The 71,543-nt window shown below is 44.0% G+C and overlaps 2 protein-coding genes across 3 annotated transcripts; one reads left to right on the top strand and one right to left on the bottom strand.

Annotated features, from left to right (window-relative positions):
* The first annotated feature begins 24,571 nt into the window (after window positions 1–24,571).
* Dhrs2 (dehydrogenase/reductase 2) lies at window positions 24,572–30,598 on the top strand. Its single transcript, XM_032917926.1, has 8 exons — window positions 24,572–24,720; window positions 25,978–26,155; window positions 27,095–27,196; window positions 28,292–28,362; window positions 29,169–29,220; window positions 29,692–29,826; window positions 30,156–30,211; window positions 30,479–30,598. Exons 1-8 carry the CDS (start codon window positions 24,572–24,574, stop codon window positions 30,588–30,590), a joined length of 855 nt encoding a protein of 284 aa, XP_032773817.1. The 3' UTR covers window positions 30,591–30,598.
* A 3,082-nt stretch (window positions 30,599–33,680) lies between these two features.
* On the bottom strand, window positions 33,681–33,974 carry LOC116913293 (ribosomal biogenesis factor-like). 2 transcript variants are annotated; one of them, XM_032917420.1, is made up of 2 exons: window positions 33,837–33,974; window positions 33,681–33,740 (listed from the first exon to the last, which is right to left on the bottom strand). In XM_032917420.1, the coding sequence occupies exons 1-2, from the start codon at window positions 33,972–33,974 to the stop codon at window positions 33,681–33,683; spliced, it is 198 nt and encodes a 65-aa protein (XP_032773311.1). The 2 variants fall into 2 exon arrangements, with proteins under 2 accessions (XP_032773311.1, XP_032773310.1); XM_032917419.1 differs by having other exon boundaries at window positions 33,681–33,974.
* Between the last annotated feature and the right edge of the window lie 37,569 nt (window positions 33,975–71,543).

Here is a 71,543-nt window from a genome sequence, read left to right as displayed (position 1 = left end):
CAGGCAACACTAATTAAATGCAGTGCCCACTCACGCATGCGTACAAACACACACACACACACACACACATACAACACACACACACACACACATACATACACACACAGCAGAAAAGCAGGAGAGGGCCTCAGGAAGAAGAATGGATTTGGAGGGAGAGGGAAGAGGATAAGAGAAGATGGGAGGGGTGACAGTGAGTTTAGGCGTTTGCTGCCAAGCCTGGTAACCTCGGTTCAATCCTTGGAACCCAAATGGTGGAAAGAAAGAACCAATTCCCATACGTTGTCCTCTGACCCCGTATACGCAGCAAACATGAAATCAATTAAAAAAAATGTTACTGGAGGGGGGAACACATTGATCAAAGATCATTAAATCAAAAATAATTTTAAAAAGAATGAAAATGTCTTAATTGCACAGCAGAAAAGAAAAGAGAAATTTATTTTATTTTGTAGCTTTAATGAATGCTGACAGGTAATATCAGGCGAGCTAGTGGTTTCTAGCTCATCCTTGTGGTAGAAAGGCCATTATGCTGTAATATAAAATTGAAATAGAACACGGTGTATTGTAGAACATAAATAAAGCAAGCCTCCACCCTCAGTAATTTTATAATACAAATGTTCCGTTTTCCTGACTGCTGCTCTGTGTTGAGTGTTTGGGCAGGTTTTTCAGTTTTGCTACGGTAAATCATTTTATGGTGAATGTATTTACCAGGAAGTTTCTTAGGTGATTGAGTATTATGCTCCTAGCAATATTCCAAAATGTGGGCTCATCACAGCAAGGGACGTAAACATTTTCAATGCAAATAGCTTTTAACATTTACGCATACATATGACTTTGCTCTAGACATCTTGATTGAAATCTGGCACTGATGTTTCTCGTCTTTCATTGATCTGCTCCCCAAGATGAGGCAGCGAGAGAGCTACTCTCACGCATTAAAGCTTTACTTTGCCTAGCATTAAACTATAAGGGCAGGAGCCTGCAGGTTCTATCTTTCTAGATAGGAGGACACATTCCGTTAACGATGGTATAGCTCATATATTCTATTATTTTATGTGTATGAATGTTTGCCTGCATGAATGTCTGAGCACTGTGTGTATGGCTGGTAGCTGAGGAGGTCAGAGGAAGATGTCAGATGCTGTAGAAATGGAATTACAGATGGATATGAGCAGCCGTGTGGGTGCTAGGAACTGAACCCAGGTCTTCTGGAAGAGTGTTAAGTGTACTCCTAATCTAGGGGCCATCACTATAGCCCGCCCTCACCCATCTCTCTCTCTCTCTCTCTCTCTCTCTCTCTCTCTCTCTCTCTCTCTCTCTCTCTCTTCCTTCTCTTTTTTGATCTGTTTGTTTTTGAGACAGGGTCTTATAAGGAGCTTTGTGTCATCCACTGACCCACAGAAGCCCTCTTTACCAGGGAACCCACAGTCACCACAGTTACATAGGATCCAGATTGGGCAACAGCAACCAAAGAATGGACCACTCACCCAACCAAAACCTACACCAAGGAACACCTCAATCATCGTAACTATTTCTCAGCAGAAAAACGCAAGAATGGACAAGAGAATAGCCGTCTTCAGAAGGCAGTAACCTTATTGCAATAGGCCCCGAGAAACACAATTTAGCTGAAGTGTAAGAAAGGACTTCAAAATACAATTGTGAGTTGTGTTTAAAGACCTTCATGAGGATATGAACGATGCTTTAATGAAGACTGTGGAGGCATGAACAAAAAATCAAATGGAATATCAAAATCACTTTCTTCTTGGTTGTCAACTTGATTATGTCTGGAATGACCTTTGAGGTGGGAAGACACACGTTTGATCCAGATCCTTAGGCAGGAAGACACACTTTTAGTCTGGGCCATACCTTTTTCTGGAAGTCTATATAAGGGCATGGAAGAAGAAAAAGTTGTTCTTGTTTGCTTGCTTTCACCTTTCCTTCACAGCATTAGGCCTGAGTGTTCCTACTTCAAGATCTGGACCAAAGTGTTCCCACCTTCAAACCAAGCAAAAAAAAAAAAAAAAAAAATCACAGGTGCACACTCCATTTCTGGACTGTAGTTCATTCCAGAAGAGTTGTCAAGTTGTCGATTGAGAATGGCCATCACAGATGTAGAGTCTTGTATATATATGCTCAAAAGTTGGTATAACTGGATCTTGAGGTAAATCTAGTCCCAGATTCTTGAGAAACTGCCACGCTGATTGACTATATAAATTTATACTCACAGCAGCAGTGGATGAGTGTTTCCCTTACCACACATCATTTAATGAAAGGCTTCATTAAAGCATCGTTCATATCCTCATGAAGGTCTTTAAACACAACTCACAATTGTATTTTGAAGTCCTTTTCTTACACTTCAGCTAAATTGTGGCCTATTGCAATAAGGTTACTGCCTTCTGACGACGGCTATTCTCCTGTCCATTCTTGCGTTTTTCTGCTGAGAAATAGGTACGATGATTGAGGTGTTCCTTGGTGTAGGTCTTGGTTGGGTAAGTGGTCCATTCTTTGGTTGCTGTTACCCAATCTAGCTGTTAATTGTTTTGTTGATCTTAGTCATTCTGACTGTGTAAAGTGAAATCTCAAAGTAGTTTTGATTTGCATTTTCCTTATGGCTAAGAATGTTTAACATTTCTTTAAGTGTATCTCAGCCATTTGTGTTTCGTCTTTTGAGAACTCTCTGCTTAGTATTTTAGCTCATTCTTAAAGGGGGTATTCATGTTTTTGATGTGTAGTCTTGGTTTTTAAATATAATTTGCATACTAACCTCTATCAGATGTATAAATGGCAGAGTTCTTTTGAATGAGACTGAATGGGAGTGGTCCTTGCCATGCAGGAGGTTTTCAGTTTATGCAGTTCCATTTGTTCATTGTTGATCTTACACCTGTGCTAACCATGGCTTGCTTGGAAAATCTTCTCCTGTGCCAATGAGTTCAAGCCTGTCCTTCATTCTCTCATCTATCAGGTTATCTGGCCTTTTATTAACATCTTTGATGCATTTGGAGTTTGGTTTTGTGATAGCTATGGGTGATAGAAACAGATTCATTTTCGTTCTTCTACCTGTAGCCATTCCGCTTGGCCAGTATTTGCTCAAGCTGCTTGCTGCTGTTGTTGAGGTGTATTTTCGGGTTCTTTGTGAAATCAGGTGTCCAGAGCTACGTGCATTTATGTCTTTGTCTTCAATCTGGTTCTCCACTCATCAACATGGCTGTGTTTAGCCAATACCATGCTGTTTTATTGCCGGTCACTGCTCTGGAGGTGGTTGGACCTGGGAGGTTGGAGCCAATCAGTGAGGCACACTGAAGTCTCATGCAATGGCCAACTTTATTTAGAGCATCAGACAGTTTATACTCCGGTAGTCCGGAAAAAATCACATGAGTAAAGTTCTCATGAGTTCAAGCTGTATACAATCACAAGGTCAAGCCACACATGGAAACATATGTTTTTCCCTGAAGCATGTAAAGGAGAGTTCAAACATTTAATAACAGCAGCGAGCAATGATGAGTAATTGGGAGCAAACTCACTCCTGTGCAATACACCCGAGAGGAGCACAAAACCACATGCCAAGGACAACTCCATGTTTTGAAGAAACTGAGGCCACAGACTTGTTTTCTTGGAGTGTTCTCACCCCTCTTCAGACTTGTCGCCGGACTCCATTCCTAAGCCATGTTCTGACAATACTTCAGTAATACAATTTGAAATCTGGGATGGTGATATTTCTGGCAGTTCTTTCATTTTTCAAGATTGTTTGGGCTAGCCCAGGTTAGGTGGTGTGTGTGTGTGTGTGTGTGTGTGTGTGTGTGTGTGTGTGTGTGTATCCATATGAAATTGAAGGTTGTGTTTTCACATTTCTGTGAAGAATTCTTGGAATTTTTTTTAAAAAGATTTATTCATTTATTATATATAAGTACACTGTAGCTGTCTTCAGATACACCAGAAGAGGGCATCGAATCCCATTATAGATGGTTGTGAGCCACCATGTGGTTGCTGGGAATTGAACTCAGGACCTCTGGAAGAGCAGTCGGGGCTCTTAACCACTGAGCCATCTCTCCAGCCCGAATTCTTGGAATTTTGATGGGAATTTCATTAAATCTGTAGGATATTTTCAGTATGACGGCCATTTTCACTATATTAATCCCACCGATCCGTGAGTGTATGAAATCTTTCCATCTGATACCTTCTTCAATTTATTCTTCAATATCTTTTTTTTTTTAAATTACACAAGTCTTTCATTTGCTTGGTTAGAGTTACCCCAGGATATTTCTTGAGATTGTTGTAAAAGGTATTATTTCTTTGATTTCTTTCTCAGTTGGTTGTACATAGGAAGGCTACTGATTTTTGTGTGTTAACTTTGTATCTTGCTCCTTTGCTGAAAGTGTTTATCATCTGTAGATGTGTCCTGGTGGAGCTTTTAGAGTTTTTAATGTATCAAATCATATCATATGCAAATAAAGATACTTTGGTGTCTATCTTTACTACTGGTACCCCCTTGATTGTCTTCAGTTGCTTTATTACTCTAGGTAAGACTTCAAGTACTATATTGAATAGGTACGGAGATGATGAACCAAGCAGGGTCCATTTCAGGATTGGAAGCTGTTTTATTATAAGGTCATGACAAGTCCATTCTGGGTGAAGTTTCTGCCTGCATCTGCCAGGAGCAGGGCTCTGGGAAGAGTAGATACATTTTCTCATTAAGGGGATCAATATTTCTCTCATCTCCTTACTATGTCTCCAGGTGAATCAGCTTTCCTGGGAGTGGGGTGGGTGGTTCTCGGGCCAGGGTATTGACAATTCAAACTGGACTAACTCCTGGGAGGAAATACCAGTACGTGAAAGGTCGAATATTTGGGGTCAGATCTGAATTCTGGTCTCCTGAACCATTATGTTTTTTGATCAGGAGGATTAAGGAGCGAAAAAGTTGATGCTTTCACTTCTTTGTTACCAGGAAAATGGGAGTGTGTACAAAACTAACTAGAAGGGAGAAGTCTGTTTAAACTGTCCTCTTAAATTACTGTTCTCTGTGTAGCTATTGAACACCCCCCTCAAAAGTTGAGACCTTAAAACCACTTACAACATGGACTAAAGTTGGGACTAGCGATAACCCATTTTCTTCATGACAGTCCAGAGCCCCAGTTTCAAAGTGTTTACCAGGAGGGTTTGGAGTTTGGCCTCACTCTCACATATAGTTTGAGGGCAGTTTGAGGGCCAAGATCCAAGCTGCCTTTTGGGATTCCTGGTCTCTGAATAGGACAGAACTAAGGACATTTTTGGTGTCTGACCAAGGACAAGAATGGAACTGTTCTTTTCAGTGTCCTTGTCCTTAAAATGATTTTCGGTTTCTGTCTCCTGTTCTCATCAAGATAGTTCAAGGCGTCACAGTCTTTCCCCATCATCCTGCAGAGAGAACTCTCACCATCCCGATACCTCCAGGGAGAGTCCTCTTCTTCTCCCCCAACTTCCTAAAGGGTACATGAGAGAGCAGTCATAGGGGTGGGAAGAAAGCCACACTGCTGGGCCTTAAGACTTGAGGAAAAAATATCAAGCAAAGTATGGTGGAGCTCGGGCACCAGGGAGGCTGAGGCAGCCTGTGATTCTGAAGCAGCCTTAGTTACATAGTAAGACCATGTGGCATAAACATGTGGGTGGGTGGAGGTGGAGTAGGGGCTGAGTATGCATAATAATAAAGCCTTAAAAAGGAGAGGGAGAATCAAAATCATTAGGGACCAAATCAATAGTTCAGTTCCACCTCTCTGTCTCCTCTCAGATGCATGAGAGCAAGATGGTTTTACAGCAAGAAATGGCTCATCTTCTCTTATGAAATCTGTTTTTGGAAGGGGGGAGGGAGGGAGAGAGGGAGGGAGAAGCTCACTCAACCCCCATGGATCCTACACAATATTGATGTCTTTTCACTTTCATTTTATAAAGACCTCTCTGGGGTACAAACACTGAGCAATGTGCTGATTCCCTTCTAAATATTCAAAGATTCTCAGGTATTTTATCTCCTCCCAGTTTAAAACTGTCGGGGCTGGAACACACGATGGTATGGTTTGAATCAGTATAAATTTGTTGGGGATGGTGGCAGCTGGGGGGCGTGGAACTGGAGAGATAGTTCAGTGGTTAAGAGCATTGAATATTCCTCCAGTGGACCCAGGTTCAAATCCCAGCACATACATGACAGCTCATGACCTTCAGTAAAACCAGTCCCGGAAGATCCAACATCCTCTCTGGTCTCCTCAGGCACTGTGTGCGTGTGGTACACAGATATAAGATGCGAGCAAATCACTCACCACATACGACAATAAAATAAAAATGATCAAACTTGTTGAGGTCTCTTTTTTCTCTTAGGATCTCATCTCTTGGGATGTCGGGTCCAAGTGTACTTTGGGAAAATGTAATGTGTTTCTTCTGAAAGGTGTGGTCTCATCAGTCAGGCAGAGTTACTTGATGGTGTTCTTTAGGTTTTCTCTGTCCTTACTGAATTTCTGTTCCCTTGTTATGTCAGACTGAGAGAAGAGTATTAAAACCTTCAGTTGTGAGTGACATTTTTCTATTTCTATTCCCAACTCATTAATTTTCCCTATTTTGACTTTGTTTTCTTTAGATGCATATACATTATATTTTTCTGATTTTGTTATGGTTTGGACCGGAAGTGTGTTTGAATGTTTGGTCCTCAGTTAGTGGTGTTGATTTTGGAGGCAGTGGCAGGCAGAGATGAGACTGTGAGGTTGGTAACTCTCCTCTATTTCTGGTCCTTTTCTGTCTGCATCCTGAACCACCAAGATACAAGGAATCTGGCTTCTGGCTGTTGCCAAGGACTCTGCCATGCCTTCCCTACCATGATGCATTTTAAAATAATTTTTAAAAAAGGAAAAGTAAATCCTTCCTTCCTAAGCTGTTCTTCTTAGGTATCCCATCTAAGTAAGGACCATAGCTAACAGGGATCTTTTCCCCAATGTATAGTATTTCTTTTTTACCCCCAAGTAATCTTTATTTTGAAATCAACTTCAATACCGATACAGCTCCATCATGTTAAAATTTATATTTGCCCATTTTATTTTAAAGCTTTTTTTCTTGTATTTCGTGTGTGTGTGTGTGTGTGTGTGTGTGTGTGTGTGTGTGTGTGTGTGTGTGTGTGTAGAGAAGAGCACAAAGGCCCTGTTCCTCAGACACTGTCTACCTTAGTTTTTGAGACAGAATCTCTCATAGGCATGAAGCTTAGCTTAGCAATTAGGCTAAACTGACTGGCCAGTGATCCCAGGCATCCTCCTGTCTCTGCCTTGCCAATGCAGGAGTATAAGCATGTGCCACCAATCCTAGATTTTTAATATGAGTCCTAGGAATCAAACTCAGATCTTTATTCTTATGTCAGTGGATTTGTCTCCCCAGCACCTCTTTGAATTCATAGCGAACTCCTAAGAAGCATCATATTAGTTGGCAATGTTTTGTATCTAACCTGACAATCTCTCCTTTTAAAATTGGGGCTCTCAATCCATACATCCTATAAGATCACCATGGATTAAGGCTGGTCTTTAATAACAAAAAAACAAGAAAGCCCACATACACATGGAAGCTGAACAATGCTCTACTCAATGATAACTTGGTCAAGGAAGAAATAAAGAAAGAAATTAAGGACTTTTTATAATTTAATGATAATGAAGGCACATCATACCCAAACTTATGGGACACAATGAAAGCAGTGCTAAGAGGAAAACTCAAATCTTGGAGTGTCTCCGAAAAGAAACTGGAGAGAGTATATACTAGCAGCTTGCTAGCATACTTGAAAGCTCTAGAACAAAAAAGAAGCAAATACACCCAGGAGGAGTAGACAGCAAGAAATAATCAAACTCAGGGCTGAAATCAACCAAGTAGAAACAAAAAAGACTATTCAAAGAATCAACAAAACCAGGAGCTGGTACTTTGAGAAAATCAACAAGGTAGATAGTCCCTTAGTCAGACTAACCAAAGTGCACAGAGAGTGTATCCAAATTAACAAAATCAGAAATGAAAAGGGAGGCATAACAAGAGAAACTGAGAAAATCCAAAAAGTCATCAGATCCTACTACAAAAGCCTATACTCAACAAAACTGGAAAACCTGGATGAAATGGGCAATTTTCTAGATAGATAACCAGGATCAGATAAACCATCTAAACAGTTCCATAACTCCTAAAGAAATAGAAGCAGTCATTAAGTCTCCCAACCAAAACAAGCCCAGGGCCAGATTGGTTTAGTGCTGAATTCTATTAGAACTTCATAGAAGACTAAATACCAACACTGTCCAAACTATTCCACAAAATAGAAAGAGAAGGAGCACTACCCAATTCCTTCTATGAAGCCACAATTACACTTATACCTAAACCACACAAAGACCCAACAAAGAAAGAGAACTCCAGACAATTTCCCTTATGAATATCGATAAGATTCTTGCAAACTCAATCCAAAAACCACATCAAAACAATCATTCATCATGATCAAGTAGGCTTCATCCCAGGGATGGTTCAATATATGGAAACCCATCAATTTAATTCACTACATAAACAAATTCAAAGGAAAAAAACCACATGATCATCTCATTAGATGCTGAGAAAGCATTTGACAAAATGCTCTTCATGATAAAAGTCTTGGAGAGATCAGGAATTTAGGGCCCATACCTAAACATAGTAAAAGCAATATACAGCAAACCTGTAGTCAACATCAAGCTAAATGGAGAAAAATTTGAAGCAATCCCACTAAAATCAGGGACTAAACAAGGCTGCCTACTCTCTCCCTATCTATTCAATATAGTACTTGAAGTCCTAGCCAGAGCAATTAGACAACAAAAAGAGGTCAAAGGGATACAAATTGGAAAGGAAGAAGTCAAAATATCATTATTTGCAGATGATATGATAGTGTACTTAAGTGATCCAAAACATTCCACCAGACAACTCCTACAACTGATAAAAAAACTTCAGCAAAGTGACTAAAATTAAACAAATTAGTAGCTTTCCTCTACTCAAGGGATAAACAGGCTGAGAAAGAAATTAGGGAAACAATACCCTTCACAATAATCACAAATAATATAAAATATCTTGGTGTGACTCTAACCAAGCAAGTGAAAGATCTGTATGACAAGAACTTCAAGTCTCTGAAGAAAGAAATTGAAGATCTCAGAAGACCTCCCATGCTCATGGATTGGCAGGATTAATACAGTAAAAATGGCCATTTTGCTAAAAGCAATCTACAAATTCAATGCAATTCCCATCAAAATTCCAACTTAACTCTTCATAGAGTTAGAAAGAGAAATTTGCAAATTCATTTTGAATAAAAAAAAACCCATGATAGCAAAAATTGTACTCAGCAATAAAAGAACTTCCTGGGGAATCACCATCCCTGACTTCCAGCTGTATTACAGAGCAATCCTGATATAAAACTGTATGGTATTGGTACAGAGACAGGCAGATAGATCAGTGGAACAGAATTGAAGGTCCAGAAATGAACCCACACACCTATGATCACTTGATCTTTGACAAAGGAGCTAAAACCATCCAATGGAAGAAAGATAGCATTTTCAACAAATGGTGCTGGTTCAACTGGAGGTCAGCATGTAGAAGAATGCAAATTGATTCATTCTTATCACCCTGTACAAAGCTTAAGTCCAAGTGGATCAAGGACTTCCACATCAAACCAGATACACTCAAACTAATAGAAAAAAAAGTGGGGAAGTGTCTCAAACACATGGGCACTGGGGAAAATCTCCTGAACAAAACACCAATGACTTATACTCTAAGATCAAGAATCGACAAATGGGAACTTATAAAACTGCAAGGCTTCTGTAAGGCAAAGGACACTGTCATTAGGACAAAACGGCAACCAACAGATTGGGAAAAGAGCTTTACCAATCCTACAACTGATAGAGGGCTAATATCCAAAATATACAAAGAACTCATGAAGTTAGACTCCAGAGAGCCAAATCACCCTATTAAAAATGGGGTACAGAGCTAACCAAAGAATTCTAGAGCTGAGGAATATCGAATGGCTGAGAAGCACCTAAAGAAATGTTCAACATCCTTAATCATCAGGGAAATGCAAATCAAAACAACCCTGAGATTCCACCTCACACCAGTCAGAATGGCTAAGATAAAAATCTCAGGTGACAGCAAATGCTGGCGAGGATGTGGAGAAAGAGGAACACTCCTCCATTGTTGGTGGGATTGCAAACTGGTACAACCACTCTGGAAATCCTGGAGGTTCCTCAGAAAATTGGACATTCCACTACCTGAGGACCCAGCTATACCTCTCCTGGGCATATATCCAAAGATGGTCCAACATGCAACAAAGACACATGCTCCACTATGTTCATAGCAGCCTTATCTATAATAGCCAGAAGCTGGAAAGAACCCAGATGTTCTTCAACAGAGGAATGGATACAGAAAATGTGGTACATCTACACAATGGAGTAATATAAACTATTAAAACCAATGACTTCATGAAATTCTTAGGCAAATGTATGGAACCAGAAAATATTATCCTGAGTGAGGTAACCCAATCACAAAAGAACACCCATGGTATGCACTCACTCTTAAGTGGATATTAGCCCAGAAGCTAGGAATACCCAAAATACAATTCACAAACCACATGAAGCTCAAGGAAGAGCAAAATGTGGATACTTCAGACCTTCTTAGAAGAGGGAACAAAAATACTCACAGTAGGAAATACGGAGACAAAGTGTGGATCAGAGACTGAAAGGTTATCCAGAGACTGACATGGGGATGCATCCCATATACAGCCACCAAACCCAGATAATATTGCTGATGCCAAGAAGTGCATGCTGACAGGAGCCTGATATATCTGTCTGCTGAGAGGCTCTGCCATAGCCTTACAAATACATAAGCAGATGCTTGCAGCCAACCATTGAACTGAGAACAGGGTCCCCAATGGAGGAGTTAGAGAAAGGACAGAAGTAGCTGAAGGGGTTTACAACCCCACAAGAAGAACAACAACATTAACCAACCAGGATCCCCGTGCCCCCCCCCATCTCCCAGGGAGAAAACCACAATCCCAAGAGAACACAGGAATGAACCTTTGGGCCCATCTGCACATGTAGCAGAGGGTGGCTTTGTTAGGCATCAGTGGGAAGAGAGGCCCTTGGTCCTGTCAAGGCTGGATGTCTCAGTGTAGGGGAATGTCAGGGCATGGAGGTGGGAGGGAGTGGGTGGGTGGGTGAGGGAGCATCCTCATAGAAGCAGGGGGTGGTGGGATAGTGGTTTCTGGAGGAAACCAGGAAATAGGAGAACATTTAAAATGTAAATAAAAAATTCGATTAAAAAATCGGGGCTCCCTTTCCCCGCCTCTCACTTTTTACCCTATTTTTTTGACTTCTGTTTTATAATGCATATAATTATAACTTTTAATAATTTGATCTTGTTATTGTTTGGATTTGAAATGTCCCACAGGCTTGTGTGTTTGAGCGCCTGGTCCCCAGCATGTGGTGCTGTTTCGGAGATTGTGGGATAATGGTGGGTCCATGAAGAAGTCCTGCATTTCCTTGGTTTCCTTGTTCTAAAACCTATGATCCATAATTAAAGGTGGCGTGTCTCTCAGGAGAGGTTTGGCAATATCTGGAACAATTTTCTTGTCACCAATGGGAGAGGCAGTACCATTGCATGTAGTAGGCACAAGCCAGCAATATGGCTAATTGTGCTGCAGTGAGCGGAACAAACTTCTGTGCAAAATGATTATCCAGCACAAATTGTCAGTAGTGCCAAAGCCAAGGCACGGTTGTCAGAGCCATGGCCTTTACAAACTCTGTACACATGTCATGGCTTCCTTTTCCTGCTTCTGTGGCTGTCACCTCCTGTCCCCACGTACCGACAAAAGTGAACCAGGTCATGTGTGTCACCTTTTATCGGAAGGCTTCTGTCACAGCTCCTCTGAACGGTTTGCGCATGGTTGCCTCACCTCTCTGGTGGATTCCAGAAAAGCTGTGATTTTGCAGATTACCTTTGTAAACTGCATGCACGACATGATTTCCTCTTGTGGCTTTGCACATTCAAGCAGGATCTGACCCCCAGCTCAGTTTTAAATGATTAGTTCAAAACCTGAAGAAAAAATTGTATCAAATTCACTGACGAGGGTAGAGACAACCCACAAAGTTGTTATACTGGTGTCTGTGCAAAATAAACCACAGCCAGGCTGTTGTTTCAAGAACAGAGGGAGTGTTCACCAGTGGCAAATATTTCATAATCCAGTTCTCCAACAGTCTTCACATGACATCCCAGTAGAGCGAATGTCTTCTCTAGGCCTTTAACACATTTCTAGTTTTAAAAACTTTAAGAATGGGATTAGGAGGGGGATTTTCCCAACCCAGTACAGATCCCTATTTAGTATCTACAGTAGGTTCCACTTAATGGTGAATCCTAACTGTACCCCAAGGAAGGCAGGAACATGACACAGAATTCTCACCACTTACCGCTATACTGAGTTAAGCACACTGCCACTTAACAGTGCAGCACACTAAGATAAAGACAGAGTGAGAAACAGGAGCTCCTAAAGAAGGAGAATTTTGCTGATGCCTAACATCTACAAAAGGAAATTAGAATTAGGAAGGCTACTCTGACGAAGATGTAACAATGAAGTGTTACCATGATACACAATCCTAGCTAAAAATATTAAAGTACAAGGCACTACTTGACATAGATGTATGTGCATGGGAATAAAAAGAACACAGAACTTTTCAGTATCTATTTTGAAGTGTTTTATTTTTATTTTAAGGTGTGTTTGTGTTGTGTCTGTGTGTGTCTGTGTGTCTGTGTGTGTGTGTGTGTGTGTCTGTGTGTGTGTGTGTGTGTCTGTGTGTGTGTGTCTGTGTGTGTGTGTGTGTGTCTGTGTGTGTCTGTGTGTGTGTGTGTCTGTGTGTGTGTGTGTGTGTGTGTGTGTCTGTATGTCTGTGTGTGTGTGTGTCTGTGTGTGTGTCTGTGTGTGTGTGTGTGTGTGTGTCTGTCTGTGTGTGTGTGTGTGTGTGTCTGTGTGTGTGTGTGTGTGTGTGTGTGTGTGTGTGTGTGTGTGTGTGTGTGTGTGTGTGTGTGTGTGTGTGTGTGTGTGTGTGTGTGTGTGTGGTGTGTGTGGGTGTGGGTGTGTGTGTGTGTGTGTGTGTGTGTGTGTGTGTGTGTGTGTGTGTCTGTGTGTCTGGGTGTGTCTGTGTGTGTGTGTGTGTGTGTGTCTGTGTGTGTCTGTCTGTCTGTGTGTCTGTGTCTGTGTTATGCATGGGAATGCTGTGCCTTTAGGTGCCAGGTCCTCTGGAAGAGCAGCAAGCACTAACTACTGAGCCGCCTCTGCCCGTCCAGTTTTCTCACCATCTTTACGGAGAGATAATGTATAGAAGAGCAAATGCAGACCTGAAGAACATATCTGAGAAGGCTCAACAGCACAAACATACCTATCTGTCCCATTTTAACATATGTCAAAATGTTAATTTAGTAAAATATTTTATGTTCATGGTATTTGCTTGCATGTATATCTGTGTACCACATTTGTACTTGGTGTCCTCATAGATGAAGGGTAGAATAAGGTGGGTGCTGGGAAAGGAACCTTGGTCCTCTGGAAGAGCAGACAGTGTTCAAAACCACTGAGCCATCTCTCCAGCACCTATTATATAGCCTAGGTTAGCTGCAAACTTGTGATCTTCCTGCCTCAGCCCTGTCAGGGCCAGGATCACAGGAAAGCACCACTGGGCTGATCCTGAGAGTTGTTTTAATGGAATTCATATGACATGCTTCCTCTAATAAGGCCACACTTCCTAATAGTACCATTCGCTATGGGGCAAGCCTATTCAAACCACCATTCGCTATGGGGCAAGCCTGTTCAAACCACCACACATGCTGTGGTGCATCTGTAGTCAGAGGACAACTTGTGGGAGTCAGTTCCCATACGTTCTTCAATATAGAGTGAGTGAAAAAAAGAAATAGAAAAGGAGGCTATAACTGCCCCTGGGTATGAGGTATGATGGAGAAGGAGGATTATTGTGGATACAAGGGAGAGCATAACAGAGGCAGAGACATCTGGGAGAGACCAGAATGAATGTGACTCTCAGCTGGACCATGTGAGGAGAAGAGGGAGGAGAGAGGAGAGAGAGGAGAGCCAGGAGACCAAGAGGCCAGGAGGGTAAAGGGTAAACAAAATGGCTGGATTATATAGGGAGGGGCAGTTGGGAGAAGGGCTGCCCAGCAGTGGACTGGAGAAATTTAGGGTAAAGAGCAGAGTAGGGAAGCCATACCCTGTAACAGGTAGGAACCGAGGGCTGCCGGGAGAACCTGGTGACCAGGTACACTTTGATATGTTGAATATGCACCAGCATTAGCTGTTTGTCCTGAGTTCAAGAGCCAACATGAGAGCTAAGGGGATGGGTCAGTAAGGAACACATCCTTGGGGTGAGAAGGAAAGGGTCTGGAGGACAAGCTTAGGAGTCAGTTTTAAATCAGAGCGCTGCAGCCTATCCACGGAGGGAAAGCAGAGTTTGAGATGTAGGCAGGGGATGGGCAGTCTCTCTGTTGCATTTTCTTCCCAGTACCATAAGAAACAAGGCCGTCAACTGCAAGAGCACAACCAAATGATGGTAGGAACTTAAGAAAAGACAAGGCTATGGAAGAATTGTCTATAAGAAATGAGAGAGGCCTGTGGATATAGCTCAGTCAGTAGAATGTTTGCCTCACGTGTACGAAGCCCTGGGTTCGATCCCCAGCACCGCATAAAACCAAGCGTGCTGGTACACTCTTATAATTCCAGCTTATAATTCTCTCAGACCTAGAGATGGGAGGATCATAAGTTCAAAGTCATCTTCAGTTACACGGAGAGTTTAATGATGAGAGCGGGTCACTAAAGGAGAGAGCAGGTCACTAAAGAAGCGAATCAGGTCAGAGGAACCACACTAAAGATTTGCCTGTTGGGCATGAGTTTAACACACTGTGCTTGTGTTGGTGACCCATGTGCCCTTGGATTCATTGTCCTCCTTCCAGACGTGGTCTCTGGGGAGCAGCTCACATCTGGTGCAAGGAGAAGTTCACAGGATGGTTGTGGTAACATTTTTTTTCTTCTTGTGACCTATCAAAGTTTAAATCTAATTGTCCATCAACAGGAAAAAAAAGGAGGAAGTTGACTTATATCTGTGCACTATTTATAGCTGCACAAATGGATAAACTAGAGAAGCCATTCGTCCCCGTTCAACACCCAAGTCATACGATTGCACAGAACTAGGAAGTCTCGTATGTTTAGTGTGATAATACCACGCTCGGTAAAGTATCGAAGCTAGGGAAATGCTCTGTGTAAGCGTTGGTGCGTACACAGTAGAGACGCAAACCTGTGGACAAGGAAGAAGCTGGTAACTTCTGGATGGCGGTGCCTCTTGGGAAGGAAGGGAGAAGGGAATGGAGTATGGAGGAGGTGCAGAACAACTTCTGTTCAAGTTTTAATGCCTTTTTTTTTTACCGTTTAAATAGAAGTCGGAGAAACCAGGAAGTAATGTCAGTGCTCGTCGAGCGTGAGTAGCAGCTCTGCCACCCAGCTTCGCCCTTCATGTTTGAAATGTTTCTCAACAGACTTGATGTATGGTGTATGTAAGGATGTCACCGCTCTCAAAGAAGAGATAAGCACACGTCCAAAACTCACAATCCCTCGCTACGAGGTGACAGCCTTTCAATCTGAAAATGTTTTCCCAGTACCTAAATGTTGCACAACAGAGGCCGAGATCTTGGGGAGCCTGCAGAAAAGGACAACGTTTACAGGTGCCAGAAGGAGGTGTATGCCGCTGGCAGAGACATCTGAGGCTCTGTGACAAACAACCTCCGGAGGGGTCAAGCTGCTGGGTTAGAATGGAGTGGATTGGAGTTTTAAAAACGGAAAAGAAAAAAGAAAAAAATTCTAGAGTGTGTCGAGTTTGATAAAAATCTGCTGAAGTGTTTCCTGGTGGCCACAGAGCATCAGGGTTTTTTTCTCTGACAGCTTCCTTCTGGCTCTCATGGCCACTTGGAATTTTTGCCCCTCTTCTGTGTGATCTACATTTATGTATATTAAATAAATATTTATTGCATTTATTTAATAGATGTGAACTGACACATAACCTAACAGTTCTCTGGGTCCTCTCTCTTCCTGCAATCATTTCCTCTGTACTCTCGGAATAAAGCGGTCTTCTTCTGAATGTTCTGTTACTAGGGACCCATCTGGGGCGGTAGGAGGGTGTGCCTCGGGTTACTCTGAGGTAGCTCTAAGGATGCAACGTGCTGCAGATATGTATCATGAGTCATCAAAGGGGTTTGGGAGTGTTGCAGAAAATAAGCAGGGTGATCTTAAGGGCGGTGACTGAGAAGCGAGAGAGGCTGGGATAGACCTCTATATAGAAGGCGGCTGTGACCCCTGTAGTTTTGTGACTGCTGCAGCCCGAGACAGCGCGCCAGGAATCCGAGAGCCTGAGTCCCGCTGGCCCGAGGTAGGCTTGTCATATTCTTCCAAGGCTTCCGGACCCTGGGAACGCAGGGCTGTAGAGTTTAGGGAGATCAGAGGCTTCTAGGACACACACTCTTAGCACAGGTCTTTGGCTGAAAGGGAGAGAGTGGGCTTTCAGGGGATCCGGAGGGTAACTGTACTGCGCATCACCGGAAGTGTGAGATCACGGACAGGAAATGTCTGAAGGCCTGTAGTTATTTTCCAAAACTTTTTATTGATTCTTTGTGAATTTCACCTCACGCATCCTAATTCCACTCATCTCCTAGTCCCTCTTCCCACTCTTGCAGCGCCCCCACAACCAACCAAACAAAATATCTCACCGTGTAAACTGCGGTGTATCACGTGACACACACTGCGGTGTGTCATACAGTACACTCTATTGCTCAGACAGCTTTTCTTGCACATAATCATTGCAATGGATCTTTGGTTTGGTTAGAGGCCACTAGCTTCCACTACACTATCAGTCCTGATCCACGGGGACTCCTGTCAGATATCTTCTTGTTGTTCTGTGTTGCGCAGATCTTGCTTGCAGCTTTCGTTCTGGAGGACCAGCTTCTACACACACACACACACACACACACACACACACACACACACACACACACACACACACACACACGACACGCACACACACACACACACACCAGCACTGCACAGGTGGAGTACATGTTGGGGTGGGCTAACTCAAAAGCCCTGAATCTGGGCCTAGGTGGAAACCTGACAGCTCTCCGGTTCTTACACACGGGTACCGGCTCTTCCCCATCTACACCCTCCTGCACTGCCTAGGTGAGAGGCGGAGCCAGTTCACCCAAGTGGCACAGCAGGCAGGGGTCAGGGTCAGACCCCCCGCCCCACTGTCGGGCTCACTCTTCCACACCCACATCACCTGCTCTACTCTCTACACCCACACCGCCCTGAATGCTCCCGACCTCACCTGCACGCACTTTCGTTGGAGGAATGGATATTCGTATTCCTTGTGTAACTGGACATGAGATGGAATCTCCATTCTTTGCTGTGGAACTACCAGCTGTTCTACAGACACCAGTGTGCCGAGCCAGCTCCGCTGGAAACCAATGCAGGTTCTTGTCCGCAGCCGTTTTTGGAAGTTGTATTTACGTGTGCCTTCTGGGTTAGCCAGAAAGCATGTAGGGCCCAGCACTGACCTCTCCGGGTGGCACAGGGCCCTAGCTTCACACCCTTCTGCAGAAATGAGGCCCTTTGTCTTGCTGAAATACTTAGGCTTGCGTGGTCATTTTCCTGGGATTCCCCCAAACTCATTTCTAACAAGAGCGGCTCCCTCTTCTGTAAAGCTAATTTAAAACTGTGCAAGTTCAGTAACAGCCGATTTTTCACAACTTTAATAATCCTTGCCAACTCCTGAGTTCAGTGTTGAGGAAATTGCCTTTGAGAGTTCTCTGAGCTCAGGAAGAAAGGGCACCCTTGTTTACTTTGCAGTTGTAATAGATTCACAGAGAGGCAGCAAAGGTTACACAAAGAGAGTCCGACCGCATCCACCTCGCTGCCTGCTGCCTACGGTCAGTCTCTCACAAAACCACATCAAAGCTTGGCCTTGATGTGGGTGCTACAGCTAATACTGAGTTTTGTTCCTATTTTACAGATTTCTTCTCTCTCTCTCTGTCTCTCTCTCTCTCTGTCTCTCTCTCTCTCACACACACACACATACTACACACATACACACACTACACACACACACTACACACATACACACATGCACACACACACTACACACACACACTATACACATACACACATGCACACACACACTACACACACATACACTATACACACATACACACACTACACACTACACACATACACACACATGCACATACATACACACTACAAACACACTACATACTACACACACACACTACATATACACATTACACACACATGACACACACACACTACACACACACTACACACACACATTACACACACACACTACACACACACACACACAGAACACACACACTAAAATCCATATGGTGTCCAGGACTCAGTCCAGGATGCCACACTGTGTTTACTCCTGGTATCTCCTTCTTTTCCTCCTCTCAATCCCGTAGGCTCTTGTTTCTTATGCTGTTCACTGCTTTGAAGAGCGTTAAAGAACATTTCTCAGTTTGGCTTTGTTAGATGTCTTCCTGATTGAGCTGGTGGGTTTAGAGGAATGCCCTCTTTTTTTTTTTTTTTTTTTTTTTTTTTTTTTTTTTTGGAGCTGGGGACCGAACCCAGGGCCTTGTGCTTGCTAGGCAAACGCTCTACCACTGAGCTAAATCCCCAACCAAGTGCCCTCTTATGTCAGGGTACACAATGTTGACATTATTAATTTATGTGGTGATGTCACCACAATCACTTGGAAGTGTCTGCCACATTTCTCTTCTGCAAAACTAATTTATTGTTTTCTCTCTGCGATGCTCTTTGGAGATAAGCCTCCAAGCGCACCTCGCTTTCCTTACAAGAAGGCAGAGAACGCTCTTTTCTAAAGGCTTGTTTCTTCTCCACACCTATCATTCTACCCACCCACCTACTGAGACAGGGTCTTAAGTAGCGCAGGCTGGCCTCGAACTTGCTACATGGTGGGAAATGGCCTTGAGCCCTAGATCTTCCTAAATGTGGGATTATCAATGTGTACCACCATACCTTTTTATTTTTTCAAACAAGGAGAGTCCTGTTGTAATGAACTTAGTCATTAGTGTGCATATTTATGTGTTCTCTGAGTTAAAACCCAACACCTTGTCCTTTATTCTGTCGCTGGGGCTTCTATGCCTTTGAACCTGCAGCTTTTACAGGTGGTCCCCTGTGCCCTTTCCCACACCTCCATCCTTTTGGATTTAAAGATACATTTCCTTGCTTTATTGATTTGTTTGCTTATTTGTTTATTTCAGTGGTCACTAATAGTCTCGCACTCCAAGGAAGCCCAAGCTTATTTTATTTCTTTCCTGTTTCCAGCTCTAGGATTGGCCATGTCTCTAAGAAGTAACAATAGCAGATTTTGCTGCCTCCCCCATGAAGCAGGGGCTCAAAAACCTCACCATGTAGCCCAGGTTGGCCTGAAACTCACAGTTCTGCCTCTGGCCCCCATGTTTTGGGATGACAAGTGTTTGTCACCGTAACTAGATGTTTCAGATTTTAATTTCAGCTTGTATTTTTACTCTCCCATTCTTTTTGCATGGTTTTATTAGTGCTTATCTGAGACAAAGTTTCTGGGTAGCCCTGGCTGTCCTGGAACTTGATGTGGAGACCAGGCTGGCATCGAATTCAGAGATCCACCTGCCTCTGCCTCCTGAATGCTGGGATCAAAGGTGTGTGCCCCCACCATGGCTGTAGTTACCTTTTATTAACTTGTTGAATTAAAAGATTGGTGCACTGCTGTCAGCTCTCTTTTGGAAGGTTTGAAAGCTCCTTCATTTTTGGTGTGTGGCTTTGGTCATGCCCTAGGGCATCTGTTCCATGCACTGCTCATTCTGATCTCTTCTTACGTCTATTTGTGTGTGTGTGTGTGTGTGTGTGTGTGTGTGTCCGCCATGGATTGGTGTTCTTCTTTCTCTTTATAGGTTACTGGCACTCGGACTCAGGGTGTTGGGCTTGGTGTCTCATGGGATCACTCTTCACTGAGCCCTCATGCAGGCCCTGCTCATTTCTTAACAGCGGATGCCCCTTGATTTTCCCCAAAGAGTCTTGTTTTGACAGTAGACATGCCTGCTTCTTATGTCCCCTGCCTCAGAACACCTACAGTGGTTCCCACCTTAGCGTCCTTTGAAGGCGTTTGGGGCTGCGAGTTTTTCTTGTGAGGTAACACTATTTGTCTTTTAAATTTTTTTTCTCATAATTATTTAAAACATTGAAAACTTTACTTATGCGTACTCATGTGGCTGCATGCGGGTAAGAGAACTGGTGCCCTTGGAGGCCAGGAGAGGGTATCAGGTCCTGCCTAGTGTGGTGCCCTAGGTACAACTCAGGTCTCTGAATAGCCAAGTGCTCTTAAGAGCTGAGCCGTCTCTCCAGCCATTCCTTATAATTTTTGTGAGCCTTCATTTTACTATGCTGTTTTGAAATTTTTTTTAAAAATAATTTTCATCTGGTGATCTGGGGCAAAGGGGATGACTGAAACATAGATTTAATTGGTCACTTTGGTAACATCACCACGTATTTGGGTTCAGCTCTCCTCCCTTTCCTGCCCCTTTTATCTTCTCCCCTCCTCTCCCCTCTCTCTCCTCTCCCCTCCCCTTCGCTCCCCTTCCTTCCTCTTCCCTTCTCTTCCTCTCCCTCTGCTCTCTTTAGTACTGAGGAACAAGCCCAGGGTCTGTGCTTGTTAGACAAGCAGTCTCTCACCGAGCAACACCTCCACCTCTTTTCTTCCTTTTTCCATTTAAAAAATTCTTCTCTCATATAGTATATCCAACTGCAGTTTCCCACCCCTCTCCTTTCTGCAGTCTCTCCCCCATCTCTGTTTCTCCTCTCCCCCAGATCTATTCCCTCCTAAGAAAAGAACTGGCCTCCCAGGAACATCAAGCAAATATATCATGACAAGCTACAGTAAGACCAGACACACACCAGCACATCAAGGCTGGACAGGGCAACCCAGGAGGGAAGACAGAGTCCCACTAGCAGGCAGAAGAGTCAGGAACAGTCCCTGCTCGCACTGTTAGATGTGCATAAGAATGGCAAGCTACTCAGGTGTGCATTATATGCAGAGGATCTAGGTCAGACCCCTGCACGCTCCCTGATGTCTTCGAGCCCCCACCAGTCCTGATCAGTTGATTCTGTGGCCTGCATTACCGTGTTCTTGTGTCCATGACCCCTCTGGTTCCTCTTGTAACAAGTCAAGACCTCAAGTGGAGGGGATTGGGGCACCAAACCAGTCATAAAACCTTCAACTTACAGTGTCCTGGGACATTGACGCATCCTCAAAGAGACTGGAGAAACTTCCTCTATCTTTTTTCTACGTTGACATTTGTCAAGCATCGACGGGGACTAGAATGAGAGATGTATTACGTAGATGCAAGCCAGTGAGATGCTCCTTCCTGTTCATCATTTTCTTTGGGAGAGGCAGATATAGAATGGTGACATTTTCTAGACCAAAAATGGGCACACATGATTTGCTATTCGGTAAATCCTGGCAGGTCAGGGACAGAGCATAAATCTGCAAGCATGGTGGATGTCTTGTGTGGCCTCGGTTGTTCTCAGGTGCCACGGCTGCACTGAGGAAGCCCCATCTCTTTTATTTGCTTTACCAACACCTTTGTGCTCCAGAAATTGATGTATCTGAAGCTTGTGGAGTCATCTCTTTGGTTTCTCTTCCCCGTCGTGCTGGTGACGCAGCCAGGGCCTTGCATTTGCTCACAAGCACTCACTCTTCCATTGAACTACATTTCCGAACTCTCAGGTTTTGTTTTTTATTTCTGTTTTTCTACAGATATTTTTCCTGGAAGTTCATAGCTTCTTACGTATGTATCTGCTAGTAAAAGGAGAGTTGAGGGATATGATATCACAGAAAATCATTGGACTTTTTTCCTTTGTCATTGTTACATTAATTGACCAGGATTTTGTGACAAGGCCAGGTGTCTAAAACCACAGAAAACCTGTAAATCCACAATCTCTCCTGACACCTATCAGTGACTTGCAGATGGCCATCTTGTTGTTGTCTTCATGTGGCCTACACAAATCTCTACTGTCCTTTTGGTGTAACTAAATTTTCCCTTCTGATGATGCCAGATTGTCTCATTATTCTCCTATAACATTATTTCAACATGATCATGTCTTTAATGGCTTCATCTTCAAGTGTGGTGACACCCAAGGCCCTGGAGGGTAAAGTCTCCACATGATTTGTAAGATGACACGATTTATTCCCCAACACTCCTTGAGATAAACAAGATGAAACTTGCCTTAAAATTAAAAAAAAAAAAGAATTGATAAAAGGCACTTGGTGTCTTAAAGCCTTTATGTTGAGAACAGATATAACTCTTTCTAGTTTTAGAGACTCATGACTCATAACCCAAGAAAGGTTAGGCCAGCTTTCTGTACCAAGGCATTGTTTTTGCTTGACCTTAATCTATACATAAACACTGGAAGACCAAACACTGGAAGACCGGTCAGAAAGTACAGTAAGGATTAAGTCAAGACGAAGGCTAGGCACATGAGGAATGAATAGGATTCTTTTTTTCATTACTAGGGCCTCAGGGACATTTATGTTCTCATTTATTTACAGTCCCATGGTGTTTCACACCATCTCCCCAAACCTAGGCTGTTTGCTCTCCTATGCCGGCCACCTCCCAGGGCCCAGCCCACTTTGCCCCTGGAGAAGTCTTCAGCCCTATTTCCTACGCTCAAGCTCCACCTCACGTCTCCCAAGGGCCCTTCTCTCATCCTCAATCCCTGGGCATTAATCTTCAGTCATTATAATGCTCAGGCTGATGTGTTACACATTTCTTGGGGCTGGGGTGGAACTTGTCACTGTGTCTGTGTACCTCAAGAGCCTGTACTGTGTTTCCAGACCTTCACTGCTAAGTGTGGACTTCAGTCACTCCCTGACAGGTGTTGGAAATACACCAAGAAGCTTACCTCTCCTGGTTTGTACGGGATTCATGAGTTCTCTAGAATGCAGACTTCAGTGTTAAACCCTGATGTCCTGAAGGCACTGCCAATGTTTGTCCGACCTAAGCCATCAGTTTCCTGGCTTCCCGCTGACAGTTGAGTCAGTGGCGTGGAGTTCCTCAGCAGAGATGGACTGTAGTGGCCCATAGAGGTCTGCTACATGTACACGATCATGAACCTTTCCTTAGGATCTTTTCTCTTTCCTCTCGTCTACTTCACTCCTTTTAACCTTACTTCCCAACACTGCCTTCCAAACAACCACGTGTCTTGACGTGCACTTCTGAGGGAGCTGGACTGAAGAATGGTTGTTTTTTCTTACTATGTGGCAAGCGAATGCATTCATCAGTTTTCTCCATTTTGGCGACATAACCGACAGGAGCCATGCACTGGAGTGGGGATTTGTTTTAGCTCAGAGTTTAAGAAGGGATACAGTCTGTCACAGTGGAGGGGTCCTGGCAGGGGACCTGAGACACGCAGTCAGTGCCTCAGGGTGCAGAGACTCATCCAACTTTCTCTTTTTCCTCTATTCAGTGGGGAAATCTCGCTCACGGCACCTCCTTCCCGGTAATCCTCTCTGGAAACACCTCCATGGGTAAGCCCCTAAGTGCCAGAGGCACTTCTCAACCCAACTGAACTGACAATGAAGATTAAGAATCATGGTGGGGCAGGGTTTGAGATGAAAGGTCTGGCCTGAGAGGTGGCATCAGAGTTGAGGTATTGCTAATGCAGTTAAAATGACAAGGTGTCATGGGCTTTGGGGGCAGAGGACTCTAGGTGGTGTGATTTGGGGTCAGGAGGAGGGAAGGGTAAAGAAGGAAGCCTGGAAGCCTGGTCATAGGGTTCTGAACAGAAAAGGAGTGATTGGCTGGGCTTTCCACAGAGCTGAGTGGGAAAACTGTGTTGAGGGACACAACTTGCTTGTTAGACATGCTGGTAAGTTTGCTATCCCTGGCAAACGGGTTGCTGCTGTTGCTTTGTGGGGGAACCTGAGGGGAGAGGAGATTGTAACAGAGAAAGGATTGGTTGGAAATTGAAGATACTGAGAAGAAACCAGTTCGATGCTCAAGGGCTTGGGAAGTAGCCAAGAGTACCTACCTAACGTATATTAGGCCCTGGGTTCGAGCCCTCAAAGAAAATGAAAAATTCAATGCCTGGATAAAGGGTGTGTGTAAGAAATCCTCCAAAAGTGATACTAAGAAGCATACTGTAAGTGATTTTCCTTATTGGAGGAATGAAAACAGATCAGGCAAATATCTCTCAGGCATCTATCCAGGGCCCCCAGCACTATGTGCTGGTTACGTACTGTGTTGGTGATTCAAGATGGGGGATGTCTGCCTTGAGTCTAGATTACAGCAAGGACATGAAGGGCTCTGTACTTTTCTGGAAAGTTTGGAGGATGGTGGAACACCTGTCAGAGACTTCATGGAGGAGGATCCAAAAGAGTGCAGGTCCCAGCATGGTCCATAATTGATTATCTTCACAGGTCTTTCTTCAATGGCTGCCATATTCAGGTCTATCCCACGGGCCTTTAGGGGATATCTCTGTGCACCAGTCCCTCTTTCAGCAAGAAAGTTCAGCCAAATAACAGATGAGAATCGTACCCTGGCTGGTAAAGTGGCTGTAGTCACTGGTTCCACAAGAGGGTGAGTGACTTGAAGTATCTGGCTGGCTAATTGCCAGACGTTGCTATGGTCTCCAAGGACATACACATCTCATGCATCCCAGCTCCCCTCCCCCTAACCATCAGTCAGGTCTGGTGTTTAATTCTATATTTCAACACCTCTCTCTAAAATATCTGGTTTCTGAACCCCACAAAGAGTACGGAGTCCAAATGTAGTCTCTTATGACTGTTGGTGGGGCAATCCCTCGGTAATCAAGATTTTACCACCAGCACAGCACATCTGCCTCCCTGACTTTCATACCAACCTGGCCACTATCTTTTGAATTCTCTGCTATGAGATAAGAACGTGACATCTATTGTGACTCAGAGGTCTCATTGACATCATACAGCATTTGGCACCAGGACTGTGCAGGTGTCTTGACCACCAGCTCAGAATGGTCTATGAACCCTCACATTGGTTCCCACAGCCCCCCAAGTTCCAGTTGTCCTCTGGCTCCTGTATTGCTATGCCCTTTATAATGAGTTCTTACCGTCCCCAGATGGAGGGAGATCATTGTCCTCTTCATCTTTTATGGTCACTAATATATTTAGAACTGTTTAAAATCACCAGGGGGGAAAAGGAACGAGACTTTCCAGCCCCCTGTGATGTTTTACATCTTTCTGTGTGCTCCCAATTCTCAGTATTCATAACACATAAAATACATTTAAAATCCCCAGCTACCCAGATAGCTCTGACAAGACACTGGGCACATGCTTCCTTTCTCCTCCTCCATCATAGCTGCTTAACCAGCACCAGTCAAGAGTTTTCAGACCTCTTCAGTGATAGTGGACCTAGAGGGTAGCACTTTCTCCAGGAGAGAAGTTTTAACATTGTTGACCAGAGGGCAAGGCAATAGGTCTAGAGAGTCTAATCCATGCCAGCCTCTCAAGGCTGGGCGACAGCGGCAGTTAGGATTGTAGGCTCGAAAGCCAACAAGGCTACAACTCTTCTGATGGAACATTACTTTTTCCAAGCTCCTTTTAATAAAATCGTACAAACATCTTCATTTATGCAATATACTGATCCCATATAAATCAGAACAGAATGAGTGGACTCTCAATGACTGGCATGTTGCACGTGTCCACTGATCTCTCTTGCCCACTCTTGAAGACTTGGAAGCCATGTCCGGGTAACATGAGGGAAAGAATTGACATAGTCATCGGGGTCTGTGTGAGAACAAGAACAAGAACAAGATAGAGAGGCTGAGACCATCACCGCCATCTCCTCTACCGCCAACAGGATTGGCTTTGCCATCGCGAGGCGTATGGCCCGGGATGGGGCACATGTGGTCATCAGCAGCCGGAAGCAGGAGAACGTGAAGGAAGCAGTGGACATCTTGAAGGAGGAAGGGCTGAGTGTGACTGGCACCGTGTGCCATGTGGGGAAGGCTGAGGACCGCCAGCACCTTGTGACCACAGTAAGGAGCTACAGGCTGGGACAGATGAAAGGATACGGGTGTAATCGGGGTCTCTAGGTCTGTAAGTGAAGCCAATCCCACACTCTCAGGATACTGAGATGTGACTAAGAGATTTCCTGACAGGTAGGAACATTAAGCAAAGAGATGATGAGAATCTTGCCTAGAACCTCCTAGGGGCCCGAGTTATCAAATCCCTAAGTGATCTGTCTCCATGATAAAGTCTGAGCAGTAGCTCTGGCCCCACATAGACTGTATTGCTAGTCCATTAGACTAGCCATGGAAATGGGAGCTCCAGGGTAAGCTCCTGCATAACCACCCTGGAAGAAGTGAGTCGTGAGATGGGATCTGAAGGAACACGGAATGGATCAGAGGACAGAGCAGAGAAGGAATTAATAGATATGGAAGAGCTGAGACCAAAGGTCTGGAAAGGTGGGACCCAGGGACCAATGAGATGTCTAATAAAGCAGAAACTATATGCATCCCGGGAAGCAAGAAACACCATTTTATTCACTCTCTGTCAGGATCCGGCTCTGGCCTGGCCCAGTCCCAGGATGGCCAGTTAGTCACTGCTTCAGTTAGCTGTGGTCACAGTACCTGACAGAAACAAGTTAAATAACGAGTTATCTTGGTTTGTGGTTTCGGTCCACCGTGGTGGGGAAGGCATGGGCATGGAAGTTTGTGGCCAAGTCCATCACAGTACATCAGCGTGCAGAGTGTGGGACAGGTACTGTGGGCTGCCATCAGTGACCCTCTGCCAGCCAGGCTCCACCTCCTAAGGATCCATAGCCTCCCCAAACAGTGCAATAGATGGGGAACAGACATTCAGAACACAAACCTGTGGGGTTCTTTCAGATTCGAAACATAGCGGTGGTTTCCTTTGGGTCTTTCCTGCTCTTTACCCCCATTTCCCCCCCACCTGAATGCCTATTTGCTTTGCAGGCCCTGAAGCATTCTGGGGGCATTGACTTCCTTGTGTGTGTGGCAGGAGTCAATCCCCTGGTGGGAAGCACCCTTGGAGCCAGCGAACAGATCTGGGACAAGGTGAGGAGGGTGTAAATGGGGTAGACACCTACTAGTGACTGTAAGAATGTATGTTCCCATACCACGCCTGAGTTTCCACATAGCCGTGTCAGCATTGGCTTGGGTGGATGAAGATGGGGCTTACCTGGGTCAGACCCAGGCTCTACCAGGTTCCAGTAGCCTCTGTATTGAAATTCCTTGTGTTGATCACTGCTACTAAGTCCTGAGAGGCCAGAAAATAATTTCTGGGTCTGTCTATGGCAGAGATGCTCTGGTTCAGGTTTATAAAACAGCTAAAACCTAGATTAACTGGCATCTCTGTGAATCCTTTAGTCTGGCTGTTCCAAGGAGCATCTCTGGGAGCTCAGAGGGACACCTCTTCTGTCTAGAGATATAGCTGACAGATGGGACTCTCCCATAGTTCTGCCATCCCAGCTGGAAGCCACTGGGTACTCAGGGAGCTTTTACTGCCTCTGCAGACCCCATCCCTGTTATCCTGAAGAGCCTACCCATGACTAGTCACATCTGAGCCCCGTCTTGTCCTTAGGGGAAAGGAATGAGCTCATGATCTCAGTGTACCACCCCCTTCCTGTGGGCCACCCTTCTCCTGGCAGACTTTGTTCTCGTGTTCCATGGTCCTTCTTGATCCACCTTCCAGTCCCTCCACCTCACCCTCCAACCACATCCAGACTTTTCCAGTTCTTTCTTTCAGGGTTTGAGTCCCAACACTGAAAAAATGCTTAACCCAACCCAACCCAACCAAAATATGACCCCAGACAATTAGCAATACCAACCCTGGTACCTAATCCTGCCTGAGGTAGGCTAGGTGCTGAGTACAGACTCCTTTTCTCTCAGCCAGTCACTAATAACTGAACTTCCTCACCTTAGCTTCCCTGCGCTTCCTCAGCCTTCCCTCTGGAAGGCGGTAGTGGAGGTTGTATGGGAGCTGACAGTGAGAAGGCCCTTAGGCCTCACAGTATGGCAATTCTCTGAGGCCTAGAGAGCTCGAGGCCTCCGAAGCATGTGTGCCTGCAGACAAACTCTCACCCTCACACATAGAAAAGGACTCAGTGGTGTCTGTCTCCCCAGCCCACATTCTACTATTTGGGATTTCAGATCCTGGATGTGAATGTGAAGTCCCCGGCCCTGTTGCTAAGCCAGGTTCTGCCCCACATGGAGACTAGAGGGTAAGTGTGTGTGGGAGTGGGTGGGGGTCACATATGTTAATTTTTACACACAGGAAATACTTGAGGCCCAGGGAGTTGAAGGTGTGTGTGTGTGTGTGTGTGTGTGTGTGTGTGTGTGTGACAGATGTCTCTTTTGGGACAAGTCTTGTAGTCTTGTTTCTAGACCTGATGTTTTTCCCCAAGGACATGACTTTGTGATGAGAAACATTTTCCGGGGCAAGAACAAGGTTTGCCTTCCATATCCTCAAAGGGTTTTTCCCCAGGCCCGATGGCGTTCATCTCAGGGGCTATGGGGACTTTACTTTCTGTGACATCTGTAATGATGGAGGGTTCAGAGTGAAACAGTTTGGGGTCCACACCTCTCGTTCTCTCATGCTTGCCTTCCACTGTAGGCCACCTTCCCTGTTTCTCTTCTGGTCAGAGGTACCACGAACACCTTCTTTGACCAGATACACAGCCTGGTCCTTCTGTATATCCCATGGTTACACAGGGGTGGTCAAGGCTTGGGACTCCTTGGTCACCTATTGGCTCCATGGAGGTCTTTACAACATTTGACATTACTTGAGCTTTGTCATCTGGGTGTGCTACCTTAGTCTGGGGGCCCTGTCTAAGGGACACCACTCTGGCTGTATTTGTTGGGTGGCAGTGATTTTAATGTCCATTCCTTTAGATGTCTCATGTCTCAAAGTTCTAGCGAGTTGCCTAACCATTTACATTTTCACTGTGAACTCTGAACTGGTTTTCTCTTTGTGTGAAAGCATAGCTTCCTGCCTCTTTTTAATTGAATGAATCCCTTTCTCCGCCAGGGGAGGCTGCGTTGTTCTAGTGTCCTCCGCAGTGGCTTATGTACCAGTTCCAGTGAGTATGAGTGCCCTCTGGTAAGCTGGGCGAGGGCCAGCTGCCTTGATTTCTTGTGAGACGTTGTGGTGGGGTGTGAGAGAACTGACTGTTGATGGTAGATAAAAAAGATGTAAACTGTGTCTCCAGGATGTCATTGTGAACACCCTAGTTCAGACATTATGATCTCATTCTACCCCCAAGGGGCAAAATCTGCCATTTACCTGTAAGTGATGCTGGTTTGCCCTCCTGCCAGGATAGAACCCTGAATCTCCTAATTCTAGTGTCCTCACCGACTATTCAAAAGAACAGGGCAACACTCTCTGTGTAAAACTTGGATATGCATGACATCAACTTGATAACACAGAGGCACAAAGGGAGAGAGTCTGTTCAGGCCTACAGTCAGGTACATCTTCGTCGTAGTCTGCAGCACAGAAACAACCTTGGTTCCGGGAAGATCCCTTCCTACCATATTCATTCTTTGCTTCTCAGAGGCTGGGCGTCTACAACACCAGCAAGACGGCTCTACTGGGGCTCTGCAAGTCTCTGGCTGTGGAGCTCGCTCCAAAAGGCATCAGAGTGAACTGCCTAGCGCCAGGAATTATCAAGACTGACTTTAGCCTACGGGTGAGTGAGAGCATGACATACATTTTCCGGTCTCAGTTCCCGCCCTCTAAATCATCCTCCCCACAGAACTTCCGGTCCCTTTCGGGGCCAGGCTTCTGTCTGAATGAATGCCCACAGAGCTTGGGCATGCAGTGAGATCCCCATTCCAGGGGCAGTCTTTGGGCAGCGGTCCCTTACTTTTCTGCAGATGAACGAGGGTCTCTTTCTTCTTTGAGCAGAGTGGTGTTCATCCTATCCTCCATGGAGGTGTGGATCAGCCACGATGCTATTTCCCACCCTACTGTATCACCAGTCCTCTGCCTGACATTGGTTCTGAAATCTCTTTCTAGGAGGAAACAATGCCGAACATGCTGCCTGAACTGAAAAAAGTCTTCGGAGTGCAGCGGTAGGTTGAGCTTGGGGGACGTTGGTACTCTGTGCCTTTTTCTTGGGAAAATTAGTTTTCAGTGTGAAAAAGACCTCATTCCTACTGCTATTCTGCTGGCTGCCTCCCCTTTCTAGAGTCCTGGGTTGGGGGCAGGAGGGCAGATTTTCAACAACCACTGCTAACTCCCATTGAGGTTGGTGAATACTAGGTGCCCCTCGAGGACCGCAGAAGCCCAGGTCAGAGCCCATCAGTGTTCTCTGTGACCTCGTCTCTTCTCTCCTTCAGGTTAGGGGAGCCGGAAGAATGTGCCGGGCTTGTATCCTTCCTGTGCTCCTCAGATGGCAGCTACATCACTGGGGAGAACATCGTGGTGGGTGGCTTCTCCCCTAAACTTTGAAGAGACAGTATGGCTTAGAGGTCCTCAAGTGGAAGACACAAGACTTGGTGGAAAATATGTAGGTGTGGAGCCGTCAAATGTGCCTGTGCTCCAGGTTATGTAGGGATACTTGCTTAAACGTTGTGAAGAAAAGCAGGTTTATTCATTTGGAATAAAGTTGTTTGGATACTTCTGGACATGCTCCTGTTTGCCTCTTGACATACTGCCCATTTGAGTTATTGTCTTTTCTTATTACTCCCTCTCATCACTAACAGTTCTTTTAAAAATCCTTCCCTCTCTCCCTTCATTCCTTTTCTATAAAATTAGAAAACAGAAGGGGACCTACCCCTTCCTTGGTGTTGACTCTCTGCCCTGGGACAATCTGTAGATACTTCAAGTCCTTTGACCTCTGACTTACAGGTAATTTTGGTCAATTGGAGGCAGATTGGGAGTCAGGCAAGGATGAGGTCAGAGAATGTATTTCTGTCTTGTCTGTTTACCGTGGCCAGGTTATTCTGTCTGCCAAAGGAAATTTTTGTCAGGCACCACCCTTTAAATAGGTAAATTTTCATAATTTCTTATGTATTCCTTCTGGCCTAGGTGTGGCGATAGCTCTTTACCTTGTTGAGTGCTAACTCAAAGGCTGTAGAGATTTCCTTTTTATTCCATATTCACATTGTATGGTGATCAAATCAAGGCAGATGTAACTCTTCCAGGGAAGATATAAACAATCACCCATTCTTTCTAGATGGGACACCAATTACAGGCCAAAGTGGCAATTCCATGCAATTTTAGCAAGGTAAACCATTGAGTTTACTGAGGTTACTTACAGGAGCACTGCTGACCAAAGGCAGGTGCATCATCCCACTGTGAGCGATGACTCTCTGAAGATGCGTCCCACCCTGCAGACTGCTCAGTCTCCTCTCCTTAGCAATTGTTACTGCTTATGAAGCTTCAGGGAGGGACCCTGTGAAGCTTGTAATTCTTTTGAACTTCCTGAGTCATAGAAGTTGTGTGAATTTCCCTCCACCCTCCAGAAGGAAGTGTTTCAGTTGGGAAGAAATGGATACACAACACAAGATGGTGAACATATCCTGGCTTCAAACATTTATCATTTCATTGTGGTGAAAACATCCAAAAATACTTTTCTCTAGCTACTTTGAAACAGTGTAGTGTTACTAGCTGTTATAACTATAGCACAAGAGAATAACAAATTTTATTCCTATCTAACTCCAACTCATGGACAAGACAGTCCTATTTCCTACTCTCCTACTTTTCTAGCTCCTGCAAACCATTATCCTATTCTCTGATTTCATGAATGTGGAGTATTTCAGATTGTACACAGAATGAATGGCATAGTATTTGTCTTTTAAAATTAATTAATTTCTTCTCTTCCCCTTTTCTCTTCAGAAAAAGAGAGACCTCCCATGGATATAAACCAGCCTTAGCATATCATCTTCTCCAATTGAGGCTAGATGAGGCAGCCCAGGATTGGAAAAGGGTCCAAAGACAGGCAACAGAGTCAGAGACAGCCCTGCTGTTAGGAGTCCTACATGAAGACCAAGCTACACAACTGTTACACATGTGCAGAGGGCCTAGATCAGTCTGTTGTATGCTCTCTGGTTGGCAGTTCAGTCTCTGTGAGCCCCTATGGGCCCAGGTTAGTTGATTCTGTAAGGTTTCTTGTGTTGTCCTTGACTCTTCCGGTTCTTATCACCCTTTCCCCCCTTCTTATGTAGGAGTCCCCAGGCTCTGACTCCTGTTTGGCCATGGGTCTATGCATCTCTTTTTATCAGTTGCTGGGTGAAGCCTCTCTGATGATGGTTGTGCTAGGCTCCTGTCTGCAGGTATAGCAGAATATCATTACAGTGTTGAGGGCAGGATCCCTCTCATTGCATGGGTCTCAAGCTGGAGCAGTCATTGGTTGGCCACTCCCTCAGTGTCTGCTCCATCTTTACCCCTGCCCATCATGTAGGCAGGACAGATTGTAAATCAAACGTTTTATGGCTAGTTTGGTGTCCCAATCACTCCATTGGAAGTTTTTCCTGGTTACAGGAGATGGCTGGTTCAGGCTCCATATCCCCCATTGCTAAGAATCATAGCTAGGGTCACACTCATAGACTCCTGGGAGTTTCCATTGCTTTAGGTTTCTAGCTCATCCCAGAGAAGCACCCTGACCCTGATTCCAGTTGCCTTTTCCCAGTACTCTCTCTCTCTCTGTTCTCCCTACACCTGATTCCTTCTGTTCCCACCCCCACCTCCTCCTTAGTCTACCACCCCCCCATATTTATCTATTTTATTTTCCCTTCTCAGTGAGATTTATGTGTGCATCCACCTTGAGCCCTCCTTACTCCTTAGCCTCTTTGGATCTGTGGGTTGCAGCATGGTTTCCTTTACTTTACAGCTAATATCCACTTAGAAGAGAGTCCATACATATTTGTCTTTCTGAGTCTGGGCTACCTCCATCAGAATGATCTTTTTTAGTTCCATCCATTTGCCTGCAAGTTTCATAATGTCATTGTTTTTTGATAGCTGAGTACTATTCCACTGTGTAGATGTACCACGTTTTCTGTATCCCTTCTTCAGTTGAGGGGCATCTAGTTTGTTTCCAGTTCCTGGCTATAATGAATAAAGCTGTTGTGAACATACTGTAGTAAGTCTCCTTGTGGTATGGTGGAACATCTTTTGGACATATGCCCAGGAGTGGTATCACTAGGTCTTGAGGTAGATCTATTCCCAGTTTGATGAGAAACTATCAAATTGTTTCCCAAAGTGGCTGTACAAGTTTGAACTCCCACGAGCAATGGAGGGGTTGTTCTCCTTACTTCACATCCTCAATGCTATGAACTGTTGCTAGAGTTTTTGATCTCAGCCATTCTGATGGGCATTCAATAGAATCTCAGAGTTGTTTTGACTTGCATTTCCCTGATGGCTAAGGATGTTGAATATGTTGACAGAGATTCCTCTGTCAAGAATTCTCTGTTTAGATTTATGCCCCATTTTTAAATTTGGGCTATTTGGTTTGTTGATGTCTAGTTTCTTGAATTCTTTTTTTTGTATGAAACATTGAATTTATTGATCTTTGGGGAAATGTGATACACTGTCACTGTATTACAACTGAGACATTAGTCGTGTCACTTCGTCAGCGTTAGCTGGTTCATTTTCATGGTGCTTCAGTTCTTTCTGCACAGACTTAAGAGAAAGGCTTTTTGAAAAGTTTACTAGTTCTTTCTGTTTATTTACAAAAGCTCTGTTCATTCTGTTGACTTTTTCAGGATTCATAATGTTTATCTTCTTAAGATTAGTAGTAACTGGTTTTGCCTTGTTTTTAGCCTTCAAAGTTTTGTGGCTGGCTATATGAAATTCATTCCTGGACTTCCGCCCTTTCAGTTTGTTCTTGGCCATTGTCAAAGTTCACGAGATTGCACGTTCACAGTGATGCCATCCACAAGCTCAAGACACAGGTTGAATTCTTTATGTATTTTGGGTATCAGCCCTCAGTTGGGTGTGGGGTCGGTGAAGAGCTTTTCCCATTCTATAGGCTGCCATTTTGTCTCTTTGACAGTATCCTTTGCCTTACAGGAGCTTTTCAGTTTCATGAAATCTCATTTATTAGTTGTTGATCTCAGTACTTGAGCTGTTGGTGTTCTGTTCAGGAAGTTGTTTCTTATGCCAGTGCTTTCAAGGCAGTTCCCCACTTTCTCTTTGTATCTGGCTTTTTGTCAGGTCCACTTGGACTTGAGTTTTGTTCAGGGTGATAGATGTGGCTCTTTTTGCATTCTTCCACATGTAGACATCCAGTGAGACCAGCGCCATTTGTTTAAGATGCTTTCTTTTTCCACTGTATAATTTCAATTCCTTTGTCAAAAATCAAGTGTCCAGTGGAGTGTGGGTTTACTTCTGGGTCTTTGATTCTATCCCATTAGTCAACCTGTCTGTTTTTATACCAATATCATGTGGTTTTTATTGCCATCACTCTGTCATACAGCTTAAAAAGGGATGGTAATACCTCCAGAAGTTCTTTTATTGTACAGGATTGCTTTAGCTATACTGAGTTTTTTGTTTTTCCATATGAAGTTGAGAATTGCTCTTTCTAGGTCTGTAGAAAATTGTGTTAGAATTTTGATGGGAATTGCATTGAATCTGTAGATTGCTTTTGGTAGATGGTTATTTTTTTTTACTATATTATTCCTACTGATCCATGAGCATGAGGGATCTTTCTATCTTCTAATACCTTCTTCAATTTCTTTCTTCAAAGACTTGAAGTTCCTGTCATACAGGTCTCTCACTTGCTTGGTTAGAGTCACACTAAGATATTTATATTTTTTGTGTCTATAGTGAAGTATGTTGCTTCCCTAGTTTCTTTCTCAGCCCATTTATCATTTGTGTATAGGAGGGCTACTGACTTGTTTATTTGTAAAAACAGCATAGGATCCTGGTCATCTGCACACAGTGTGTAGGTGGGTGTATCATAGCAGTCCGTCTGTCTTCACATTGACAGGAGCCTTTTCTATGGAACCTTCACAGGGGCCTGGGCACCTTTGGGAGCCTAAGTTGGAGCTGAAGCCTGGGCCTTAGCTGGACCTTTGACCTCTGCCTGGGTTTGAACCTTGGGCTTTGGTTGGCAGACTCTATGAACCTTGACCACGTAGCTTCAAATCGTCTTCCCTAGCTTGGGGTGAGCGATGAAAGCCGGACGGCTGAGTTTGCAGCTGGAGCCCTTTGGCATCTTGGGCTTGATGACCTGAGGCTTCATAAGGGTCTTGATGGCCTCTGCGCATGCACGCACGGCCCTGGCATTGTTGGCCTTGGTCTTCTTCAGGCCTTTCTTGTTATGTTTCTTGGCAAAGCACATGTTCCTCAGAAACTTGGGGTCAACCCTCATAAGAGACTTGTATCTTTGTGACCAGGGTTTCTTGATGCCATTTCTGTGCCATTGTGGGACTGGTTGTGTGTGGTGTGGTTCTTAGACTTGGCCATGTCTGCACAGTAACTGGAGGCTTTCTCGATCTTTTTAAAATTAATTTTATATCCAGCCATTCCACTGAAGTTGTTTATCAGCTATAGGAGTTCCCTGGTAGAATATTTGGGGATCACTGGTGTATACTATAATATCATCTGAAAATAAAGACACTTTGACTTCTTCCTTTCCAATTTGTATCCTCTTGATCTCCTTTAGTTGCCTTATTGCTCTAGCTAAAACTTTAAGTGTTCTATTGAGTAGATATGGAGAGAGTGGATAGTCTTGTCCCTGATTTTAATGGAATTGCTTAAAGTTTAATTTGATGTTGGCTTGCTGTATGTTGCCTTTATTATGTTTAGCTATGTGCCTTGTATCCCTGATCTCTCCAAGATGCAGTTGGGTATCTGAGTTTGGGATGATTATAGGTCTGAGTGCTGATTTCTGTGTTTGTCTTTGTTGGCTGGGTATTTTGTTCCTTGGTTTCTGTCTCTTCTTTGGTCTTTCGGGCTTTGTGGCCTGGATTTATGTTAGTCTTCTTGGCCTCTGAACCACTAGGGAGTCTCTGACCAGGCTGGGGACTTGACTTCTAGCAACTCGCTTGACCTTTGGTGCAGCAAGGGGTCTCTGTTCTTCTGACTTGTGTGGCTTGTACCTGAGCAACTGGACTCTGCTGAAATTAGGGACAGTAGTCTGGCCAGACACGAGGTTGAGGTGGGGAGGATCTTGGGGAACTGAGTCTAGGGAGTAGCACAGTTCAGCTGGCAGGGGCTCACTCACTTGTCCTTTTGACTGAACCTAAAAAGCTACAGTCTCAAAAGCTGGGATTTTAAAGAGCTGAGCCCTCACGAATGGGATTAGTGTCCTTAGAAAAGAGGATCAAGAGTGCTGTCTGACCCATTCCACCTTCCAACATGAGTGGACACAGAATTTGTCCTCTCTGGTGACCATGGCAACAAGGTGCTCTCTTGGGAGCTCTTTTCAGACATGGAATTAGCCGGTGCCCTGAGCTCGAATTTCCAAGATTGCACTCGTATCTATGAGAGAATTTCTACTGTTTATAACATTTCCAAAAGAGGATCTTTTTATACTAGAAAGATCAAATGAAGGTGTTCTCCCCCTCCTACCTCTGCTCTAGTAAGGCTTCCCTCTCATCTTGAACTCTAACTAACACCTGTCAGCCATTCTTTTTATTAAGCTTCTCCAATTCCCCCAGAGGCAAAAGCAAAAAAGAGCCAATAATGACCTGCTACCTCAGGCACCATAGGTCTCAACAAACTGTTCAGCCATGCAAACAATTCAGGAACCCTGTAAGGCTATCTTTTTGCTTTGGACTGTGCCATTAGCTGTAGACCCCTTATCTGGAGCAGATGTTCTATCCGTTTTTTTCCTTCTTCGTGTCTGAGAGAGCAAAGTTGCTCCCTAATGGCTTCTTCTTTAGTACTCTTGTTTCTTTGATCTCTTCGATGTGGGAGCAGGTAGGCAGTCCTGTAAGCGCCTCTCTTCTCCACTGGTTTGGAATCTCTTGACTGCCATTTCTCTCCTGAATCGGGAAGGATGCTTGGATTCCCAGAGCTTCCTGATGACTTTCGTTGTTGTTGTTTTCTGGACTCTCTGTTCTCTTAGAGTTTATAAAACTGCCTTTACTCTATACCAGGAAAGGTACTTGAAATTTGGAAGTAGGCAGAAGAGAGAACAGGCCATTTATACTGTAGTGTTGGGATTGGCTTTCTAATTCTCTGGGGAAAGTGTGTGTTGTTTTGAGATGCAAATACATTCTCTCTACCAGGACAGATGACCCCTAAGATTATGTGTTTGTTTGTTTGTTTGTTTGTTTGTTTGTTTTTATTTTAAACTGGACTTCAATCAGTTTTGTATCTGACCTCACATCTTATTCTAACATTCTCTATAACGACTTAGCCTTTCAAATGCTTTTAAATTGGTTATAACATCATTTTGTTCACTCCGTAGCAAATGGCTCAAGTAAAACCCATTACTGACACCAGCTTGTTTTATGTGTGCATGAGGTATATGATGTCATCTTTTTGAAAATTACAGCTTGGTGCTGTTTTAGGGGTAAACACAAAATGATGCTACAGTCTTGCAGCAGAAACATTCTTATTAATTATGCTGTCCTTCCCACTGTTCACCTTTCATAGGAGAAGGTATCTGTCCTTCCATTTTTAAGTGAGAAAACTCTCCTGCAGTCCCTTACCATTCCACAGCTGCCACAAAATATTCTATTTCCCCGACAATGTAACTTAGAAAGTTGCCTCAGACCAAACATCTGAAGTTGTCCATAAGAAATATCAGGAGTGTGTCAAGTTGATGTTGGACAGGTGCGAAAGTTTCATACCTGGGATCTTTTACTGACAACTTTACCGCAAAGTTTTGACCCCTGATGGCTCTTGCAGGATCTCCACCAGCCTTTCACGTCAGCCAGCTTAATGAGCTCTCAGAGTAAGCGAATGCTTCCAGCTGCTACAATTCTGCCTAGACTTTCTCTACCATCACCATAGAAACAAACCTCTCGCATTTGTAGGAGAAATCATATTATAACGAAGAAGACTGCATAGTACAGTTAACGAGCTGACCCGCAAACACGGTAGGACTTGAAGGAGGAAGGGATGGCGTGATGGTGGGTACAGTTAGAACATGAACGGAGAGACAGTGCATAGTCACGGCTTGCTGGATGAGCCTCTGGCTGGAGACTCCCAACAGGGCAATGGTGGGATGTTGAGCAGGATTTTTACCAATAGGTTTTTGGTTTCTGAGGGATCAGCAAGGGGTCTTTTCGGTTTGACACCATACATCCAAGAAGGGACTGATTCTGAGTGTCAAACAACCGGAAAGTGGGACCCTCACTCGAAAAGCAAATTTTCAACCCAGTGAAGGTTGAGAAATCATAATAGAGGGCAATGGGCTGATAAAGGCAGATGGACAGGAGAAAGTAAGTATGTTTAATGACGCGGACGTGGGGGGATGGGACGACAGGTGACAGCTCGGCTGTATTTTCTTAGGTGTCTGAGAATTCTGGTTTGACCTTTTCCACTTCCTTTTTTGACAAGGACTAACTAAGGAACAATAAGGGGTCAAAGGGAAGAACTTGTGGAGAAACCAGAAGGAATGTAAAGGGAGAGGAGTTATAGCCTCCAAACATGTTCAGACACTGGGTCAACAACCATCAAACTAGGCTTTGCATGGGAGGAAAAGCAGCCTCAACTGCAGACCCCATGACATTCTTGGCTGTGTCCTGAATGAAGAAATACGATTGTTCTTGTCAGATCGCCTGAATAAAAAACAGTCGATGTGGGGTTTGTAGAGGTGGCTCGGGGATTAAGAGTGTGTGCTGGTCTTGCAGATGATGGTGGTTTAGTTTCCAGGGCCTACCTCAGATGCTCACAACCACCGATAACTTTAGCTCAGAGGATCTGATAGCCTCTTCTGAGCTTCCCCTGGCACCTACACTCATATAAACATACTGTCTACATATACATAAAATCTTTCTTTTATTATTTTACAATAAAATCGTTCTTCTAGAGTAATCTGTGTAACCGTATACAACAGCCTCTGGAATCAGTAATAAGCCCACTAAACAATGCCTGTGAAAAAAGGCTCTAAGGAAACCCATGCTCCCTCGTGAGTGTGTGCTCTACAGTAAGCAAGCTTTGCTTGTTATTCTTGGCTTTGTCTCATGTACGAATTTGGTGACAATATCCTGAAGATAACACACACGTCTCGTTCTGGTTGTCTGGTCTGTTTCTGTCTCTGAGACCTCCCCGGTCTCCCACCACTGGGGACCACTTTTCTGGTCTGTTACTTCAGTCACTTTAGTGGTGGGGATATCTTTAGCACAGAAATTAGATCGTGATAGTTACAGGTCCTCTGGTGGTGGTTCTAGCAGCTCTCTTAGACTGAACTAGTTTGGGTTAGCCCACCAGCAGAGGAACCTCGGGTCTTCAGATATTCTAATGTCAATGATATCTAAGATAATCATAGGTAGGCCATGTAGACAGCACACTGGACCACTTCTGTGTACTGTCCCGAAAGACTGTGTGAAAGGAACAGGTGAGATTAAACAAGCAAACAAAGATACTGTGTAAATGGATAAACTCTTACTGTTGCTTAAGTCAATAGTGATAAACACTACATAAAAGCATAGAGGAGAAAAATTACTTCCTTCCCAAAACTTTTATGTTTTTTAACTAAGGCTTCCTGCTTAAAAAGAAGACAGATTGATACGAGAAAAGCAAGCAGTTTAGTGACATGTTTATCTAACCTAGGAGAAACTGCAGAGGAGTTAGGGAACGTCTATAGTAGATCCCTAAGATTGTCTGAGACTGTACACTTTATATCTTCCCTATTATGGGAAACAAGACAGGCAGGTATGAGGAAAGGTCCTTGTGGCAAGGGTAAGGCCTGTTATCCATGTGTAAATCACATCTTTCTACAGGCTAGCATTTTCTGTGATCTCATTTCCCCATAGTGCAGAGGGGAGACACCTCTATGAGTTGAGATTTCTTGTAATGGTTAAGGGTGAAATGTCTTTAAAAACTAAATATGTATACTTCTATTCTAAAAAGATTTATTTATTTATTATACATAAGTACACTGTGGCTGTCTTCAGACACACCAGAAGAGGGCATCAGATCCCATTACAGATGGTTGTGAGCCACCATGTGGTTGCTGGGAATTGAACTCAGGACCTCTGGAAGAGCAGTCAATGCTCTTAACTACTGAGCCATCTCTCTAGCCCATATATTTATATTTTTAAAATTAAGACATAATGGCATTATTTTTCCCTTCTTTCCTCCCTCCCACCCCTCCCACGAACCCCACCTCGCTCTCTCTCTAGTTCACAGCCTCTTCTTCAATTACATATATGTGAAATGTGAAGTTACATAAATACGACCCGGTTAGTCCGCTCCATGTTCCTTGTGTGTTATCTGATCTCAGCGATGACCACGTGGTGTTGGAGAACAGGTGTGGTCTATCCCTGGGGATAACTCAGCACTCATTAGCTCTTGCTTAGGAATTAGGGTCCCATGAGACCTCCCCATCCAGAATAGCATGTCTTGGAACACGGTCCAAAAATGAAGTTGCGTGAAGAGAATTCCGAGTGGGAGAAGACTCCAAGAAAACAACACAAGAGTCTGGTGACCTCAGTTTCTTCAAAAACATCGAATCATTTGTGAAATGTGCGTTCATGACCCTCCCAGGTGTAGCAGAGAGGAATAAGTTTACTTCAGATTACTTATCGCAACTGATACCGTTATTTGTATGTCTCTGTGGGAAAACGTGGTTTTTCCGTGTGACTGTACTTTGCTCATGTGACTCCTCCTAACCCCCAGAGTATAAATTGTCTGATGCTCTGAATAAAGGTGGCTATTGCGTGAGACTTTAGTCCACCTCAATTATGGGCTCCATGCTCCTCCCAGGTCCTACTGCCTCTAGAATAAATAAATGCCTGCTATTATTGTCATTAACTCCACAGCATGGGAGCCAAGACAGGACACGGACACTTGAGAATGTCTTTAAAATGCCAACTTTTCAGAGTTTCTCCAGTGTTCGGTTTCTCACTACAGTCAGCTCAAAATAGTCCCCAAGCCAAAGAGGCCTATTTGGGCGTGGTATACTCTAGTCTTGAATTTGAGCCAACGTATCCTAAGCTCGTGACAAGGAAATTAAATGGGAAATCTTAACTTCCCCACCACCACTGCTGCTCATCACATTGACAGAGATAACGCTTGCTAGAGATGGAGGACATAATGACAGTGTTCACATCTTTCTGGTAGAAGTTGAAACACACGGTGTCTTAGGAAATCGACTTGGTATTATGAGTGAAAACCCTTAATCCATTCAGTCTAAGATTTCTACTTATCAGAGTCTTTCAAAAGAAATAATTCTTTTTTAAAAAATTAATCATTCCATTCACTTACATCTCAAATTATATCCCACTTCCCTGTTACCCTTCCACCAGCCGCCCCAGCCCACATCCGCCCCCCCCTTTGCCTGTATTCAAGTGCTCTCCCACCCACCCACACTCTCCTGCCACACTGCTCCAGCATCCTCCTATGCTGGGGCATCAAGCCTCCCCAGGTCCAAGAGCCTCCCCTCCCATTGCTGTCAGGCAAGTCCATCCTCTACTACATATGCATCTGGAGCCATGGATCCCTCCAGGTACTTTGGTTGGTGGCTTAGACTCTAGGAGAACTGGGTGGTCAGGCCAGCCTATGTTGTTCTTCTAATGGGGTTGCAATCCACCTCAGCTCCTCCAGTCCTTCTGCCAGCTCCCCCACCAGGTTCCCTGAGCTCTGTCTGATGGTTTGCTCCAAGGATCCATGTCTACATTGCTGGCCAGACTTCCCATGGAACCGCCCCACTAGGTTCCTGTCACCAAGCACTTCTTGATCATAGCAACAGTGTTGGGTTTGGTGTCTGCAGACTTGATGGATCCCCAGTTGGGGCAGTCCCTGGTTAGCCCTTCCTTCAGTCTCTGTTCCATTTTTTTTGTCCCTGTTCTTACTTTGGACAGGAACAATTCAGGTTTAAAAACTTTGAGATGGGTGGGTGTCCCCATCTCTTGACTGGGGGCCATGACTATCTGCTGGAGGAGGTCTCTACAGGATCTATTTCCTCCTTTTTTGTGCATTTCGGCTAACGTCATCCCCGTTGGGTCGTGGGATCCTCACATTTCCCTGGTGTCTGGGACACTCCAGTGGCTATCTTCAGTTTCTCATCCCCCGCTACTAAATATTATTGCTCAATTTCCTGATCCTCTGTACCTCCTCATATCTCCTCCAGATCCTGATGCTGCCACCTTTACTCCCTCCCCCTCCCTTTTCCCTCTCCAGTCCCCCTTTCCCTCCACCTTCCATAATCGTCCTGTTCTCCAATCAGTGCAGGACTGAAGCATCTACACCCTGGTCTTCCATCCTTCTATATTCCATATGGTCTGTGGGTTGTTTTATCGGCATTGTAGACTTTTGGGCCAATATCCACTTATCAGTGACTACATACCATGTGTATTCTTTTATGACTGCGTTACCTCACTCAGGATGATATTTCTAGTTCCATCCATTTGCCTAAGAATTTCATGAAGTCATTGTTTTTAATAGCTGAGTAGTACTCCATTGTGTAAATGTATCACATTGTCTGTATCCATTCTCCTGTTGAGGGACATCTGGATTGTTTCCAGCTTCTGGTTATTATAAATAAGGTTACTATGAACACAGTGGAGCATGTGTCCTTGTTATATGTTAGAGCATCTTTTGGGTGTATGCCCAGGGGTGGTATAGCTGGGTCCTTAGGTAGAACTATTTCCAATTTTCTCAGGAACTGACAGACTGCTTTCCAAAGTGGTTTTACCAGCTTGCAGTCCCACCAATAATGGAGGAGTGAGTGTTCCTCTTTCTCCACATCCTCCCCAACATTTGCTGTTACCTGTGTGATAAAAAATCTTGGGGTTGGGGATTTAGTTCAGTGGTAGAGCGCTTGCCTAGCAAGTGCAAGGCCCCAGCTCCAAAAAAGAAAAAAGAAAAAAAAATCTTAGCCATTCTGACTGGTGTGAGGTGGTATCTCAGGGTTGTTTTAATTTGCATTTCCCTGATGACCAAGGATGTTGAAGATTTCTTTAAATGATTTTCAGCCATTTGAGATTCCTCAGTTGCAAAGTCCCTATTTAGCTTTGCACTCCACTTTTTAATAGGGTTATTTGATTCTCTGGAGTCTAACTTCTTGAGTTCTTTCTATATTTTGGATATTAGTCATCTATCGGGTGTAGGATTGGTAAATATCTTTCCCAACCTGTGGGTTGTCTTTTTGTCCTAATGACAGTGTCCTTTGCTTTACAGAAGCTTTGCAGTTTTATGAGGTCCCATTTGTTGATTGTTGCTCTTAAAGCATAAGTCACTGGTGTTCTGTTCAGGAAGTTTCCCCCTGCGCCCAAGTGTTCCAGGCTCTTCCCCACTTTCTCTTCTATGAGGTTCAGCATGTGTGAGGTTCTTGATCCCTTTGGACTTGAGCTTTGTATAATAATGGGTCAATTTGCATTCTGCTACATGCAGACCACCAGTTGAACCAGCATCATTTGTTGAAAATGCTGTCTTTTTCCACTGGATGGTTTTAGCTCCTTTGTCAAAGATCAAGTTATCATAGGTGTGTGGGTTCATTTCTGGGTCTTCAGTTCTATTCCTTTGATCTACCTGCCTGTCTCTGTACCAACACCATGCCGTTTTTATCACTATTGCTCTCTAGTATAGTTTGAGGTCAGGGATGGTGATTCCCCAAGAAGTTCTTTTATTGTTGAGAATAGGTTTTGCTCTCCTAGGTTTTTTTGTTATTCCAAACGAATTTGAGAATTGCTCTTTCTAACTCTATGAAGAATTGAGTTGGAATTTTGATGGGGATTGCATTGAATCTGTAGATTGCTTTTGGTAAGATGCAATTTTTACTATATTAATCCTGTTAATCCATGGGCATGGGAGATCTTTCCATCTTCTGAGATCTTCCATTTCGTTCTTCAGAGACCTGAAGTTCTTGTCAGATAGACCTTTCATTTGCTTGGTTAGAGTCACACCAAGATATTTTATATTATTTGTGACTATTGTGAAGGGTGTTGTTTCCCTAATTTCTTTCTCAACCCTTTTATTCTTTAAGTAGAGGAAGGATCCTGATTTGTTTGAGTTAATTTTATATCTGGCCACTTTGCTGAGGTTGTTCATCAGCTGTAGAAACTCTCAAGTAAAACTTTTGGGGTCACTTATGTATATTATCATATCACCTGCAAATAGTAATATCTTGACTTCCTCCCTCCCAATTTGTACCCCTTTGATCTCTTTTTGATGTCTAATTGCTCTGGCTAGAACTTCAAGTATTATATTGAATAGGTAGGAAGAGAGTGGGCAGCCTTGTTTTGTTCCTGACTTGAATGGGATTACTTTGATTTTCTCTCCATTTAGTTTAATGTTGGCTACTTGTTTGCTGTATACTGCTGTTACTATGTTTAGGTATGGACCTTGAATTTCTGATCTCTCCAAGACTTTTTATCATGAAGGAATGTTGAATTTTGTCAAGTGTTTTTTCAGCACTTAATAAGATTATCAAGTGGTTTTTTTTCTTTGAGTTTGTTTATGTCGTGGATTACATTGATGGATTTCCATATATTGAGCCATCCCTGCATCCCTGGGATGAAGCCTACTCGATCATGGTAGATGATCATTTTGATGTGTTCTTGGATTCGGTTTGTGAGAATTTTATTGAGTATTTTTGCATCAATATTCATGAGGGAAATTGGTCTGAAGTTCTCTTAATTTGTAGGGTCTTTGTGTGGTTTAGGTATAAGCATAATTGTGGCTTCAAAGAATGAATTGGGTAGTGTTCCTTCTGTTTCCAATTTGTGGAATAGTTTGAAGAGTATTGGTATTAGGTCTTCTTTGAAGGTCTGATAGAATTCTGCACTAAACCCATTTGGTCCTGGGCTTTTTTTGGTTGGGAGACTTCTAATGATTGTTTCTATTTCTTTGGGGATTATGAGGCTGTTTGGATGGTTTATCTGATCCTGTTTTAACTTTGGTACCTGGTATCTGTCTAGGAAATCATTCACCCAGGTTTTCCAGATTTGTTGAGTATAAACTTTTGTAGTAGGATCTGATGATTTTTTAGATTTCCTTGGTATCTGTAGTTATGTCTCCCTTTTCATTTCTGATTTTGTTGATTTGGATACTGTCTCTGTGACCTCTGGTTAGTCTGGCTAAGGGTTTATCTATCTGAAAAGAACCAGCTCCTGGTTGTGTTGATTCTTTGAATAGTTCTTTTTGTTTATACTTGGTTGATTTCAGCTCTGAGTTTGATTATTTCTTGTTATCTACTTCTCGGGTGAATTTGCTCCTTTTTGTTCTAGAGTTTTCAGGTGTCCTTTCAAGTTGTTAGTGTATACTCTCTCCAATTTCTTTCTGGAGGCACTCAGAGCTATAAGTTTTCCTTTTAGCACTGCCTTCACTGTGTCCCATAAGTTTGTGGATGTTGTGGCTTCATTTTCATTAAGTACTAAAAAGTCTATCTTTATTTCTTCATTGACCAAGTTGTTATTGAGTAGAGTGTTGTTCAGCTTCCATGTGTATGGGGGTTTGCTGATGTTTTTGTTGTTATTGAAGACCAGCCTCAGTCCATGGTGATCTGATAGAACGAATGGTTTTATTTCAATCTCCTTGTGTCTGTTGAGGCTGGTTTTGTGATCATTTATATGGACAATTTTTGAGAAGGTAACATGAGGTGCTGAGAAGAAGGTATATTCTTTTGGTTTAGGGTGAAATGTTCTATAGATGTGTTTTCGTTGTGTCCTGGATTTCCTGGACTTTTAGGTTAGGAGCATTTTGCTTTTTCTTTGACTATTGGGTCAATGTTTTCTATGAAATCTTCTGCCCCTGAGATTCTCTCTCCAATCTCTTGTATTCTGTTGGTGATGCTTGCATCTATTACTCCTGATCTCTTTCCTAGGTTTTCTATTTTCAGGGTTGTCTCCTCTTGTGATTTCTGTATTGTTTCTATTTTCATTTTTAGATCCTGGATGATTTTGTTCAATTCCTTCACTTGTTTGGTTGTGTTTTCCTGTAATTCTTTTTTTTTATTTTTGATGATTGTCAACACATCAGTGATTGCTCTCATTAATTCTTTTTTTATCCCTCTGTAATTCTTTTTTTTTTAAGATTTATTTATTTCACATATGTGAGCACACTGTCACTGTCTTCAGACACACCAGAAGAGGGCATCAGATCCCATTACAGATGGTTGTGAGTCACCATGTGGTTGCTGGGAATTGAACTCAGGACCTCTGGAAGAGCAGTCAGTTCTCTTAACCTCTGAGCCATCTCTCTAGCCCTCCCTCTGTAATTCTTTAAGGGATTTTTGTGCTTGCTCTTTAAGGGCTCTTACTTGTTTACCTGTGTTGTCTTGTATTTCTTAAACAGAGTTATTTATGTCCTTCTTAAAGTCCTCTATCATCATCATGAGATGTGATTTTAAATCCAAATCTTGCTTTTCCGGTATGTTGGGATATCCAGTATTTGCTGTGGAGAGAGAACTGGGTTTTGTTGATTCTTTGTATAGTTCTTTTTGTTTCTACTTGGTTGTTTTCAGTCTTGAGTTTGATTATTTCCAGCCGCCTACTCCTTTGCTTCTTTTTGTTCTAAAGCTTTCAGATGAGTTGTTAAACTGCTAGTGTATGATCTTTCCAATTTCTTTGTGGAGGCACTCAGAGCTGTGTGAGTTTTTCTCTTAACACTGCTTTCATTGTGTCCCATAAACTTGAATATGTTATGCCTTAATATTCTTCGAATTCTAAAAAGTCTTTCATTTCTTTCTTTATTTCTTCCCTGACCAAGTTACCATTGAGTAGATAGTTGCTCTGCTTCCACATGTATGTGGGCTTTCTGTTGCTTTTGTTGCTATCGATGCCTTAGTTTGTGGTAATCTGATGGAATACATGGAATTACTTCAATGTTCTTGTATCTGTTGAGGCCTGTTTTGTGACTTTTATATGGTCAATTTTAGAGAAGGTAACCTGAGGTGCTGAGAAGGTATAGTCTTTTGTTTTAGGGTGAAATGTTGTATAGATGTGTTTTAAATCCATTTGGTTTATATCTTCTTTTAGTTTCATTGTGTCTTTGTTTAGTTTCTGTTTCTATGAGCTATCCATTGGTGAGAATGGGGTGTTGAAGTCTCCCACTATTATTGTGTGAGTTTCAATGTGTGCTTTGGGCTTTAGTAACTTTTTTTTTTTTTTTTTTTTTTTTTTTTTTTACAAACGTGGATACCCTTGCATTTGGGGAAGAGTTGTTCAGAACTGAGAGATCATCTTGGATTTTTCCTTTGATGAGTATGTAGTGTCCTTCACCATCTTTTTGATAACTTTTGGTTGAAAGCCTCTTTTGTTGGATATTAGAGTGGCTACTTTAACTTGTTTCTTGGGACCATTTACTTGGAAAATTTTTCCCGTAATTTTACTTTGAGGTAATCTCTGTCTTCACTCTGAGGTGTGTTTCCTCTATGCAGCAAAATGCCCAATCCTGTTTATGTATCCATTCTGTTAGACTATGTCTTTTTGTTGGGGAATTGAGTCCATTGATGTTGAAAGATATTAGTGGGGGTTGGGGATTTAGCTCAGTGGTAGAGCACTTGCCTAGGAAGCACAAGGCCCTGGGTTCGGTCCCCAGCTCCGGAAAAAAAAAAAAAGAACCAAAAAAAAAAAAAAAAGAAAGATATTAAAGATATTAGTGACCAATGATTGTTGCTTCATGTTATTTTTGTTGTTAGAGGTGGAATTAGGTTTGTGTGTTTCTCTTCTTTTTGTTGTGAAAAGGTTAATTTCTTGCTTTTTTCTTGGGTATAGTTTCCCTCCTTGGGTTGAACTTTTCCTTCTATTATCCTCTGTAGGGTTGGGTTTGTGGAAAGGTATTGTTTAAATTTGATTTTTCATGGAATATCTTGGTTTCTCTATCTATGTTAATTGAGAGTTTTGGTGGGTAAAGTAGCCTGGGCTGGCATTTTTGTTCTCTTAGAGTCTTTATTTCATCTGTACAGATCTTCTGGCTTTTAGAGTCTCTGTTGAGAAGTCTGCTGTAATTCTGATAAGTCTGCCTCTATAAGTTACTTGACCATTTTCTATTACTACTTTCAATATTCTTTCTTTGTTCCTGCATTTGGTTTTTTAATTATGTAATGAGAGGAATTTCTTCTCTGGTCCCATCTCTTTAGTGTTCTGTAGGCTTCTTGTATGTTTATGGGAATTTCTTTCTTTAGGTTAGGAAAGTTTTCTTTTATAATTTTGTTGAAGATGTTTGCTGGCCGTTTGAGTTGGGAATCTTTACTCTCTTCTATACCTATTATTCTCAGGTTAGGTCTTTTCTTTGTGATCTGGATTTCTTAAAGGTTTTGAGATAGGAGCTTTTTGCTTTTTGTATTTTCCTTGACTGTTGTGTTGATGTCCTTTATTCTATCTTCTACCTCTGAAATTCTTTCTTCTATTTCTTGTATTCTGTTGGTGATGCTTGCATGTGTGACTCCTGATTTCTTTCCTAGGTTTTCCATCTCCATGGCTATCTCCTTTTGAGTTTTCTTTAATGATTCTATTTCCATTTTTAAATGCTGGATGGTTTCATTCATTTCCTTCACCTTTTTATTGTGTTCTCCTGCATTTCTTTAAGGGATTTATGTGTTTCCTCTTTAAAGGCTTCTACTTGTTTATTGGCATTCTCCTGTATTTCTTTAAGGGAGTTAATTATGTCCTTCGTAAAGTCTTCTATCATCTTCATGAAATGAGAGTTTAGATCTGCTTTGTAAGTGTGTTAGGGTATCCAGGACTTGCTGTGGTGGGAGAACTGGGTTCTGATGTTTCCAAATCAAATTGGTTTCTGTTGTTTATGTTCCTGCACTTGCCTCTTGCCATCTGTTTATCTCTGGTATTATCTGGTCTTCTTGTCTCTGAGTGGAGCATGTTCTTCCTGTGATCCTGTGACCCTGTGACCCTGTGATCCTGTGATAATGGATGTGTCAGAATACCTTGGAGTTGAGCTGCAACTAGGGTGTGAGCTGTGTGGGATCCAGTCCAGTGCTGGGGCTCTGGTCCCTAGCACAGGTGGGAACTGGAAATAAGAAATAATTCTAAAAGTGTTAGGTATCACACAATAAAATAAACACATCAGAAATAACCTATATAAATTATCAGAAAAAATATCAGAAAAAGCCTAATTTTTTCCATAAAATTTGTATGGCCTTCCCCAGTCTCTTGCAAGTCCACTCACGTTACCTGGGCCTCGCTGTCCTCTTGGTTGTCTCTTATTGTGTGAGGCTGATGACCTGTTAGGATAATCTCATTTGCTGGACTCTCTTTGTAACATTCTCCCTTCAGACATCTTCAAGTCGTTAACTTTACCTTGTCTTTGTTATTTTTCTATTGCTGTGAAGACACACCATAGTTAAACAACTTATTAAAAAGAGGCATTTAATCGGGGCCTTTTTACATTTCCATAGGGTGAGTATAATCATGACCACCATAGCAGGAAGCATGGCAGCAGGCAGGCAGCTATGGCCCTGGAGTCATAGCTGAGAGCTCATATATTATTGGCAAGATGGAGGCAGAGAGAAAGACTGGACCTGGCATAGCCTTTTGAGATGGCAAAGCTCATTCCTAGTGACACACCTTCTCCAACAAGGCCACACCTCCTAATCCTTTCCAAACAATCCTAAAAACTGGGGCCCAAACATTCAAACCTATAAACTGTGAGGACATTCTTATTCAAACTGCCACAACCTCATCCAGGTCTTTATTCAAATGTAATTTTTACAGTAACCCTTTTCTAAAGCTGCATACCTTGGCTATATTCCTTTCTTTGCCTTCATTTTTCTTTCTGGCGCTTAGTACTAACATTCTATGAAAGACCGCAATTTCAAGGCAATCTATCTATAAAGTTCATCATTGTCTAGTATCCTTGAAAAAGATTTTAAAATTTAAAGTTCAATTAAATGCTACATTTCATTGAACTGCGAGTTATTGCATGTTTCTAAAAATAAGACTGAAAGAAGGACCTGTCATTCAAATAAGATTAAAAAGGGTACACTCAGAGGCTGCCAAGATGATTCGTTGGGTAGAGATGCTTGTTGCCAAGCCTGGGGACTTAAGTTCAATCCCCAGCACTCACTAAAATGTTCTAACGTCTACTAAACTTTTAGGGGTCTTGATTATCAGTGAAATGTCAAGGGAGACAAATGAATTCTGATGTTTTCTCAGCTTCAGAGACAGCCCTGGAGTCCTTCTCATAAACTGAGCCAACAGCAAGTTGTCTGCTAAAGAAGTCTGGTCTCTAGAAGGGACTCTTTTTCCCCGACATCCCTCCAGGTATTTCAGGAATTTCCAGGGAGGGCAGTGTGTAACAGAGGACTTCTATCCAGTGGGCAGGACTGTAGGCAGCCATACTGGGTGACTAATATTTTTACTTCCTCACTAAGAGGAGAGTGTCCACTCCCCCTGTTTGGGGTGACAGCTGCTACTCATTGACCTTTCTTTCCTTTGCTAGGTGTCTTTAGCTCAGGTTACTCTTATTTTCCTCCTTCACTTGTATCTGTTGAGGGATGGGTTGCATGCATTATTCAGGCATAGGTTTCATACTCATGAAGAAAAAAAGGCTTGAGATGGAAATGGGTTGGATGCAATAATGACATCACACTTGGTTGTTCCTCTTTCAGAACTTGTAACCATAGTTGTGTCATATTCAGTGGATTGGTCTGGCACTTTAAGTAGAAGTGAAAAAGCCAGAATTGGGGTCAATCTGAGGCCAGTGGGAGAATTCCACCACAAACCTCCAAGCACAAAGACCCCTCTCTTTAGGGAGGGCAGGGCTAGTTTAGTTCCTGGAGCAACTGCAAGCCAAACTGTCAAACAAAGCCACTGTGACTCCCAACTGTCCTTCCCCAAGGAAAGTCCAAAATGGTTCACTGACCATGAGTCAGTTTGAAAGTTGCTTTACCCCATCAATAGTACCCTGCCTAGTTTCCACTGTTTGAATTCTTCTCCAATTGTTTACAAGGTATATAACTCCCTGTTAAAGTCTGCTCAGGGTCATCTCCCCTTGAAGTGGGATGACCCCAACATGTTGGAATTAAATTCCTCTTGCTTTTGCATCGATCACTACCTCCATGAGTCTCATTTAAGAGGTCCTGGAAGAGGCTCAATTTGGACCTCACAGAAGGTGTGCTGAAAACCTAAGGGATGGAACACAGATATCATCTCTCTGTATATAATTATTGTATTAGTCAGGGTTCTCAAGAGTAACAGAAATTATAGAATGAATATCTATCTATCTATCTATCTATCTATCTATCTATCTATCTATCTATCTATCATGTCCCCTGTATAAACCCCCTACCCCCATACAGGGGATGTATTAGAATGACTTATTGGCTGTGGTCCAGCTAATCAAGCAATGGTTGACTATGAGTGGAAAGTCCAAGAATCCAGTAGTTGCTCAGGCTGAATGTACAGCTGGTCTTCCGTGTATCCTGGAGCTCTCAGGGGATTCTAAATCCATTGATGATGAAGGTTGATGATCACACTAATTACAAAAGAAGAGACAAGGTCTGCATTCAGATTTAAACAACATTAATTTTGAAAAGATTTAGACAAAGCAAAAGGAGACTTTTATGGAGCTAGCTCAGCTGTGAGAGCCGTTTCTTAGTGGCTATCGATCTGCCAGGGGCTGTCAAAAAAAGCAACTCTGTCTCTGTGCTGTTTGTCTATGCTACACAACAAACCCCATCTTGCCAAGAGCTCAGTCAGGCTGCTGGTACTTTCACAGAAGGCAGAGTTCAACTGTGTGTTTAGCTGTCCCTATATAGAAGCCTGTTTTCTTTTACTTGTCTATGATGGATCCTCCCTATTTCTGTCTTCTCTCATGTCTGAAGGTGATGTATCTTTCTAACTTCACTTTTATGGACTTCTTCTTTAAACTTAATGCTGTTTACAACTTTTGTCTTTCATTGATTTTTTTTTTTGACAGGTACTCTTCTTTTTTTGTTGCTTCTGCTAGTCTCTTGTCTTAGTTTCCAAGCCTGTGTACATCTCTGAAATGGTTAGCTCCCAGCGGTGTGATCCTGGCTTTTCTATAGGAGAGTCTTAATCTACCAACATCACCCTTAGGGTGACTTGCTTCTCCAAGCTTCCTTCTGTTGCTATCTGTACACCGATTTCCTCCAGGTTTTTATTGTTTAGACTGGACTCTCCTGATCTGTAGTCCACTGTATCCCTCAGACATCCTTTAGACGCCCCCAAATCAACATCTCTCAAACTCTCTTACCTCTCTTCCACTGTTTGTCCATCCAAGTACGCTCTTCTCCTACCATTCCAAAATGACCGTATGTGAGCATTTGTTTTCGTAAGGAGTCTGTGTACCATTCCACACTGTTTCTTTACCTTCTCGTCGGATTCTGTCAATAATGTTTCACAGATTTTTCTTCAATTCTGTAACTACATATTTAGTCCTACTGTGTTGCCTCAGTTTGGCCCAGTACTGTGTGAGCCCCAGCTTCCAGATCTCCCTGTGGATGGTCCCAGGGCCTGATTTAAGCTTGGAGTGTCTTGCTTAGGTTTCTGCTGCAGGTGTTTATGCTTTCCTCACACCCAGCCTTATTCCTCTTCAATCCTTTCTGCAAACAGGACAAACTATTTCTCCTTAATGCAGATGGGCGTGTACAGCTCCCATTGTCCACCATGCCCTTTGATCTTAATCTTTTACCTCGATAATGATTCTATGTTTTTGCTGTACTGAATATTTAAACATTCCCAAATTACCACATCTTCTCCTACCCTGTCATTCACTTTGACGTTGTTAAATCTGAAGCCTAGGACTAAAGCCCATACCCTTCTCCCCACCCCAGCACGAATTACTAACCCGTCCTGCATCTAATCATTGTACCTTATAGTTACTCACGATGTAGCATGGCTATACCATGCTGACACATGCTTTTCAAAAACATCTAATCAGTCTTGTAACCGACTATGAAAACGTTTAGATTTGTTTTGTTTTTGACACTGTCTCATGTGGCCGAGGCTAGTCTTCAATTCTTGATCCCCCTGCATCTGTCTCCTGAGTTGTGAAATTATAGGTTTGTACCTATAGCATGCCTGACAGATGTGAGTTTATTGTTTTTGTTGGTTGGTTGGTTTTTGCTTGTTTTTTTTATAAAATTTGAATTTTAGTTTTGAAATTTAATTTTCTCCTATGTGTATGGATGTATCATCTGCACATGTTTGTATACCTTGTATATGCCCAGTGTCTGCAAAGCCTAAAAGAAGCCATTGGATCCCCGGATCTGCAGTTATAGGCACTTGTGAGCTACCACGTGAGTATTGGGAATTGAACCCATCTCTTCTGGAAGGAGAGCCACTGCCTTAACCACCGAGCCACCTCTCCAGCCCAGATGTGACTTTCTTGAAGGAAGAGACCTCACATTATTTTGCAATGTATTACCATTGTCTTACTGGGGGGTTTATTGTTATGATAAACATCATGATTGCTGGTATTATGTCAGCTGGGCACTAGCTATGGTCATCTGAGGCGAGGGGACCTTAATTGGAAAGTCACTTCCATAGGATGGGGCTGCAGGCAAGCCTGTAAGGCAATTGCGTAATCAGTGACTGACAGAGGAGGGTTCATTACAGGTGATGCTACTCCTTGGCTGGCAGTCCTGGGTTCTATAAGAAAGCAGGATGTGCAAGCCACGGAAGCAGTAAGCAGCACCCCTCATGGTCTGACTTATCCTCTGTCTCCAGCTCCTGCCCTCTTTGAGCTCCTGCCTTGGCTTCCCTCAATAGATTGCGATCAGAAGACATAAGCCAGACCAACCCTCTCCTCCTTAAGTTGCTTTTGGATCATGGTGTTTCATTACAACAATAGTAATCCCAGGCCTTCCTGCACCAGTGCCCTACAGGCTCGCCCACAGGTCAATCTTACAGAGAGATTTTCTCAGTTGAGAGTCCCTTAACCCAATGAGTCTAGCATGTGTCGGGTTGACATAAATCTACAGCACAGTCACTTAATGCATATTGAATGCTCACTAATTCTCAGAACACTGCGTTGTGTTGTCCTCTAAGCATGGCAGGATCGTTGCTGCCTTAAAAGTTGAGTAGGGGTTGAGGATTTAGCTCAGTGCTAGAGCGCTTGCCTAGCAAGCGCAAGGCCCTGGGTTCGGTCCTCAGCTCCGGAAAAAAGAAAAAAAAAGTTGAGTAGGTGTGATTGCACACATGAGACCCTCTCAAGATCAGGGTGACCAGAAATCTCTCATGGTGGGGAAGGGGAGCTTACAAGGCTTGTGAGGCCGAGGACAAAGGATGCTCAAGCTCCCCATGAGGTGTTCATGAGGCCTCTCCCCAAGGATATGTAAGCAGTTGCTGGTGTTGCGGGGAGGATTCCTTCAGTGGTGTCACCGACCACACTCAGTTTCCCATACTCCTTGTCCGTGATCCTGTAAGTAAGCAAACTCATTGGTTCGCCAAGCTGGACGAGTAGAATAATTTCTGCTTCTGTCATTGGTGTCTTGTTGGGGTCAGCAGATGTTTATTCAAGTTTCCCCAGAACAGGTTAGTGCAGTGAACAATGAAAAGAGAGACATTTAGCTTTTGTATCTGTCAACTGCCTGTCCACCACACCAGCTCTATCTGTCCAGAGGAAGGAGGGGAAGGAGAAACGTTATCTGTGGACTGTCATTCATTCACTCAGAATTGACTGGGCATCTTTCCTGGTCAGTTCACCAGCTAGAGACCTCTCCCACCATTAGGTTACTCAGAGAAGATAGTATCACTCTTAGGAAAGCATCATTTCCATTAAAAACCAAACCCATTTGTATTGTAACTGTGTTCATTTTTCAGTGCTGTGAAAGGAACTGGAAAGAAGAAAGGAACTAAAAAGAAAGAAAGAGTTCTGGGCCATAGTGTCACAGTTTCTGGTTCATAGCTGGCTGGCTCTAATGCTGTGGCAGGTTACCACGATGGGAGGAACATGTGGAGCCCTTACTTCACAGACATCAGGAAGAAGAGAGAGCGAGGGAGAGGTCAGAAAGAAAGAGAGGGCGAGGGAAGGACCAAGAGAGAGCAGGGGGAGGGGCAAGAGAGGGCAAGGGATGGGCCAGAGAGAACTCTTCCTCCCATTAGACTCTAACTTTCCCACCACTTTTCATAAACACCATCAAATTATTAATTCATCCATGGGTTAACCCATTGATGGCATCAAAAACCCTTCTGAGCCAAGCACAAAGCCCCATTTCTGGATACTGACGCATTAAGCCCCAACCCTTCAACACAGGAGCCTTTTGGGGTGCATTTTCATATCCAAGACATAACGGTATTAAGATATTAAAGCTACGGAACCTGGGTTTTGAGTTCTGCAGCTTGGTGTTCTGCTGATTGCAGTGGGTTTAAAAGCCAAATAATGTAATTGTAACAGCCATACTACTTCCTGTTTTTCATATTTCTCTGATTTATTTATTTTTTTCTAACTCCTTTCCTCTAGACTTTTCCCCCTCAAATAGAATGTCCTTTTCAAGATGGAAATTGAACATTTGGACTCCACTTCTTGAGACATTCTTGAAATAATTGTATATAAGCACAAAAAGGATACACACATCAGTGAAGCAAATAGGTCATTAGTTGGCTAGAGATTGCTCTCATTATTAAATTCCTCTCCTTTCTTCTCCAAACCCACTCCTGTGACTGCATGCATGTGTTACCATAGTAGCACTTGTCCCTAGCGTCACCAGCCTTAGCACTAGGGTGGTGCCGGAGGGGTAAGAGTTTCTCCGTTATTTCTGAACAGCACTTCCGGTTCACAGCTTTCCCCTGGTGGTCCACAGAGCAGCTCTCCAGGGGGCTCCAGCAGTGTGGGCCTCTGAATGGTTTCTCTGGCTTTTCCTTGATATGAGTTGCTAGATGTTTCTGAGATGATGCCCTCTGACACCCAAGAAGGCTACATTCTAGTAATTCTTCCCGGCATGGCAGATACTGATAGATTACTATCTAATGAGCCATGAGACGCTGGAAATTGCAGTGGTTTGGATCTAGAATGTTATCCCAAAGCCTACTTACTGATGCTCTGCCTGAGCGTGCTGCTATAAGGGAGGAAGCGGAAACTCCTAAGAGATGGGAGATGAGAGAGGGGAGATGGGGGATGGGGATGGACGGGTGGAAATTCTTCAGGTCAGTGTGGGAATATGTTTGAAGAAGATTGCAAGACTCTGGTCTCCTCCTCTGCTGCCACCCCACCTCCACCCCGCTCCTTTTTCAGGCTGGCCACAGGTAAAGGGTTTTTGCTCTGCCTCATTCCCCTACCCTGCATGATGCGGCATCACAGGCCCAGAGCTGGACCAAATAAGTCTCAGCCTCTGTCTCTCTCTCTCTGTCTGTCTCTCTGTCTCTGTCTCTGTCTCTCTCTCTCTGTCTCTCTCTCTGTCTCTCTCTCTCTGTCTCTCTGTCTCTGTCTCTCTCTCTGTCCCTCTTTCTCTCTCAGTCTCTCTCTCTCCCTCCCTCCCTCCTTAGTGCTGAGATTAAAGGCATTCACCACTATGACAGGCTAGAATTTCTTACAGTGAAATTTGGTTGTATGAGTTCCTATTTTACTTGTCTTGTTGCTATGACAAAATACTCCCCCCAAAAAAGCAACCTCAGAAAGAATGAGTTTGTTCTGGTTTACAGCTCAAAGGTATTGTCCATCACAGTGGCGCATTTACGGTGGCAAGCGCTTGAGGCAGCTGGTGATGTTGTACCTGCAGTTAAAGAGCAGATAGATGTGAGGAATGCTAGCTCTCCTTTACTCTCCCAGGAGGCTCGGCTCCTACATAGTGCTTGATCTCGGCAAGCTGATATTATGAACCAGCCCCTCCCCAGCTTATTTGTTCTTAGCCTCCAACCACAGCCCTAACCCCGCAAAAGTGCGTGCCTGCGTGCGTGTGCGTGTGCGTGTGCGTGTTCGTATGTGTTGCTGGGGAATCAAACCCAGGGCATTATACATTCTGGGCAAATACTACTAATCCATTCTTCCTAAAGAGATCATCTCAAGTATTTGCTACAATGGGACAATGGAATGCTGACCAACATGGTGATACTTCCTTTAACAACAGCCCTGTCTATTCTGGGAGTTGAAGATTTTATTCAGGGTTTGCTCCTTATTCAGAACTGTAGGTGGTCTTCTTCTCCTCCCCCTCTCTTCTCCCCCTCCTCTTCCCCTGTTTGTTTGTTTGTTTGTTTGTTTGTTTTCAAGACAGGGCTTCTTTGTGTAGCTCCGGCTGTCCTGGAACTTGCTCTGTAGACCTGGCTGGCCTTGAAATCACAGAGATCTGCCTGCCTCTGCCTCCTGAGTGCTGGGACCACCCTCCTGTGCCACCACCCCCTAACTCTGTTTATCTGCTCTTCCTGTGTTTGCAAAGCCATACAAGGGAGGGCCCCTCCCCCAGGGCAGTGAGAAATACATTGTGAGAGGACTTGTATCTTTTTTTTCTTTGTAGGCCAAACACATTAGGCTTGTCTCAGTTTTCTGTAGGCCTATGATCAACAACAGAGTGATCGTTCTTTGAAAAATACCTTCAGAGAATTATTAGACAGAGGCTTTGAATTCATTTTCAGATTTATTTTTGTTTATATTTATGTGCGTGTGTCTGTGTAAGTGTATTCCATGTGTGTGTGGGGTGCCCATAGAGGCTAGAAGAGGCATTGGATCCCCTCATTGGATGCACAGTTACAAGTGACTGTGAATTGCCCGATGTGGGTGCTAGGATTCAAGGATCCAAACTTGGGTCCTCTGAAAGAGCAGCAAGTGTTCTTAACCACTGAGCCATTTCTTCAGTCCAAAAGTTAATTCTTAAAGACTCGAAGCACTCTATGGGCCTACTACATACAAAGAATGAGCTTACAACGGTCAGGGGATCGGTGGATTCAGCTTCAAGTATGACACAGTGATCATAAACATATAATAAATAAAATATGGAGTGTTCTTTTATCCCTATCAATTTTAAGTGACCTTTGCCAGATATAACAACTTGCTTGGCAGTTCAGTGCCTGGATTTTAAGCCTAATTAGCTGTTACTAACAATCTGTATGGGAACGAATGCTAATTTTCTCCCTTTCCCCTCCCCTTCCCTTCTCTTTCCTTTCTTAGCCTATTCTATCCCGTCCCATTGAAATGGGGCTTCTCTGTGTAGCCCAGGTTGGCATTAAATGCCTCATCTTCTGCTTTGCCTTCTGGAGGACCAGGAGAGCATGTGTGTCACCACTCTGGCCACCTGAAATCTCTAGGAATAAAATTCAAACCTCCCTTCAGGCTTCAGAACCTATGGGCCCTAACCTGTGGCACTCCAGATCATTCTTGGAGGTTTGAGTCTTTCCTTTTTGTGGACCCACAAGGCTTGGTCACTGCTCCCAAAGGATCATGCTTCTCAGGAGAGAGGAACTGTCCTTAATGTCTCTGGGGATTCCTTGTGACCCCCACCATTGCCTCTGTCCTGGAAGTGTGGGTGGAGGTTTCTCATAATAGGTTTAGACTACAGCAGTCTTGCAGAAAATGTCTGGAAGTCCAGTCGTCACATAAGTCACCCAACTATTCATGTGCAATTTGTGCAAATTCTAAGAACAGATTTCACGGCAGGATATCTCTAGAGTGCAGCATTTGCGTGAGTGTTGCTGTTTGAAGATAAATACCGCTTTACAACCCTCTGTGGACATTTAAGAAGAAAGAGGATTTTAAAAGCAAAAGTAATATTTCTTTTACCTTAGAGAAATTTAGTAAGAGAAGAAAAGTGAAAAGTGGAGAAAAGGCAAACCTCGGTAGAAATACAAATGCTAGTAAAAATACCCATGGAAAATACCTTCAATGTTTTGGCAAATTTCATTTCTACTTTTACCTTGTTTTATGGGAGGGCTGGATAAAGGATTTCTTTTAGCTCACCCTTTCTCCCCTAAGTTGCTTTTGTCAGGACATTCTATTTAAAAAAAAAAAAAACTAGGATGTAATCGTTTAGCAGTTTTCAAGTTATTTGCATGAATATATATATTTTTGCAGCTATACTTTTATTCTTTTAGATTTATTTATTTTTTATGTGAATTGATGTTTTGCCTGCATATGTCTGTGTAAGGCTGTCAGATCCCCTAGAACTGGAGTTACAGACAGATGTTAGCTGCCATGTGCGAGTTGGGAATTGAACCTAGGTCTTCTGGAAGAGCAACCAGTGCTCTTAAACACGGGCCATTCTCCATCCCCTGCTTTTATCTTTTTAATGTCCTTTCTCTTTTGAATTTATTGCTATTCTTTTAGTAGCTACTTGTGGCAAAATCTTACTTTTATAATACTTAGCTTTTCATAAATAGTTTCTAACTAAGGTATCTCTTTTTAAAATTCTTTTGCTACAAATAGCACTGGAGGCTGGAGAGATCCTCACCAGCTGATCTTCCAAAGGTCAGGGGTCGTTTCCAGGACGCACATGGTGGCTCACAACCATCTGTAACTGTAGTTTCTGGGGGTCTGACGTCCTCTTCTGATTCCATGGGCACCAGGCATGCTTTGTGGTACACATACCAACATGCAGGTAAAAATGTGACATGTTCTTGTTTTTATTTATAAATATTTACAAATTACATTTTAGCTTCCTCTTTATAATTAAGAATAATAAAGGCATTGTAACAAAAGTTGTGTTATTTAATTGCCAGCTGTTTTGTTGTTCAGTTGTGTGATGGAGATGGGGAAGGGCAGTTTTCCACCACTGAGAGCTTCTGGTTGGGGTGGAGAGGGGGAGCACTAAGTTCTATTTAAGGGGCAGGCAACTGAGAGTTCCACCATGCTCCAGCGAGGGTAGAAATAACACAATTGGACTGGTTTTCTATTTTCTTTTAATTCTTATTTTTATTTTACCTTTTTTTTTTATTTGGTGGGAGGTTAGAAGAGTCGGGGCAGGGAGGCAGAAATTGAAGAAGTAGGAAGGGAGTGTGAGTGTGATCAGGGTACGTGATATGAAATTCCCAGATCAGTAAAAATGTTATGTTGAAAAAAATGCACAATATAGAAAAGTATAATTATAAAAATTAAGTCTATTTTTGCAACATAGACATGTCTAAATATATTTATTATATATTATACAATTATAATATATAATAAATATATTTCATATAATAATAAATTATATATATTTCATATATAATAATAAATAAATATATTTCATATAGTAATAAATATGAAAAAATTGGGTGCATTTCATTTCAACAAATTATTTTGCATGGATATGTGGAACAGACAAATCAGAGTGATTCATACAGTGTGAATTATATAAAAATAAGGTTTTGAAGCTTGTTAAACGTTAGCAAATAGCGTTATTATTTAAAATTTAAAAAGTGGTTTAAAAAAACATGGCCACTCGATTGTTGTGTTTGTTTCTGAAAGAGTAAAGTTTAATTTAAAAACCCTACACAGAGAACAACCTTTAAACTTCCCATTGGGTTTCTGACAGGCAAATCTGTTTGCCTTTGAGCTTAGACTACCTAAAGATGCACACACAGTAGCCTGAGAGCTCATCTGTCCCGCATAGGTGAACAACATGTGCACAAACAGAATGACTAACAGGCCCAGCTGGTTTCCCATGTACTTCAAAAGACTAGTTTATTCATTGGTACATAAACTCAGAAATCTACCTCAAATCCACTGAAGCCACTGACATTAACCCACAGCATATTGAGCAGAATATAAAGCTCTCAGTTCCAGGGCTGCGTCTGCCTGTGTACCAACATGCTCTCTGCTATGATGATAATGGGCTAATTCTCTGAAACTGTCAGTGCATCTCCAAATAAATGCTTTCTGTTACAGTGGTGCATTGGTCATGGTATCTCTTCACAGCAACAGAACAGTGACTAAGACAGAAGTTGGTATCAGGAGTGGGGTATTGCTGTGATAAGCCTAACCATGCTGCTTGTTGGAGGGATATGGAAGACTTTAGGATTTTAAACTAGAAAAGTGGTTGAATGCTTTAAGAAGATCTTTATGGGCCATCTTAGTAGGAACATGCTAGAGAGTAATACTGAGAGAAATGTAGATGTGGGAGCCCAACTTAAGAATTCCAGAAGTGAGGAATATTAGCAAGTAACCTAGAGAACATTCTTGTGATGTTTTGGCAAAGAATGTGGCTGCGTTTTGCCATTGTTCTAAAACATCTGTCTGAGGCTAAATTGCTAAATTGAAGAGTATTAGATTAATGGCATTTGTGGAGAAGATTTCAAGACAGCCTAGCATTGGTTATTAGTGGCCAGTCTTACACAGATCTATAATGGAAAGTAACAAGCTGAGCAAGAAAAAAAAAAAAACCAAGAAAAAAAACCCAAAATGTACAGTGTGCAGAGAAAAGGGCCACCAGAAAGTGTAATGGAGCGAAGTCCAGGACTCAAGATGAAATATTTAAAGACAAGCCCAATGCTAAATGGAATTAAGAGACTGGTGATTTCAGGGCAAGACCCCACCTAGCTAAGCTTCCAACTTGTGAAAAGAAACTAAAGAAGTGAGGGAAACCACCAGCCACAGAAACATGAATGAGGGGGCCATGTTCCAGCCCCAACAAACAGAAGAACTTGGCAGCTTTGGCAGGTTCTGGCTTTAAAGTCAAGGATACAAGAAAGGGTTAGTGAAGTCCCCCTCCGTGGCTTAGGAATGTCCTTTTGTGGCCTTTGAGGCCAGGCATGTGTCAGGGTGTCTCTATGTGGAAACCCAGGGAGGCCATAGCCTGAAGCTTCCAAGGTGAAGCCTAGGTTGTGTTGGAGGCCCCAAGGTGTTGTAGATGGCAGTGTCACGGGATACCTGACAAATAAAGCAGACTGAATGGAACCAGACCAAGAGAGAAGTATGTTGCAGTCAACAAAGCTAAAAAGATTTGGAGATCTGAAGACTGCTTTGATATCAGATGTGGAGAGGCAGAATTTGGAGTTTGCCCTGCTGGTCCAGTACTTACTCATTATGCTCCTTTTGAACCGGTAATACAGGTCTGTGCCACTGTATGTCGAAAGCACCTGATCAGCCTTTTTATTTTGATTTTACAGGGGTTACAGTTAAGAGATTGTCCTGAGTCTCAGAAGAGACTTTGGACTTTTAAATAGTGTTGAGCCTTTGACAGACTATAGGGGCTTTTGAAGATGGACTAAATGCATTTTTTTTTTGCATTCTGCTATGTCTACAAGCCTTTGGGGACCAGGGAGTGGAGTGTGGTGGTTTCAATAAGAATGGTCCTCTTAAACTGTATATTTGAATGTTTAGTCACCAGTGAGTGAAACTCTTTGAAGGGATTAGAAGGATTAGGAGATGTGGCCTTGTGGAGTAGGTGTGGCCTTATTGGAGGAAGTACATCACTGGGAGTGGGCTTTGAGGTTTTAAAAGTTCATGCGAGGCCCCATGTCTCTTTCTGTCCCTGCTGCCTATGGATTAGGATACAGAGCTCACACTCCAGAGTCATGCCTGCATGTCTGTGTGCTTCCATGCTCCCTGCTATAATGGTAATGGGCTAGCTTGCTGAAAGCAAGCCTCCAATTAAGGTTCTTCTTTTATAAGCGTTGCATTGGTCATGGTATCTCTTCACAGCAATAGATCAGTGACTAAGACAAGGCAGTGGTCAAAAAAGACCTGTGTACCTACCTTGCCATGTTTGCACTGATAATGGATAAGCTGCTGTCCTAGTCAGGGTTCCTATTCTGGCACAAACATCATGACCAAGAAACAAGTTGGGGAGGAAAGGGTTTATTCAGCTTACTTCCATGCTGTTCATCACCAAAGGAAGTCAGGACTGGAACTCAAGCAGGTCAGGAAGCAGGAGCTGATGCAGAGGCCATGGAGGGATGTTTCTTACTGACTTGCTTCCCCTGGCTTGCTCAGCTTGCTCTCTTATAGAACCTAAGACCACCAGCCCAGGGACAGCAACATCCACAATGGGCTGTGTCCTCCCACCTTGATCAGTAGTTGAGAAAATGCCTTACACCTGGGTCTCATGAAGGCATTTCCACCACTGAGGCTCCTTTTCTGTGATACCACCAGCTTGTGTCAAGTCGACACACAAAACCAGCCAGTACAGCTGCTATGACAGGGAAGTGAGTCTGGAAGTGCGTTCTGTGGATTTCCTGTGAGGGTAGCAATAGAAGGCACCCTCAGGAAGACACCATGGAGACATGCAGTCTACCGTCCTGATTGTCTGTGTTCTCGGGATTGGGTTCATAGGACAGGAGTCTGACACTTGGCTACCACACTCAGTGATGCACCATGGATTTTTGAGACTCTTCTTTGCTCCCTGGCTCTTTCCATAAGATTCACAAAAACAGGAAAGAGAGGAGCTCTGCCCTATCTGGAACCAAGTGTCATGGGTTTACCTCTTGGCGAGCGCAAAACCAAGATAAACACAGTCAAGACCTGAAAGAGTAGAGAAAATTTGTAGAGAAAACTACTTGTAGCAGGAGAGAGTGGGAGTCATTTCCAGGAGTATGCCAGCATAGAAATTAATTTTAAATCACATCTTTTGAAGTTACTTCAGTTCACATTTAGTTTGCATACATGTTCATTGTTTTGGTTAATACATATAGACCATAGTCAGGTGAATCCCAAATTGATGGGTAGAAGGCTGAGAAGCGGACACAGATTTGAGCTGGGACAAGATGGTGTGACCTGAATTTCAGAGTCCTCCTCAAAGGAAACACGGGGATTTATCTAGGGAGGCTAAACATCTTGCATGGTAGTTGGCACGTGCTCAGTTGGCATGCTCAGTCAAGGCGTGACTCTAAAGTATGCCCAACTTAAGGTCATGGAGCGTGTGTTTAAAAGATTAAAATGATGGACAAGAATGCCCGCAGCAAGTTCAGTGTGGACCATGAATCTTGAGAAGAGAAAGGTAGGCAGGCCCTTTGGAAGGTGTATTGATATCAGTTTGCCCTTGAAGGTACCTGCCTCACTTGGTGGCCAACCAAGTGGTTGCCATCACTAGGTGAGAAGAAGGGTAAATACATGGGGGTCCACGGCTTGCATGTGTCTGGAGGTTGCTGGGGTATCCGTGGCAGAGTGAAATCTTTGGTTCTAACACACCCCTGAGCGACTTCCTGTCTTGTTGTCCAGCTCCAAGGATGGTCTTCTTTCCCAAATGAATTTCTGTCTTCAGTCTCCTGCTTTCTCAGAAGCCATGGGAGACTGTGGCAAGAGCGGGTAGTTTGCACCCCGATTCAGATTGGAATCTAAGTTCCAAGCCTACTTACCCGGGGCCTTTGAAAAGGACAGTGGGAAGGCCTGACACAGTACAAGTACTCAGCTAGTGTTATTTCCGGTTGAGACTGGGACCCTGGGGAGTGGATATCATGTCTCACCAGCAGACCTCTGAAGAATGATGGGAGGAAGGAAGTGTCACCAACCCCCTCAGGATTGGCTTTGCCACTGCTTGGCATCTGGCTTAGGATGGCCACATGGTGAACACAGAGTGAGTGTGTTACACGAAGAGGGTCTGTGGATGTTGGGCCTCAGCAGAGCTGGCACGCAAGGCTGACCTTATTCATGTGCTGGTGCACTTGGTCAGGTGATGATCAAACCACGATCCTCCACTCACTCATCCCATTGTGGCTACCAGCCACTCCCAGTTCCCAGTGTTCCCAAGGCATCGGTATAGAGCTACTGTTTACAGCGTGTGAATTCTCACATTCACTCATTAAGGCAGACACTGACACACCAGCTTTCCTAGCGTCCTTCCCAGGCTCTCTGACCTGCTTTCCTGTAATGTGCTATACCCTGGCCCAGTCTGTGGAGTCCATGGCACTAACAAGATTGTCCTGAGTATTCCTGGAAGCCAGAAAGATCCCCGAGTCCCTCCGCACCATTCTGGGGTCATATGGAGAAGCAGGCCAACCTCCAGCTCCTCCCTACAGCCACTCTGGCCTTTGGTGTCTAGGAAGTAGTGGTGCTGGATGACCTGACAGCCCTGCATGCCCTGGTCTGTGTCCAGACGCTGAGCATGATGGGAGAGGCCCTGCCTGTTGGAGTGAGGGGGGAAATAAGGGTCTCCAAAGCTGCCTTGGTCTCTGCTCTCTTCTGGGACACTTGAAGGAGTTCAGGAAATGAAATGTCCCAGGGGGAGGAGCTAGGAGTATGTTCCATATGCTAGAACTTTTCTCTTGGTGTTTATTTTAATAGATGATGATAGCGATGATGATGGTGATGATGATAGTGATGATGATAGTGATGATGGTGGTGATGGTAATGGTGATGATGATGAGTGATATGGGGGAAGTACTACGGCAGGCTTGAGGATGCCAGAGGACAATTGTATCTTTCTACCTTTCTATGTGGGTCCTGGGGCTTGAACTCAGGTCATCAGGCTTGCATTATTAGACAGCAAGAGTCTATCTGCTGAACCATCTCACCATCTTCTTATCACTTCCTGAGCCATGTGTCCACATTTCCTCACAGGGTGTGATCAAGACAAGGATAGAACATTTGGAGGGAATTTGGCCACTGAGAGGAGGGGTCCCCATCATCTGTGATGTATCCCATCTTCTGAGAGTAGGGAGGCAGTGGCAACTGCAAGGGACAGGCCCATGTGATGCGACCTCAAGTGAGGCTGCCCTCAGTCCCTGGTGAGGCGGCTCCCTGCCTGTGGTCCCCCGAGCCTGTGGTCAGCAGCCTAGTTTGCTTAGGTGAGGTTCGGAACCCATGTTACTATGAATGGATCTCTCCGGTGGGACTGGCCTTCCTAGGTGGTGGAGCACTTTTCAGGCTTCACACGGATGGCTGTATGTCCCCAGGTCATGTGCTCTGGAAGTCCAGCGGCTATCCAGCCATCATGTGGTTGGCTGTGGAGAACTGGGGAGGAGATAGTATCAGGACTCTCTGAGGTAGCTTCCCCAAAGAACTGACCTCTCCCAGGAGATCCTAGCACCAGCCCTCCGCCTCCCCGGTTTCCTTCATCTTCCTACTCTCAGCCCCATCTTTTCTCTTAGAAGCTCATTTTCTGGAAGCTTCAGGCTTGGGTAAGCTCACTGCCCACTTATTACACCTGTGTATCTTCACAGAAGGTTCTGTCCAATGCTTATCATCACTGCTGGTGTCTGTGTACCTTGTGGGTCAAGGGAGGCTCATGGAGCGGGTGCTGGGGCAGTTTGGAAGCAAATATCATGTGATAATAAAATCCAATGTCGCAACATTGCTGTGTTTATATTAAACACACACATGCACACACACATGCACACACACATGTGCACACACATGCACACACACATGCATGCACACATGCACATACACACATGCACATGCACGTGTGCTTGTTGTTGCTTTTTGTTAACTTGAGTCAAACGAGAGTTATTTAGGAGAGAATCTCGGCTGGAGGAATTACTCCCATTGAGGTGGTTTGTGGACATGTCCACAGGGGGCAGCTTCCTGCTTTAATAATTCATGTGGGAGAACTCAACTCAATGTGGTTGGCGCTCTCCTTGGGCTTGTGGTCTTGGAAAGCAAGCTGAGCAAGCCATGGAGAGCAAGCCAGTAAGCGGTGCTCCTCCATGTCCTGCTTGAGTTCCTGCCCCACTTCCTCCATGATGGACAGTGATGTACGGAAGCTAACTAAACCGGATTCTCCCCCACGATGCTGTCACTCATGATGTTTATCACAGCACCAGAAAACAAACCAGGACACTGGGTTGATTGCTTTTATCAATCCCCCGGGCTTCCAGATACTTAGTCTAGGAATGATCGAGAGCCAAACTCGTTCTCTGCTTGCAGGCAACGGACCTTGGAATGAATTCTTCTCAGCGAACTGCTCTATCTAGCTCCAACCTCCTGGTTTGGGGGCTTTCTTTGTTTTGTTTTGTTTTGTTTTGTTTTGTTTTGTTTCAGGCCAAAGATAATTGAAACTACAAAATTCTTTCATTAGCCTGAAGGACAGAGTGGCTTTAAGATATCAAGCCCCCAGGAAGAGCTACCTTAACACAGATGAGAGATTTTTTCAAAACCTCACAGCAGGGGGCACTGTAGACCACAGTGTTCCTCCAAGCCAGCGCTACAGTGGAACCAGACTAGGAAACTCGGTGTAGCCGAAGAGAAAATTGAGACCCAGAGAAATGAAGTGTCTGAGGGCAGTCAGTTTACACAGGGATCCGCTGTGGGCTCCTCAGCTCAGTTCTGTCTGAGCCAAGAGCCGGCAAATAGTCTTTGTCTTGCTGGATTATCTCTCAATGCAGGCTTCCTGCTGCTTTCTCTGCTGTTCCCAGGGGACCTTGGGAGAAACATCTGAGTTTGCGGCCAGGAGCCAGCACATTTGTTCTCCATGGCTTGGAGGTCCAGGAAGGATCCTCTTCTTCCACAAAGAGTATTCTTTCTTTCTTTCTTTCTTTCTTTCTTTCTTTCTTTCTTTCTTTCCTTTTCTTTCTTTTCTTTCTTCCTTTCCCCTCTTCCTTTTTCTTTTCTTTCCTTCCTTCCCTCCTTCCTTCCTTCCTCCCTCCTCCCTCTCTCTCCCCCCCTCCCCCCCCCCCCCCTCTTCCTTCCTTCCTTCCTTTCTTTCTTTTTTTTTCTTTTTTTCTTTTTTTCTTTTTTTTTTTTTTGCATAGGCTACTTTTCTTTGTTCTGTGGCCAACATCACTGACACCTTAAGGGAGGAAAGGTTGATTTTGGTTGGTGGCTTCAAAGGGATGTCTGCTCATCATGGCTGGGAGGGCACGGTAGCAGGAAGGGCTTGGCTAGGGTTCAGGTGGTGCGTGACAGTAGCTTATTCACATGTGTAGACCATAGGGAGAAAGAGTAGCCTGGGGCCAGGGGCAGTGGAACAGTCAAAGACTCGCCCTCTCTGACCTGCTTCTACTGGCCAGAAAGAAAGACCACAAGTTGGGGACCAGTTGTTCAAATGTCAGCCTCTGGTATTTCAGATTTAAACTTAACACTCTCCTTAGCTGCCGGAGGCCTAGAATGTAAACACAATTTGTCCTGCCTGTCCTTTGTAGAGCTGGCTCCATGGCACATCCAGGTGAGGTACCTGTTGCCAGGACTCATTTGTGCAGAGCCCTGGCAGCTTTCAACTGCTCCCACACCAGTCCTCTGTGCTCTCCTGGGCTAGGCTAAGCCCCACCCCACCCCCAGACTGACAGCCTCTCATTTCCCTGCAGCGGGGGCAGGGCTAATCTCGATTGGAGCAGAGCAGTGCGGGCAGGGCTAATCTCTATTAGAGCAGAGCAGTGAGAGCCCAGCCTGGCACTCAGCAGGCCATTGCCTGCAAAGCCACCCGTCTTCCTGGCATCATCTCTGCTCCTTCTGCAGTCCTGTCTAGGCCTGGCCCTCTGAGTTGTTAAGGTTGGAGACTCTAGCGAACTCCTTGACAGGTGTCTGCAGCTGTGGATGGGGAAGGCCGTCTCCTTCGGGAGTCTGGGATCCCTGACTGTCTTTGCTCATCGGACATTCTTCTCACTAAGCTTAAGTTTGTGCAGGATGGGATTAAAATCTGTAAGGTAGGAGGGGGCCCCACTCTATCCCTCCTACAGTGCATCTTCCTGGGGGCCTAAAACATGAGATTCAGGGGTTGAGGACATGTGAGACCCCTTGTCCAGAGCATCGGGGTTATCAGTCAGGGTGCATTAGAGCTTGGTGGAGACCTCAGTTCGAGTCTTCCAAGCAGAGTTCAGTCCAGAGCTGTCCAGATGTCAGCTCCATCATGAAGGAGAACACTGTGGTGGTAAACGGCCATGGAGGATGTAGTTCTGGGTGCAGCTACAGCATAACCCTTGGGCCAGAATTGTGATTGGCCAGAAGACTGAATGACAGCCAGGCCTGTTAAGGAATCAATATCATAGGTGCCAGGGGTTGGTAGGGAGTCAGTGGTTGAGCACTTGTCTGGCTGGCACAAGGTCCTGGGCTCTGTCCCTCACACTGTGAGGAAAATAAGACAGAGGCAGTCAGTGTAGGGAAGAGAGAGAGAGAGAGAGAGAGAGAGAGAGAGAGAGAGAGAGAGAGAGAGAGAGAGAGAGAGAGAGAGAGAGAGAGAGAGAGAGAGAGAGAGAGAGAGAGCTGCTGCTGAGAACCACTGAGCCTGAATCCACATTTTATTTTTCTTTTGACAATAAACCTGTGAGCCTCCCAACTTAGCTTCCTGTGTGGTTGGCAAATCCTAGCAGCTTCTTTGCCTGCAGATACCACGCCTGTTTCAAGGGTCCAATCCCTCTCTCTTCTGAGGTCTTCATCTCGAGGAGCTCCTTTCGTCATACTTGTCACCAGCGTCTGAGTGTCCTGAGATTCTGGTAAGCGAAGCCTTGTCTAAACAGCGGCAGCCCACCCTTAGAAGGGCACTGACACCAGGCAATCCCCACAGTTTTCTCCAGTCTTCCCACCTACAAGTGAATCCCTCCTTGGCCGCTATCTGCACCTGCCTGGGTCCTTGGCTATTACACAAGGACAGGATGGTGCCACAGCCTTCTCCTGGGGCTCTCTGGGAGATACCACTCAGTGTTTCCCAGTCTCTGCAACCAGGTCAACATTGTCTGAAGGTTTTAGCTCTCCTTCTGTAAGTCTTGTTACCATGATAACATGATGGCCTTCCTCTTCTGGCAACGGACCAAACCAGGTTCCTACCATGGATCAATGAAGCTTGGGAAATGTAGCATCTTCAAAGGGTCCCAGGCCTCAAGAATATCCCCCACATAAGATGCTTTATATAGCCCAGCCCCAGGGTCCCTCTGTCCTTGTCACCAACCTCCCTGCTTACACCATCAGCTGTCACCCTCCCTTTTAACTCTTTCTCAGGCTGCCCTACACTCTCAGAACCCTTCTCTGCCTTCCCAGTGGCTACTTGGAGAAAGGCTATTTGCTGAAGTTTAGCCCAAGGCCATATTCAAGCCAGGCAAGTGCTTCTTCCCTGAGCCACACCTCCAAGTCCCCATAGATACTTAAACTGCTGCCGTGATTTCCCCAGAGGGAAATTGGGTATTGCTCCAAGAAATGGCCTTGCCACACACCCCACCCTGGCAGTGGGATGCTATGCCTTCAGTCCCCAACTCTGGCTGGCCACTTGCTTGTCTTTGTTTCTGTTCCTGCCATGAGGGAATCCCTCCACATCCACTTGGGCCTTTGTCTCTTCTACCCTTCCCCTTGAGTCCTTCAATCTGAAGTCAAAGCAAGCCAAATGGCAAACTGAGCTCAAACTGAGCCCCAGCTGGCCTAGAACCACCTGCTGCCTCGCTCCGTGCAGTTACAGTCTTGGTGGCTCTACAAGTGTTTCTGCAGTCGGCACACACACTGGGGTTCCACTGTAAGCCTCTGAGGATGTTTAAAGCTTGGATCCTGGACCCTGCACATACTCCAGCACTCGACTGTATCTTCAAGGGTTCTTTTTTGACTCCTGGTTTGTGTGTGTGTGTGTGTGTGTGTGTGTGTGTGTGTGTGTGTGTGTGTGTGTGTGTGTGTGTTTTTGTTGTTGTTTTGTTTGTTTTCTGCAATGTGGCTGCTGTGTTGGCTACACCTGGGGGATTAACTATTTTTTTTTTTTCTGTTTTAAGGAAAAATTTTCTAGGTCTTTGAGGAGTGGAGAGGTATGTGTCTGAATCTTTCATGACAGACATCTAGTTGAAGAACATCCCAATATTCACTCTCGGTGCACAGTGGTTTATAAAAGCAAGGCAGCCCTCTGCCTCTCTTCACCCCCTGCCACCTGCATTTAGGCAGAACGGACTCAAGTGACTTTCTCGTGTCCAGCAAGCAGGCTTACTGGTGCCATATCTAGTCAGCTCTCTGCTCCAGGTTAGAGCGGGGCTGCTTGGAATTCACTGGATGCATCGTGTTTGTCCTGCTCTGTTCGATGCCTCCAACTCAGAGACAATGGAGTAGACGCTTCATTCTAAATTTGAATAAATTTAACGTCACGGAGGCGACTCTGTCTGTCACTCTCACCTGTCTCCTTCCACCTAATTCTCAACTTCTTTGAACCCATCAATGAAGTAGATATGACTGGCTCCTCCCTGTGACTCACCACCAATGGCTGGGCCCTTGGCTTTTACCCCAGGGGTGAGTGGGAAGAGCTCCTGGCTCCCCTGTGACCGCTCCCCTGCTGCCTGTGCTTGTAAATGCTGACCCTGGGGGAGGGGTGGTGGTGGTCCTGGTACTAGCGATCTCCTTGTCACCTGCCAAAGCCTCTCAGGTTATTTATTTTTTATGTCTACAACAATCAAAGATCTCAAGCGCCACCACCATGGGAACAGCAGTACCAGTTCTTAGCAAGGCCCTGTTCCCAAAGTCAGGTGTTTCCCGTAACTCCCTACTCCGTTTACTTCAACACTTTGCACCTTCATTTCTCCTGTGTTCTTGGGAGTCTTTGGGGTTGGGCTGGAAGAAAGAGAAAAATGGTTCCTAGAGGGATCCCAGGGAAGTCTGAGATTCTTCCAAAAACTGCTTGTTCAGCTGGGCACAGCCACTGCTTTTTAGATCACCTCAGTGGGCCTGTTCAAGGCCAGCCCCTCT

This window comes from Rattus rattus, chromosome 12, assembly GCF_011064425.1.
Source record: "Rattus rattus isolate New Zealand chromosome 12, Rrattus_CSIRO_v1, whole genome shotgun sequence".
NCBI lineage: Eukaryota > Metazoa > Chordata > Mammalia > Rodentia > Muridae > Rattus > Rattus rattus.
Note: the sequence above shows the minus strand (reverse complement) of the source record. Positions and strands in the feature narration are given on the sequence as shown.

Excerpts from the sequence above, each read along its gene's own strand:
- LOC116913293 (XM_032917419.1), bottom strand. The coding sequence starts at position 33,974 with ATGGCCAAGAACAAACTGAAAGGGCGGAAGTCCAGGAATGAATTTCAT.
- Dhrs2 (XM_032917926.1), top strand. The coding sequence starts at position 24,572 with ATGGCTGCCATATTCAGGTCTATCCCACGGGCCTTTAGGGGATATCTC. Across the intron at positions 26,156-27,094 it reads GCCAGCACCTTGTGACCACA|GCCCTGAAGCATTCTGGGGG; the intron begins GTAAGGAGCTAC and ends TTTGCTTTGCAG. Across the intron at positions 29,827-30,155 it reads AGACTGACTTTAGCCTACGG|GAGGAAACAATGCCGAACAT; the intron begins GTGAGTGAGAGC and ends ATCTCTTTCTAG.